Genomic DNA, 72,089 nt, shown 5'->3' on the forward strand with positions numbered 1-72,089 from the left:
CTCTCAGCATCTACCCTGTCAAGCCCCCTCAGAATCTTATATATTTCAATGAGATCACCTCTCATTCTTGTAAACTCCAGAGAGAATAGGCCCATTCTACTCAACCTCTCCTCATAGGACAACCCTCTCATCCCAGGAATTAATCTAGTGAACCTTCGTTGCACTGCCTCTAAGGCAAGTATATCGTTCCTTAGATGAGGAGACCAAAACTGTACACAGTACTCCACGTGAAGTCTCACTAAAGCACTGTACAACTGTAGCAAGACTTCCTTACTCTTGTACTCCAACCACCTTGCAATAAAGGCCAACATGCCATTTGCTTTCCTAATTGCCTGCTGTACCTGCATACTAACTTTTTGTGTTTCTTGTACAAGGACACCCAAGTCTCTCTGAACACTAACATTTAATAATTTCTCACCATTTAAAAAATATTCTGTTTTTCTATTCTTTCTACCAAAGTGAATAACCTCACATTATCCCACATTATACTCAATCTGCCACCTTGTTGCCCACTCACTTAATCTGTCTATATCTCTTTGCAGTCTCTTTGGGCGCTAAATTGGGCCTTGTAGCGGCCATTGTTTTGGCACTACATGGCCTTCCAAAGTGCCAAGATGGCATCTTGGCTGTGCACGCACGTTTCCAGCGTGCTGTGTGCCAGACGCTATCTTGGTATAGAAGTTAGCGCAGGCGCAGATAACGAACGCCGGAAGCACGTAAATTAAGGAGAAAATGGATATAATCAGTGTTTACCGCTGATCTAAAGTGATAGACACCATTTTGGGACTTAACGCTCAATTCAATGCACATTCTTAACTCCGACCATCTGAACGTGTCTTAGAGAGCCTGGAGGACCCCCACCAGTGCTATTTAAAGCTACCGTGCAGGATTTATAGGTTAATAGCTGGATTATTGCTTCTAGCTGCCGAGACATTTGTAAATGTTTTTGGATTTCTCCTATACTTGAATACTAGGACGCGGGGACATAGCCTAACATTTAGAGCCAGGACGTGCAGGAGTGAAGTTAGGAAATGCTTCTACACGCAAAGGGTGGGAGAAGTTTGGAAAGCTCTTCTGCAAACGGCAGTTGATGCTAGCTCAATTGTGAATGTTAAATCTGAGATTGATAGATTTCTGTGAACCAAGGGTATTTAGGGATATGTGGCTAAGGAGTTAGGTCACAGGTCCACCATGATCTCAGTGAATGGTGGAACAGGCTCGAGCGGCTGAATGCCACTGCCACTTGCTGCCTCCTGATAAGCACCACCTTCCCCTGCAAGAAAGTGGGACGTGTGATGAGGCTAATGGTGCAGTTGGTAGGAGATGCCAATTGACAGTTGACCTCATTCACCTTGAACACTTGTGTCAAAGCAATGAACTTCTTCCTGCACTGCATCCATGTTCATGATGCTGTGCACCTGGCATTGACTTTGTCCCTTACTGCCTCCCACTGCCTTTTGGGAATATGTCTGGAGGGCCTCTTCCCCCCCCCCTCCCCCGCAGATATAGGATGTCCCTCCTTCTGTCCACCTCTTGCACCAAGGCCTCTAGAGCATCAGCAGAGAACCTTGGTGCACTCACTCTCGCAGGCCTGGTACAAATTCAGATCGGCAGAATGATGAGGTCTGGCATGCAGACTGGAGGATGTGGGATTTAGTAGTGCGCAACCTTTATTCAATGTTTTAATATAACTCATCAGTGTGTAAACATAGGGACAGGACCTGCATCTGTGCTTTATGTGTGCGATGTCTGACCTCCGTTCAGACTCCGTGCAGACAGCAGACTGTTATTTTCAGCAAATAACAGGTACCAGCTAACTTTAGAGATTTCTAACAGACAGCCTGCCTTTAAGAGATTGGAGCTACCCCTGTTAGTGGAGAGTGCAAATTGCATAGAATCCTTGTTCAACGCTGATTTGAAACGCAGATTGCAGGTAAGTCCTCAGGCCTGACGAAAGTCTTGTCCTGCCTGCGAAAGGGCTATTGGGCACAGGGTAATAGCGGATCATGCTACCCCCGCCCAAAAGCAGGCCCTATCTAATTTTTCCCCCACTGTGTCCTCCTCACAGCTTACTTTCCCACCTAGCTTTGTATCATCAGCAAACTTGGATATATTACACTCAGTCCCTTCATCTAAGTCATTAATATAGATTGTAAATAGCTGAGACCCAAGTACTTATGCTTGTAGCCTGCCAACCTGAGAATGACCCATTTATCCCTACTCTCTGTTTTCTGTTGTTTAACCAATCCTCTATCCATGCTAATATATTACCCCCAACCCCATGAGCCCTTACCTTGTGTATCAACCTTTTATGTGGCACTTTATCAAATGCCTTTTGAAAATCCAAATATATTACATCCTCTGGTTCCCCTTTATCTACCCTGCTAGTTACATCCTCAAAAAATGCTAATAAATTTGTCAAACACAATTTCCCTTTCATAGAACCATGTTGACTCTGCCTAATCATATTATAATTTTCTAGGTGCCCTGTTACCACTTCTTTAATAATGGATTCCAGCATTTTCCTGACGACTGATGTCAGACTAATTGGCCTGTCGTTCCCTGTTTTCTCTCTCCCTCCCTTCTTGAATAGCGGTGTTACATTTGCTACCTTCCAATCCACTGGAACCATTCCAGGATCTACAGAATTTTGGAAGATCATAACCAATGCATCCACTATCTTTGCAGCCACCTCTTTTAGAACCCTCGGATGTAGGCCATCAGGTCCAGGGGATTTGTTGGATTTTAATCCCATTAGTTTGTCCAGTACTTTTTCCCTAGTGATATTAATTGTTTTAAGTTCCTCATTCTCATTAGACCCTTGGTTCCTCACTATTTTTGGAATGCTTTTTGTGTATTCTACTCTGAAGACAGATACAAAATATTTGTTTAACACATCTTCCATTTTCTGATTCCCCATCATAATTTCTCCTGTCTCAGGGCCACTTTTGCTACTCTCTTCCTTTTTACATTCTTGTAGAAGCTCTTACATCCGTTTTTATATTTCTTGCTAGTTAACTTTCATATTATATTTTCGCCCTTTTTATTAATTTTTTGGTCGTCCTTTGTTGGTTTCTAAAACTCTCCCAGTCCCCAGGCTTATTACTCTTCTTGACACCATTGCAGGGCTCTACTTTCAATCTAATACTCTCCTTAACTTCTTTAGTTAGCCACAGGTGGATCACTTTTCCCATGGAGTTTTTATATCTCAAGGGAACATATAAGAATAACATATATATTTGTTATGAATATGGAAATATTTCTTTAAATGTTTGCCATTGTTTTTCAACAGTCAAACCCTTTAATCTAATTTCCCAATCCAACTTTGACAACTTGCCCCTCATACCTATGTAATTAGCTTTATTTAAGTTTAAGACTCTAGTTTCTGACTTAAGTATGTTACTTTCAAACTCAATGTGAAATCTTGTCATGTTATGATCACTCTTCCCCAAAGGTTCTTTTACTGTGAGATTACTAATTAACCCTATCTCATTACATAATACAAGATTTAAAATAGCCTGTTCCCTGGTTAGTTCCACAATGTATTGCTCTTGGAAACTGTCTTGAATACATTCTATGAACTCGTCTTCTAAACTGCCTTTGCCAATTTGATTAGCCCAGTCTATATGCAGATTAAAGTTCCCCATGATTACTGCATTTCCTTTCTTATAAGCTCCAACTATTTCATGATTAATACTCTGTCCAGTATTGCTACTATTAGGGGACCTATAAACTACTCCCACCAGTGCTTTCAGACCCTTGTTATTTCTAATTTCCACCCATATTGATTCTATTCCCTGATCTTCTGAGCCAAGGTCCTTTCTCACCACTGTCCTTATGTCATCCTTTATTATTAGGGCTACACCCCCTCCTTTTCCATTCTGCCTGTCTTTTCTAAATATCATGTACCCAGGAATATTTAGCTCCCAACGTTGGTCATTTTGCAAACAGGGGCTCAATTTTAAAATGGTGGCGGGATGGCAGCAGGGTGGGGGGGGTGGGGGCGGGGGTGAAGGTGTGCGTGGCAAACCTGAATTTAAAAAATGTATATTTTCTGATGTGATCACAATGTAATTGCTGGTGCTTAAAGTTGTTTCCGGATTTCGTGCCCGGCAGCCTGCATGATTGACAGGCTGGCTGTCGACAGAAGTTGCAATGCCGCAATGCCGAGGTGGGGGTGGGGGGGAGAAAGAGAGAGAAAGATCTCTTCTGGCACTGGAACAGAGAGTGGAGGGCACTGAAGATCAGGGAGAGGGGAAGATCGGGGGGGGGGGGGGGGAGAGCCGGATGGGGGGGGAGAGGGGAAGATCGGGGTGGGGGGGAGAGGGAGAGATCGGAGACGAAGACATCGGGGTCTGAGAGGGACATCGGAGAGGGAGACATTGAGGGGGAGGGGGATACAGAGCAGGAGACATCGGACATAGAAGTAGGGTGGTGCAGGTGACATGTATGGAAGAGTAGGTTTATTTTGTTTTTTAACTTTGTGCAATGGTTTTTTATTTAATTTCTTTACTTTATTTTTGCCTGATCCGGCCTTTCACATCTGGTTTCACCAGGCATGAATCAGAAGCCGTGGGAAAGCCACCCATGTAAGTTTAAAATCGGTTTAACTATCTACTACGTCAGAAATAAAGTACCTTAAGAACCTCAATGAGGTACATTTGGTTCTTTACCTATCATCCAGTCTGCTTTAATTGCCTGCAGGACTTCCGCATTCAGGAAGCGCGCGCACACAGGCGTGTCTGTGGGAAACCTGGAAGTCGGCGAGCTGGGGCCGGCTTCCTCGCCCACTTGAGATTTTCCCGGTTTTCGCAGCCCCCCCACTCCCAACGCCCCCGCAATTTCATTTGAAAATCGGGGCCCATATCTTTGTAATGGCTATCCGTGCATTCAGATAAAGGCTCTTTATCTGAATGCACGGAGCATTCTTGTTACGAATGCTCCGTGCATTCAGATAAAGAGCCTTTAATTTTGACTTTTTACCATTTTTTCATGCTTTGACCTTACTTGTTGTTGCATTATTATTGGCAAACTCTCTGTCCCTTCCTGCCACACTCTGCTTATCTTTACCCAAGTCACTACACTGTTCTATTGTCTTAACTTTTCTCATTAGATTTCTAAATTTCCCCTCACCTGACCCCCCCCCACCTCCTTTTTAGTTTAAAGCCCTATCCACAGCCCTAGTCATTCGATCTGCCAGGACGCTAGTCCCAGCGGAGTCCAGTGGAGCCCGTCCTGTCAGAACAGCTTCCTCTTTCCCCAGTACTGTTGCCAGTGCCCCATGAATCGAAACCCCTTCCTCCCACACCACTCTTTGAGCCATGCATTTAACTCTCTGGTCTGTTGGCCCCTATCCCAATTTGCACATGGCTGAGGTAGTAATCCAGAGATTATTACCTTTGAGGTTCTGCTTATTAATTTAGACCCTAGCTCCTCAAACTGTCTCAGAAGGACCCCATTCTTAGTTCTACCTTTGTCGTTGGTTGCTATGTGGACCACAACAACTGGATCCTCCCCCTCATACCCCAAGTTTTTTTCCAGCCACGAGGGGGATGTCCTTAACCCTGGCACCGGGCAGGCAACACAGCCTTTGGGACTCTCGGTCGCGGCTGCAGAGAACAGTATCTATCCCCCTGACTATACTGTCACCTACTCTACCACATTCCTTTTTACTCCCCCCACTTGAATGGCCTCCTGTACCACAGTGCCATGGTCCGTTTGCCCATCCTACCTGCAGTCCTTGTTCTCATCCATACAGGCAGCAAGTACCTCATACATGTTGGACAAGGTCAAGGGCTAATGCTCCTCCATCACTAGATCCTGGGTCCTCTTACCTGCCTGACTCACAGTCACACCCTCCTCTCCCTGAACACTGAATAAATCTAAACTATTACCTAACCTAACCTGAGGCATAGAATATAAGAGCAGGGAGGTTGTGCTGGAACTGTATAAAACACTGGTTCCGGCCACAGCTTGAGTACTGTGTACAGTTCTGGTCACCACATTACAGGAGGATGTAATTGCACTAGAGAGGGTACAGAGGAGATTTATGAGGGTGTTGCCAGGACTGGAGAATTTTAGCTATGAGGAAAGTTTGGATAGGCTGGGGTTGTTTTCTTTGGAACAGAGGAGCCTGAGGGGTGATTTAGTTGAGGTATACAAAATTATGAGGGGCCTAGATAGAGTGGATAGGAAGGATCTATTTCCCTTAGCGGAGAGGTCAATAACCAGGGTGCATAGATTTAAAGTGATTGGTAGAAGGACTAGAGGGGAGCTGAGGAAAATTTTTTTCACCCAGGGGTCTGGAACTCACTGCCTGAAAGGGTGGTAGAGGCAGAAACCCTCAACTCACTTAAAAAGTACCCGGATGTGCACCTGAAGTGCCTTGACCTACAAGGCTACAGACCAAGTGCTGGAAAGTGGGATTAGGCTGGGTGGCTCATTTTCAGCTGGCGCGGACACGAAGGATCGAATGGCCTCCTTCTGTACCGCAAATTTTCAATGATTCTATGATTCTAAGGGATGCGACTGCCTTCTGGTTCAAAGTGTCCAGGTGACTCTCCCTCTCCTTGATGCATTGCAATGTCTGCAGCTCGGATTCCAGCTCAACAACTCTGAGCTGAAGTTCCTCGAGCTGCAGACACTTACTGCAGATGTGGTTGCCGGGGATCACGCTGATCTCCACCAAATCCTACACGCTGCAGTTATGGCACACCACCTGCCCTGCCATCACTTGTTGAACCAGAATTTATTTATATACTTTATAGAGTTTTTAATCCCTTGCTAGTCTTAGTTTTATTAACTAATTAATTTATCTAGTTAAAGTTATTGATTTAAGTTCTTCTGCGGAAATTCACCCCTTCTGTCTCAGTTTAATACACTTTCTGAAATTCTTAGAAGGCTAATCAAAAGCTACAACAGACATATACACAGCAAAGTCTGTCATTTTTTCTCTTTTACATACACACACACAGAATCTCTGGGTTAAAAAAAACACTGCATATAAACTGAATCAAAATAAAGCTTTTGAAGTTTGTCCTGTATTTTTTATCAAATAATTTTGAAAAATAACTGAGCAAAAAGTACTTCAAGTTGAAGGAAAATATTCTAGCAGGTCAGCTGACTAAATTCTACTGACGCAGCCGGGAAAATGGGTACACTGCACATCGGCAGACTGCACAATCTGCATTCAGTTAGAAAAATCACAGTTCTGGGCAAAAATGTCAAGTCCAAGCTCAAACGTTTTGGAGAGGCTGGGGCCTTAATGTAAAAACGTTAATGAAAGTTTTAAAGGTGCAAAGAACAATTCAATGGATAAATTTAACCATGTTATTGTAAAATTATTTGATTATTTATTTTGTTGAAAACCATATCTTAGACATAAAAAATGTATTAACTAAGAAAGTATTTTGAGTGATTTCCGGAGAAAATACAATGCCGCATACAATGCATAGAGGTAGGTCAGATAATTGTTACTAGTCAATGTTGTTATTTACCATCGGAATTCCCATGAGTCACTTAGTGGTATTACAGATAATCATTACAAGTGTTGGCATTTTAACATTTGAATTCCCATCGGAAATGTTTACATAACGTTTTACAATGTAATTCATGACACTAAGGGTTTGTGGACAGGAAGTTAACACCACAGGACAAAACATAAAAAGTGCGTCATTTGGGTGAAGTATGGGAATTTGGTGATCTTTCCTATTTATAAACCAAAAATGCCATTTGCCATTTGATGGCTTTATCTACCCGCACTTGCATTGTCAAAGAACTATGGCCTAGAAATTGGTTCACGCCGGAATTCATGATTAGAGTTGTTAATTTTTGGAATAGATGCTTTCTAAGGGCAGGGAATACTTTCTCAATTTGTAAAATCGCCATTAACAACACAAATTAGTCAAGAAGTTTTTAACATAATACCTCAATGCAGTTTTGTTTTACGGTCGTCTAATTTTCCATCAAATAAATTTATTATACATATTAGGCAGTTCTCCTTTGTTTTGCCTTTAGGTTTTTTTTTGCTGATTAAATGCTGCAAAGCTACATTTTTTTGTTTCTGCGGTGATACCGTACATCAGAGACGTTGGGTGCAGTGTTCAAGGCTGTTAATGGTTGGACTCTGAATGTACGGTACTCAGATGCAAACGACAATCCATGTAACAGATTTTTCCTAAAACAGGAGCTTGTCCTTAGATGGTAACATAAGTATAACGCATTGTGGGAAGCACTTTATAATTCTCAACATAAACACCCCAAGTGGATAAAGGACTGAATAAAGGGGTGGGGATTAGAGGGGGGCGGTGATGCCCGCATTTAATATAATCATATAGTGAACTAATGAAGTCTCCCAAAATTGCAATTCTGCCTCCCTATAAATTGCGTACACCGTAAAACAGATAGTCACATTTTAATATATTTGCTACCCTCCCCCCAAACATCGGTGCTTCTTCCGGAAATAATGCCAGGATTCTATAAAATAATAGTATCTCGGTTTACTCTGATGGGTGTCCTCAATCGTTCAGTTGTTGATTGGCGTCAATTTCTAATTCCAATTCAGTGCGTTATTAACTCCAAAACATATTTACTCAGAATACCGAAATCAAACAGCAAAAAATGTGAATCAGATCTCAGCAGCACCTTTCTGGCTTTCAAGCTGTGTACCCACAAAATTGCGAAGCCGAAATCACAAATATTACATTACACCTGTCAAGAATTATTAAACTCAGCTGGTGACATAAAAAAGTCCGACGACTTTCCTGCTCCTGACTGAAATTAATCCCCCCCCCCCTCCGCTTAAAAGCTGAAGTATTGAAAATGAAAAGATGAATGTGGAGCAATGTGTTGGGAGGGTAGTAAATCTGATCTCTGGTTCCTATGGTGAAAGGTCTTGACGTCCACTGATTTGCGCCTGTGCTCAAATCTGCAGAGAATCACAAGACAACCGGACAAGTCTGACTCTGACATCAGAAAGCAATTTCTACACCAGTGTCATCTCAGCATCAGCAATGCAAGTTAGTTCAAACAGCGGATTAACTGTTTGCAGCGAGCTGTCGTTGCATCTAAACGGCAAGATATGTAAGTTTAATTTAAGTCGCAATGTGTATTTTGCATGCTTAAGTGAACTAGAAAATAATTTTATGAGGCATTTATGGCAAATAAAATTGCATTCCTAGTACGGAGGTGGTGTAACGATCACATTTAACAGGAAACCTTTTCTCCGTTTTTTAAAATTACATTTGACGGTGCAAATCATTTGGTGCTAAATATTTGCATTTTTTTCTTGATCTATTTAGTAAACGTCCGTCTGTTGATGACTTCTAAAGAGAGGTAGGTGGCAATGACTTCGCAGTAATTTGAAATAGAATGAAATCCAGTTAAAGTCATAACACGCCAGAGGCTGCAGTTGGTCGCTACAATTCTTTTAAATGGATGGCCGAAGAATTGCAAATATATATATTGATAGATTATAAAAATCCCCCAATCATTGGGAAAAATGCAGGGCTGCTGTTTTCTACGAGAGAAAAAAAACAGCGAATTAAGGGTTTCTTTCTCGAAAGGGATTTATCATTTCATTTTACCTCAAAGTACAACTAGAGTTCACAGGATTTCCTGCAGTATTCTGTCACTGTAGCTTTACAGTGAAACTTTAATTTCTATGTTCAGTTAAAAACACTAGTGTCTAAAAAGATTAAATTACCAACAAAACATTAAAATGCCAGTTGCTCTAAATGAAGTCCCCAAAGCACTCTCATTTTTCTAGGGTTTCCTTTTGCCATAATCTTCACGCTAAACAAAACTGCGACCGATCTCGCCGCACCAGCACTGAAAACATGGAAAATCTTTCTTCGAATCCGGTATCTCCGAACATCTCCTGCAAGGACGAGCAGGCGGGTTGTTTGCCTGTAAGTGGCAATGGGACCAATTCGACAGGGCCAGGTCCGTACCCTGACTTTTACATCGCCATCCCCATCATATACTCTGTGATATGTGCTGTCGGGTTAACGGGCAATACAGCCGTCATCTACGTTATACTCAAAGCCCCAAAAATGAAAACAGTGACAAACATGTTCATACTGAATCTAGCCATTGCGGACGAACTTTTCACACTGGTTTTGCCCATAAACATCGCTGACTACCTTCTGCTTCAGTGGCCCTTTGGCGAGCTGATGTGTAAATTGATCATTTCCATTGATCAATACAACACCTTCTCCAGCATTTACTTTTTGACTGTTATGAGCATTGATCGCTACTTGGTGGTCCTTGCCACTGCGAGGTCCAAGAAAATGGCATATCGCACTTACAGAGCGGCTAAGATAGTCAGCATCTGCGTTTGGCTCTTTGTCACCATCATCATTTTGCCCTTCACGATTTTTGGCAAGATCCACGATGGCGAGGGCAGGCTGCAGTGTGTCTACGTGTTCCCACATCCTGAGATTCTGTGGTGGAAAGCTAGTCGAATTTACACTCTCCTAATGGGATTTACCATCCCAGTGTCCACTATTTGCATCCTGTACGCAATGATGCTGTTCAGGTTGAGAAACATGCGGTTGAACACCAACGCCAAGGCTCTGGACAAAGCCAAGAAGAAGGTGACATTAATGGTAATGGTTATCCTAGCAGTCTGCCTTTTCTGCTGGACGCCCTACCATTTGAGCACGATAGTAGCGTTAACAACAGATATTCAACAGACCACTCTTATCATTGGAATCTCCTACTTCATCACCAGTCTTAGCTATGCTAATAGTTGTCTTAATCCTTTCCTGTATGCCTTTCTAGATGATAGTTTCAGAAAAAGCTTTCGGAAACTGCTAGAATGCAGAACAGCACCCTAATGTTCAGAGTCTCGGGTGAATCAATCCAATTACTGAATGTTGCACGTATCATCTGCTTCAAATGCGTTTAGATGTAAATATCTTCGGAAATGTTAATTCGCTACGTTCAAAAGACTTTTAATAAGAAGATTATATCCAGGGGAATGAAATCGGAGTTTCCTTGCCAAATAAAGATGTAAATTGCCTCTAGAATTTCCACAGTGTGACATGTATGTAGACTTTAAATGTATATGGTGTCAAATATTTCTTGTATTTAACTTGAAAACCAAGATAAAGTTGATGTGAACGGTTTTCATTTTTATTGTATTATATCCTATACTGTATTGGCACACTTAGAACATGAAACACAAAGATATAACATTGAAGAGTGCATGTTCATGAACACAGTTGCTCAAAGGCATTGTATGTTACCAAGAGCAATTCAGATATCACGCAACCCACCCCCCGCAATATGTTATGAAGTAGGCATGCGCCTGTGTATTTTTGCTATAATAATGCATTTTCATTCAGAAACTTTATTAAGATCAAAACTTTATGGCCAAGCTGTAAATTGAGCAATTTTAAAAATATTCTATACTCAGCTAGTATTGAATATCATTGAAAAACAGGGCTTGCTTCACCAATTTTTCAGAAATCATTTTAAAATGTTCAATTATAAATCATTGGCTGGTCAAAGCCCTAATCTGCATTCTCTTTGATAATAAGATCTTTAGTAAATATTTTTTTATTCTTCATTTTGGCTGTTGTTTTCTTTGTGTACTAAGGAGATTCTGTAATCACTATTAGAAAATGTGAAGTTTCCCAGTATAATCATGATCCACCTTTCATCTAACATGAGTTGCTTCATAGGTGGCCACAGAGATTTACCCTTAATGTTGTTTCTGATGAGTTGTGACAAATACACAGTAAGTAAAGCATTTTTTCTCAACTAGTCATGTTTGAGTAAATCACACAAACTGATTACAAATCAGTACAATTTTGTTCAATGCATATAAATATTACATAGGTGGCAGTTTCTTGGAATAATCTTTAGGTTTCTGATTCAAACCAGAGACAAAAGGGATGAAGGTTTCTTGCTCTTGACAGCTGGTAAGAGTCTTGGGACTGCTTCAGATAGCTTTAACTAATGGGCACAAAAATGCAAAAATTGACCCTTCAATTTGTCAGTCACTCTCCAAGAAGCCACACGTCTGGAAGGTGTAGGTAACTGAGCTGTCATGTTGGCGCATTAAAAGATGTTTTTTATGACTGAAATTGAGATGCATTTTTGGGGCAACATTTTGGGAGCCTGTATTGATTTTCTCTGTAATTCCCTGAAGCCTCAATTCAAGTGCTTCCCAGATGCAAAGTAAATATTCTCCTTATATCTGAAAGTTTCCCTCCAACCAGAAGTGTACTCGTTCTTATTTCTATGTATGTGCCTTTTTAACTGGTAGTCACATACCTCCTCCATAATGATTCTCATGAGAATTTAACTCAAAGTTCTACCTTCAATCATGTATTTTTTTTCCACCAAATGCTAGACAGAATTGAGTTTGGTTCAAATGGAAACTTTCTCACCTTCTATTTCACATGGGATAATTTTTCTCCATTGTTATGCCATGTGCATGGTAACTTGACTATCTATCATTCACCTATAAGAAAATTCTGTTGCATTTGGGAGAAAATGCCAAAAAAGTATACTTTACTTTCAGGATACTTTAAAATATTGAAGGCCTTTATTTCCATAATCTATATTACACAATATAGAGAGAAAATACTCCTGTGGATTATCTATAGACTTTACAATAAGAGTCACTTCAAAATCTTTTACAGGTATTTTTGTAACCATATGGCATTCTCATGTGCATCTCTTTGGAGCCACCTGCTGTATGCAATTAAAAGCTAAATATCACACTGCAGCGGTACATAACATGGCACACTGATGTATTTTATTCTGACTCGAAGTATTTCAGATATTTACAATTCTTTCCATCTGTAGCTTTCTGAATTTGGCTAGTGGGGTCGATATTTTACATATGCATATATTACTTTCAAACAATGTATTATAAGTGACCTTTCATTGCTTGAGTACAATAATGTTGAACAATACTAGAAATGCCCATTTTTATGATAATTTATGACGTACTAACAAAATTGCAGGAACATGCAGTTTTGAAATGTGCAATTCTCCAGCCAGTTAGCGGGAATGAACAACTAGTAGCCAATCATGATGCTCCTATTTTGGACTGGAGGGTGATGTACAATGGTGTTCCCCAAGGGTCGGTTCTAGGACCACTGGTTTTCTTGATATACATCAATGACTTGGACTTGGATGTACAGGGCACAATTTCCAAATTTGCACATGACACAAAACTTGGAAGTGTGGTGAACTGTCAGGAGGATAGTGATAGACCTCAAGAGGATATTAACAGGCTTGGGCAGACACATTGCAGATGAAATTTAACACAGAAAATGCGAGGTGATACATTTCGGTAGGAAGAATGAGGAGAGGCAATATAAACTAACGGTCACAATTCTAAAAGGGGTACAGGAACAGAGAGATCTGGGGGTATATGTACACAAATCATTGAAGGTGGCAGGGCAGGTTGAGAAAGCGGTTAAAAAAGCATACAGGATCCTGGCCTTTATAAATAGAGGCATAGAGTACAAAAGCAAGGAAGTTATGATGAACCTTTATAAAACACTTGTTTGGCCACAGCTGCAGTATTGTGTCCAGTTCTGGGCACTGCACTTTAGGAACGATGTGAAGGCCTCTGAAATGATGCAGAAGAGATTTACTAAAATGATTCCAGGGATAAGGGACTTTAGTTACGTGGATAAGCTGGGGTTGTTCTCCTTGGAACAGAGTAGGTAGAGAGGAGATTTGATAGAGGTATTCAAAATCATGAAGGGTCTAGACAGAGTAGATAGAGAGAAACTGTTCCCATTGGTAAAAGGATCAAGAACCAGAGGACATAGATTTAAGGTGATTGGCAAAAGAACCAAAGGTGACATGAGGAAAAACCTTTATTACACAGCAAGTGGTTAGGATCTGGAATGCACTGCCGGAGGGGATGGTGGAGACAGATTCAATTATGGCCTTCAAAAGGGAACTGGATAAGTACTTGAAAGGAAAAAAATGTGCAGGGCTACGGGGATAGGGCTGGGGAGTGGTCCTAGCTGGATTGCTCTTGCATAGAGCCAGCACGGACTTGGTGGGCCGAATGTCCTCCTTCCATGCTGTAACCTTTCTATGATTCTATAACTATGACCCTTTAACAGTTCACAAGCAGTGTAAACATTCCAAATGTCATAAATGACAAAATTTGCTAATTGAGTTGCGGTGTTCACAATATTTATGGAGATTGGCTCAACAAAGATTCTGAAAAGCCGAATGTACAGAACAGATGATGGGTTCACTGCTACCTGCTGCAGTGGAGCATTATGAACAGTGTTTTGGTGGTGAAGGGTGCCCTGAAATATTCTAAATAAGTATAACAATTTGCCACTGATTAAGAGGACCTTGCAGAAGGTCAGGAACAAGCAGCACAATTTAGGGAAAACCCAAACATGAATATTACTTCAAAGTATCAGCACAAGATACATATAGAAAGAAAGAGCCTTTCTTTGGTTTTCAAGATAGAATATCTTTCTATGATGTTTTCTTAAAGTCATTTTACATGCAGCTAATTACTTGAGTAAGTGAATTATTGTAAGATGTAGTTTGCCATTTCATTTCTAGCCTCAGTAATATCTTACTACTGTGTATAAATGTACATAAATGGAATGTTTTTGAGAATTAAAAATTATTTAGAAACCTTTAGTGTTGTTTCTCTGCTATTTTTAAGATCAGTGTAGAATGTTTTTTTTATATATTCAGCTACAGTAAAATAAAACAAGCTGCAGACCTTTTGAGACTACATATTGCATAGAACTAGCAATCCTAGCAATAGCAGTAATATTAGATCGCTATACCTAAGCTGCTTAACTATAAAATACTATCTTGTGTCACATTTTTGGCAGTAGAAACAAGCTTCTAAACAGATTCCAGAGGATAATTAAGAGCATTTTATTATTTAAAGCTGATCCATTCGTAGAAACGATCAACTGAAATGGCCATGTTCCATCTGATGCCTTGGATTTGGTTTTTAGTCACTTTGTATTAAATACTCAAATAATGAAGAGGAGATATATAAGGGCTGAGTAGGCTTCTTCTTAAAAAAAAATGGGCTGAATGCCTTTTTTATGCAAAGTAATGAAGCACTAGTAAAATCACAGGAAAGAATGTTCTTGAAATGTGTGGTTCCATCAAACGCTGTTTTGTTAGCAGGAATGAGAAAAAAGGCAATTGCGACACCCTGCCACAATGATCCTTTACTGCTTCTCTAGCATCTAATGAACCAGCACCTAATTAACCAATATAAATGCCAAAGACATTTGTCAATCCAGCTGTGGAGTGTGCAATAATTGTAGAAAATGGATCATATTTTACCATCCTGGCCCTGATAATCACAGTGAAACCTTTTATGGACTACCACAAGGACATTTTGTGGAGAGGGAAGGCAGTTCCCATATGTGTGAACAAGGAGACAAGTGTAGGAGTATGTGTCAGGAACCGTGAACTCAGTATCAAACACAAGAAAGAGCTGGGCAGAACCTATAGTAGAGCGCAAAGGTACGAACATATGAACAATGACAGACAGGAAAAGACCCTCTGGTCCATTCAGCCTGCCCCACACAATTGTGATGCCATGTGCATCACAATATATACATTCCCCACCCCACCCGAAACCACGTGATCCCTTGGGAGAGGTGAGAAGCCAGATTAATTTGGTCAATTTGGGAAAACAAATCTGGGAAATTCCTCTCCAACCCCCCTTGCCCCCTTAGGTGATCAAAACTGGTCCAGGTGATCACTCTGGCCCTGATAATTCTATGCAGTACCTACCTTTTATATGAGGTGGTCTCCACCTCAACCAGAAACAGGTCCCGCTCTTTCTTGAAGGAACTCAACAATCGGCATCCACCATATGAGCCTGTAAAGCATGAATATTACTGTAAATAAGCAGCACAGGACATGTGTGCACATAATACAAAGTTATAAAATATGTATATTGCAAAAAAGCTGCACTGACAAGAGGATGATTAAAAATAATTCAGCAAGTACCTCAGATACCTTGGAGAGCAGCTGCTGCAAGTTGTGCACCTCTTTTGCCCTCTGCTGTCCTGGTGATTAGTCCCCTTACTCCATTGTGATGTACCTGCCAATGGTTGCTGGACACATGTTCTCTGACCTGTGTACTATTCACTCATCTCACTGCTGTTGTTATACTTGGAAGTGTTTCCATTTTAGAACTGATTGGGTCTAAGACCTTTGAATTGGACTCTGCTGGCTTAAGTTGCACAATTCTTCATTAATGATCATAATTAGGCCTTAATGAGCAAAAATTGGCTTTTTTTCTCACTTTCTGTTGATGTTCAGTAATATGTTTTTGGAGGGGTAGGAATCCTCAGAGCAGGATAAATAGGGGTAGAAATGAGTTTCGGCCCATTTTCACGCCCAAAATAGAAGCCAAAGGCTCGGGCTCACCCGAAATTGGGCCTCATTTTAATAGGAACATAGGAACAGTAGTAGGCCATTCAGCCCCTCAAGCCCGCTCCACCATTTGATAAGATCATGGCTGATCTGTGATCTAACATCATATACCTGCCTTTGGCCCATATCTCTTAATACCTTGGTTGGCAAAAAGCTATCTATCTCAGATTTAAAATTAGCAATTGAGCTAGCATCAATTGCTGTTTGTGGAAGAGAGTTCCAAGCTTCGACCACCCTTTGTGTGTAGAAATGTTTTCTAATCTCACTCCTGAAAGATCTGGCTCTAATTTTTGACTGTGCCCCCTACTCCTAGAATCCCCAACCAGCGAAAATAGTTTCTCTCTATCCACCCTATCAGTTCCCCTTGATATATTATAATCTTCAATCAGATCACCCCTTAACGTTCTAAACTCGAGAGAATACAACCCCAATTTGTGTAATCTCTCCTCGTAACTTAACCCTTGAAGTCCAGGAATCGTTCTAGTAAACCTACGCTGAACTCCCTCCAAGGCCAATATGTTCTTCCAAAGGTGCGGTGCCCAGAACTGCTCACAGAACTCCAGGTGCGGCCTAACCAGGCATAACTTCTGCTCCCTTGTACTCCAGTCCTCTAGATATAAAGGCCAGCATTCCATTAGCCTTCTTGATTATTTTCTGCACCTGTTCATGACACTTCAATGATCTATGTACCTGAACCCCTAAGTCCCTTTGGACATCCTCTGTTTTTAACTTTTTACCATTTAGAAAGTACCCAGTTCTATCCTTTTTTGGTCCAAAGTGGATGACCTCACTTTTGTCTATATTGAATTCCATTTGCCACAGTTTTGCCCATTCACCTAATCTATCAATGTCCCTTTGTAATTTTATATTTTTATCTACACTGCTTACAATGCCACCAATCTTTGTGTCATCGGCAAACTTAGATAACAGACTTTCTATGCCTTCATCTAAGTCGTTAATAAATATTGTGAATAATTGAGGCCCCAAGACAGATCCCTGCGGGACTCCACTAGTCACATCCTGCCAATGTGAGTACCTACCCATTACCCCTACTCTCTGTCACCTTTCGCACAGCCAACGTCCTAACCAAGTCTGTACTATTCCCCCAATTCCATGGGTTTCTATCTTAGCTAACAGTCTCTTATGTGGGACTTTATCAAATGCCTTCTGGAAGTCCATATAAATAACATCCATTGACAATCCCCTGTCCACTACTTTAGTCACCTTTTCATAAAATTCAATCAGGTTTGTCAGGCACGACCGACCTTTCACAAATCCATGCTGGCTCTCTCTAACTAACTGAAAATTTTCAAGTTGATCAGTCACTCTATCCTAAATTATAGACTCCAGCATCTTCCCCACAACAGATGGTTTTTTTACATTCGTTCATGGGATGTGGGCGTCGCTGGCGAGGCCGGCATTTATTGCCCATCCCAAATTGCCCTTGAGAAGGTGGTGGTGAGCCGCCTTCTTGAACCGCTGCAGTTCGTGTGGTGACGGTTCTCCCACAGTGCTGTTAGGAGGGGAGTTCCAGGATTTTGACCCAGCGATGATGAAGGAACGGCGATATATTTCCAAGTCGGGATGGTGTGTGACTTGGAGGGGAATGTGCAGGTGGTGTTGTTCCCATGTGCCTGCTGCTCTTAGAGTCATAGAGTCATAGAGTTATACAGCACGGATAGAGGCCCTTCAGCCCATCGTGTCCGCGCCGGCCATCAAGCCCTGTCTACTCTAATCCCATATTCCAGCATTTGGTCCGTAGCCTTGTATGCTATGGCATTTCAAGTGCTCATCCAAATGCTTCTTGAATGTTGTGAGGGTTCCTGCCTCCACAACCCTTTCAGGCAGTGAGTTCCAGACTCCAACCACCCTCTGGGTGAAAAAGTTCTTTCTCAAATCCCCTCTAAACCTCCCGCCTTTTACTTTGAATCTATGTCCCCTTGTTATAGAACCCTCAACGAAGGGAAAAAGCTCCTTAGTATCCATCCTATCTGTGCCCCTCATAATTTTGTACACCTCAATCATGTCCCCCCTCAGCCTCCTCTGCTCCAAGGAAAACAAACCCAATCTTCCCAGTCTCTCTTCATAGCTGAAGCGCTCCAGCCCTGGTAACATCCTGGTGAATCTCTTCTGCACCCTCTCCAAAGCGATCACATCCTTCCTGTAGTGTGGCGACCAGAACTGCACACAGTACTCCAGCTGTGGCCTAACCAGTGTTTTATACAGCTCCATCATAACCTCCTTGCTCTTATATTCTATGCCTCGGCTAATAAAGGCAAGTATCCCATATGCCTTCTTTACCACCTTATCTACCTGTTCCACCGCCTTCAGGGATCTGTGAACTTGCACACCAAGATCCCTCTGACCCTCTGTCTTGCCTAGGGTCCTCCCATTCATTGTGTATTCCCTTGCCTTGTTAGTCCCTCCAAAGTGCATCACCTCACACTTTTCCGGGTTAAATTCCATTTGCCACTGTTCCGCCCATCTGACCAACCCATCTATATCGTCCTGCAGACTGAGGCTATCCTCCTCGCTATTTACCACCCTACCAATTTTTGTATCATCAGCGAACTTACTGATCATACCTTTTACATTCATATCCAAGTCATTAATGTAGACCACAAACAGCAAGGGACCCAGCACCGATCCCTGTGGTACCCCACTGGCCACAGGCTTCCAGTCACAAAAACAACCTTCGACCATCACCCTCTGCCTTCTGCCACTAAGCCAGTTTTGTATCCAAGGTGCCAAGGCACCCTGGATTCCATGGGCTCGTACCTTCTTGACCAGTCTCTTGTGGGGGACTTTATCGAAGGCCTTACTGAAATCCATGTATACCACATCCACTGCGTTACCCTCATCCACACGCCTAGTCACCCCCTCAAAAAATTCAATCAAATTAGTCAGACATGATCTTCCCTTGACAAAGCCATGTTGACTATCCCTGATTAATCCTTGCTTCTCCAAGTGGAGACAAATTTTGTCCTTCAGAATTTTTTCCAATAATTTTCCTACCACTGATGTTAGGCTCACTGGCCTGTAGTTCCCCGGTTTTTCCCTACTCCCCTTCTTGTCCTTCTAGGTGGTCGAGTTTGCGGGTTTGGGAGGTGCTGTTGAAGAAGCCTTGGTGAGTTGCTGCAGTGCATCCTGTGGATGGTACACACTGCAGCCACAGTGCGCCTGTGGTGAAGGGAGTGAATGTTTAAGGTGGTGGATGGGGTGCCAATCAAGCAGGCTGCTTTATCTTGGATGGTGTCGAGCTTCCTGAGTGTTGTTGGAGCTGCACTCATCCAAGCAAGTGGAGAATATTCCATCACACTCCTGACTTGTGCCTTGTAGATGGTGGAAAGGCTTTGGGGAGTCAGGAGGTGAGTCACTCGCCGCAGAATACCCAGCCTCTGACCTGCTCTCGTAGCCACAGTATTTATATGGCTGGTCCAGTTAAGTTTCTGGTCAATGGTGACCCCCAGGATGTTGATGGTGGGGGATTCGGCGATGGTAATGCCGTTGAATGTCAAGGGGAGGTGGTTAGACTCTCTCTTGTTGGAGATGGTCATTGCCTGGCACTTATCTGGCGCGAATGTTACTTGCCACTTATGAGCCCAAGCCTGGATGTTGTCCTGGTCTTGCTGCGTGCGGGCTCGGACTGCTTCATTATCTGAGGGGTTGCGAATGGAACTGAACACTGTGCAGTCATCAGCGAACATCCCCATTTCTGACCTTATGATGGAGGGAAGGTCATTGATGAAACAGCTGAAGATGGTTGGGCCTAGGACACTGCCTTGAGGAACTGCTGCAGCAATGTCCTGGTGCTGAGATGATTGGCCTCCAACAACCACTACCATCTTCCTTTGCGCTAGGTATGACTCCAGCCACTGGGGAGTTTTCCCCCTGATTCCCATTGACTTCAATTTTACTAGGGCTCCTTGGTGCCACACTCGGTCAAATGCTGCCTTGATGTCAAGGGCAGTCACTCTCACATCACCTCTGGAATTCAGCTCTTTGTCCATGTTTGGACCAAGGCTGTAATGAGGTCTGGAGCCGAGTGGTCCTGGCGGAACCAAAACTGAGCATCATTGAGCAGGTTATTGGTGAGTAAGTGCCGCTTGATAGCACTGTCGACGACACCTTCCATCACTTTGCTGATGATTGAGAGTAGACTGATGGGGCGGTAATTGGCTGGATTGCATTTGTCCTGCTTTTTGTGGACAGGACATACCTGGGCAATTTTCCACATTGTCGGGTAGATGCCAGTGTTGTAGCTGTACTGGAACAACTTGGCTAGAGGCGCAGCTAGTTCTGGAGCACAAGTCTTCAGCACTACAGCTGGGATGTTGTCGAGGCCCATAGCCTTTGCTGTATCCAGTGCACTCAGCCGTTTCTTGATATCATGTGGAGTGAATCGAATTGGCTGATGACTGGCTTCTGTGATGGTGGGGATATCAGGAGGAGGACGAGGTGGATCATCCACTCGGCACTTCTGGCTGAAGATGGTTGCAAACGCTTCAGCCTTGTCTTTTCCACTCACGTGCTGGACTCCGCCATCATCGAGGATGGGGATGTTTGCAGAGCCTCCTCCTCCCGTTAGTTGTTTAATTGTCCACCACCATTCATGACTGGATGTGGCAGGACTGCAGAGCTTTGATCTGATCCGTTGGTTGATCCGCTTAGCTCTGTCTATCACATGTTGCTTCCGCTGTTTAGCATGGATGTACTCCTGAGTTGTAGCTGCACCAGGTTGGCACCTCATTTTTAGGTACGCCTGGTGCTGCTCCTGGTATGCTCTTCTGCACTCCTCATTGAACCAGGGTTGATCTCCTGGCTTGTTGGTAATGATAGAGTGAGGAATATGCCGGGCCATGAGATTACAGATTGTGCTGGAATACAATTCTGCTGCTGCTGATGGCCCACAATGCCTCATGGATGCCCAGTTTTGAGCTGCTCGATCTGTTCTGAATCTATCCCATTTAGCACGGTGGTAGTGCCACACAACACGTTGGATGGTGTCCTCAGTGCGAAGACGGGACTTCATCTCCACGAGGACTGTGCGGTGGTCACTCCTACCAATACTGTCATGGACAGATGCATTTGCAGCAGGTAGATTGGTGAGGACGAGGTCAAGTAAGTTTTTCCCTCATGTTGGTTCGCTCACCACCTGCCGCAGGCCCAGTCTGGCAGCTATGTCCTTCAGGACTCGGCCAGCTTGGTCAGTAGTGGTGCTACCGAGCCACTCTTGGTGACGGACATTGAATTCCCCCACCCAGAGTACGTTTTGTGCCCTTGCTACCCTCAGTGCTTCCTCCAAGTGGTGCTCAATATGGAGGAGGACTGATTCATCAGCTGAGGGAGGGCGGTAGGTGGTAATCAGCAGGAGGTTTCCTTGCCCATGTTTGACCTGATGCCATGAGATTTCATGGGGTCCAGGGTCAATTTTGAGGACTCCCAGGGCCACTCCCTCCTGACTGTATATCACTGTACCGCTAACTGGTCTACAATTCTTTGGTTTCCCTCTCTCTCCTTTCTTAAAAAGCAGAGTGACATGTGCAATTTTCCAATCTAGAGGGACGGTTCCTGAATCTAGAGAACTTTGAAAGATTATAGTTAGGGCATCTGCAATGTGCTCACCTACTTCCTTTAAAACCCTGGGATGGAAACCTTCTGGTCCTGGGGATTTGTCACTCTTTAAAGCAATGATTTTCTTCATTACTGTTGTTTTACTGATGTTAATTTTATTGAGTCCCTGTCCCCGATTCAATATTAGTTTTCTTGGGATTTCCAGCATGCTATCCTCTTTTTCTGCTGTAAATACTGGTGCAAAGTAATTATTCAACATGTCCGCCATTTCCACATTGTCAATGACAATATCCCCACTTTCAGTTTTTAAGGGGCCAACACTGCTCCTGACCACCCTCTTTTTCCTAATATAAATATAAAAGTTCTTCGTATTGGTTTTGATATCTCTTGCATGTTTCTTTTCATACTCTTTTTTCGTAGCTCTTACTATCTGTTTTATAACCCCTTGATGATTTTTGTATCTTTCTCATTCGCCAGGATCTGTGCCATTTTTTGCCTTTTTGTATGCCCTTTCCATATGTCTTATACTGTCCCTTACCTCTTTAGTTGTCCATGGCTGTTTTTTTTGGCAAGTAGAGTTCTTGCCCCTCAGGGGTATAAACCGGTTCTATATCACGTTAAATGTTGCTTTAATATTTCCCACTGATCATCAGTCGTTTTACCCATTAACAGATTTGCCCAGTTTACTGTGGACAGTCTCTGTCTCATCCCATTGAAGTCGGCCTTACCCAAGACTGGAGAAAATACCTAGAGATAATGGGCTTCATTTTAGCACCCGTTATCGGGTGCGTTCCTGGCGGGGGGGCTCCGAAAATCGGGGAATTCCAGAGCGGGTCCGGAGCCCAGCTCCAACCCGCCCACTTCCGGGTTCCCCACAGACGCGCCAACATGCGCGCGCTACCCCCACATGTAGGACTCCCGCAGGCAATTAAAGCCAGCGGGGTGCCACTTGACAGTATTTACTTAGGTATTTCAGGTCATTAACAGACCTGATTAAGGGAATATGTCAGGAGGGTTGGGATTTTAGAGACAACTGGGACTGTTTCCCATACTGGGGGAAACACTCCCAGTTGAAATGGACCTGTTGCAGCTGTCAGCCTGACAATCAAATTCACCAATTTGGACACTTACCCCGGGGTCCAGAGACATGTACCTACCTTGCGGACCCCCTCAGATGTACATCTTCCGGATGGGGGCCGCCGTAGCTACAGTCATGACGTCCTCGGAGAGCGAACAGCATCACCAGCCTCACCATCCACGCTGTCCACCTCTGACACGGGAGCTCCACAACAGAGTGCTGTGACACATCCACCTGCACAGCAGGAGGGAGGGCTACCGCAGAGAGAGATGCGTCGCGGAGGGCACTACCCTCGCCACAGGGTCCACAGACCGAGGCTCAGCTTCCTGGACCTCTCTGAGTGGCAGTGCACATGGAGGCTCAGAGTCACTCAACATGTAGTCGTGGACATCTGCAGCCTCCTTCATGCCGAGCTGCACCCGGTTCGCCCGAGCACCATCTTCTTACCTGTCACTGTCAAAGTCACCACTGCCCTCACCAACTTCTCCTCCGCATCCTTCCAGGGAGCCACCGGGGACATCGCCAACGTCTCTCAGTCGTCTGCACAAAAGAGCCCTGCAAATGCACCTACACCCACTCTGCAGTGACACAACGGGTGGCATCAGTTGTGGGTCTTCATTGTGATCCTCAGGAAAGGGCATTATTGCACAAACCGGACAAGATTCGCAAAGACGTGGCAGTAGTGGTGCCAATATAATATGTAATGTGAGTTGTTCTTTAATTCAATAGAAGTAAAAACCATGACAAACCCTCAAACACCCTTGTGCATCCCCTTCATGCTCACGACACGTTTGCCTTACGCTGCCTACTGCACATGTGTGATGCATGCCCTGTGGCTGCAGCACAGGTAGTGGCAGGTTGAGTGAGGCTGACTGTGAAAGAGATGCACGAGAGGGTGAGTATGAGATAGAGCCATGAGATTGTATGAGGATTGGGTTGAGTGGTAGTGGCGGGATGAGTACTGGCGAGGTGAATAAGTGCAGGTAAGATGAGGATGAGCTTTGAGTGGGTGTGAGGGGTGATGTGACAGAGTAGTGTTGGCAGTGCAGAAGGAGATGTGGGGTGGGGGCGGTGATGTGGCAGATGGAGTGTAGGGGAATGAGTAAGTGTACTCACTTTGCCTGACCTACTTAGGTCATTGCAGCGCCTCCTGCACTGTATATGTTGGTGGTGCAGGTGACTTCCTCTGCCACCTCGAGCCAGGCCTTCCTGGTGGCAGAGGCAGGCCGCTTCCTCCCGCCCGTCGGGGGGAAGATCTTTGTCCTCCCCCTCCTCCTCACCCCATCTAATGATACCTGGAGTGAGGCATCATTAACCTGGGAGCAGCCTTCCCCCTGGGCTGCTCCATGCTGTAATTTTTGGTATTTGTTGCAGCATCAGTCAGTGGAGGACTGCCCCTTTAAATAGAGCTCCTCCAGCTGACAGAGCTTACTGCGCATGCGCAGTCCGCCCGACGCGCAGATCAGCAGTGGGGAACCCGGAAGACCAGGTAAGTGGATCCAATGCAGCTGCGATTGCGCGGGGGGCAGACTGATTTCGCCCCCCCGCCGCGAAGCCGCAGCCCTGGCAATATCGAGCCCAATAATAGAGATAAGCTGCTGAATCCTGTCACGCCTCCAGAGGCAGCTCACCTGATGGTGGGAATCGAATGTGGTGCCACTTGCCTCGCCGGCAGTGGCCCTCAAGCATGTCCTGAAAGAGGGGTGGTGGAAATCCCATGGGGCAAATTGTGGGCCGGCAGCTGCTCTCCCGGCTCCACAGGAAGGGATGTAAAAAAAATTTCCCTACCATTTCTTCAGCGGCCTCCAGCGATCCCTTTAAGGTCCTTTGGTTAGGCCATTGTAGAACTGGAAAACCTAGTTGGGGCATGCACAAATTTTGCAGAAGGATCCTGAAACAGATGCAGGACCCTTCTTTGCAGATTTAAATTGGTCCAATGCTGATTTTAGGCAGCCGCGATGGACGCCTAAAAACAGCAAGGACCGATAAGGCATCGGCCATGCCACCAACGCAGATCGGTCGCAGGACCTCACGTCCAGAAATTTTGTGTCCATTTTACACCCAATTTCTACCCCATAGTCTGTTAGTGCCTTTTATGTGTCATTTTTTGCTCACATTATTTTTTGCTAACATTAACGAAGACAGGAATGTCTGTCTCATAAAGTACAAGACTGTGTAGCTTCAGACCCAGAATAAATTTAGTTGAGGAATGGCGGGAGTTTTATTCTTCAGCTGGCTGGGATCTGAAAATGCTTGATGTTGACACTGGGAAAGTGTTCCATTTTTCTTAACAACAACATTCACAGAGAAACAAAAATAACGACATGAAGATACACAATTCAAAGGCATATATTTATAATCCTCATATTTCTATTGACATAGATGTTTTTTATGCATAGGGGTAGAATTTCATGCAAAGGCAAGGTCGGCAACCTGCTCCGTAAATTTCACCGCTTTGCATGCTGATCACGCCGTTGCTAACTTACTCCAATATTTCTTGGTTTTCTAATTGGAATACGCCACAGTGAGCATAGCACTGAATCAGAAGCAGCGCAACCGATGATCCCAGAACGCTAACAGTGTGATTTCTTTGTAATAATGATATTAGTGCTGTACTCAACAGAAATGCTACAATAAAAAGGAGTCCTTTCACCACTATTATATCCATACAACCTTTGCTGATCAGTACAAACTCTATCAATCTGTAAAGCATTCAAATGCATAGCTTATAGTAATTGGATGTGTCAGTTTCACAACATAAAATAAACATATGAAGATGTAAAAATGTATTAATTCTTTTTAGATCTGTACAAAAACACGGATTTATATATCGAATTTACCATGATGTAGATATTGAAGAAATGAACCTTGATTATGGCTGGCACTGTTTCAATGTAAGTAAGAACATAAGAACATAAGAAATAGGAGCAGGAATAGGCCACATGGCCCCTCGAGCCTGCTCCATCATTCAATCAGATCAAGGCTGATCTTCAACCTCAACTCCACTTTCCCACCCGATCTCCATATTCCTTGATTCCCTAAGAGTTCAAAAATCTATCGATCTCAGTCTTAAATATATTCTATGACTGAGCATCCGCAGCCCTCTGGGGTACAGAATTCCGAAGATTAACAACCCTCTGAGTGAAGAAATTCCTCCTCATCTCAGTCCTAAATGTCCAGCCCATTATCCTAGTCTATGACCCATGGTTCTCGAATCTTCAGGCAAGGGAAACAGCCTCTCAGCATCTGCCTCAAGCCCTCTCAGAATCTTATATGTTTCAATGAGATCACCTTTCATTCTTGTCAACTCCAGAGAGTATAGGCCCATTCTACTCAATCTCTCCTCATAGGACAACCCTCTCATCCCAGGAATCAATCTAGTGTTCCTTCATTGCACTGAACTCGAAAGCAAATATATCCTTCCTTAGGTAAGGAGACCAAAACTGTACACGGTACTCCAGGTGAGGTCTCACCAAAGCCCTGTAAAATTGTAGCAAGACTTCCTTACTTTTTATCTCAACCCCCTTGCAATAAAGGCCAACATACCATTTGCCTTCCGAATTGCTTGCTGTACCTGCATGTTAACTTTTTGTGCTTTGTATGCAAACACACAAATCTCTCTGAACGCCAACATTTAATAGTTTTTCACCATTTAAAAAATATTCTATTTTTCTATTCTTCCTACCAAAGTGAATAACCTCACATTTCCCCACATTATACTCCATCTGCTATCTTCTTGTCCACTCACTTAACCTGTCTTTTTCCTTTACAGACTCTTTGGGCTCGATTTTAGGGTCGGGTTTCCTGCGGGTTTCCAGCGGGGGGGCCCCGAAAATCCCGATATGAGGTCACGTGACCGGATCGCACCGCGATCCCGACCACTTCCGGGTTCCCCGATGACGTGCGGGGCTGCGTGCGTGGCCCCCGCTGGTGGGAATCCCGCAGGCAATTAAAGCCAGCGGGGTTCCACTTGAGAGTCCTTACCTTGCTTGTTGAGGTCAGTTAATGAGCTGAATCAGCTGTCAAAAGAGGAAGTGTGGGATTTCACCTGCATCGCAGCGTGTTTCCCACACTGGGGGAAACAGTCTCTCTCCAACCAGGCGTGTTGCAGCCAGCAGCCTGTGGCAGGTGCCAAGGTGCACCCCACGGGGGAGAACCCTCACCCACGCAGGAGGCCACCGCGTCACATAGGGCAACCCCTGCCCCCCACCACCCCCCGCCAAGCCAGAGGACAGACCGACACGAAACTGCAGCCCCAGTCCGAGGAACCACCCACCTACCCTACACAACCCCTCAGACCAACACCTGCCAGATGGGTGGTGCGTGGACACCCTCGGAGGACGAACAGCATGACCAGCCCCAGCAGCCTCGCAGTCCACGCCGTCCGCCGCAGAGACATGGAGCCCCCCAACACGGGGTTGTTGCACGCCCACCTGCACAGCAGGAGGGAGGGCTACCGCAGAGAGAGACGCATCGCAGAGGGCACTACCCTCGCCACAGGGTCCACACACCGAGGCGCAGCTCCCCGGACCTCTCCGAGCAGCAGTGCACACGGAGGCACAGATTCGCTCGACATGTAGTCGTGGAGACCTGCAGGCTCTTTCATGCCGAGCGGCTCCTGGCTGGCCCCAGCACCAACTGCTTACCTGTCGCTGTCAAAGTCACCACTGGCCTCCACAACTTCTCCTCCGCATCCTTCCAGGGTGCAGCCGGCTACACCTCGGATGTCTCTCAGTTGTCTGCGCGGAAGAGCCCTGCAAATACACCTGCACCTACTCTGCAGTAACACGATGGGTGGCATCAGTGGTGGGTCCTCATAGTGATACCCAGGAGCGGGCATTATTGGACACAACAGACAGGATTCGCGGAGACATGGCAGTGGTGGTGCCAATATAATGTGTGCTGTTTGTTGCTCTGAAATTCAATATAGGTAACACCCATGGCAAACCCTCCGACACCCTTGTGCACCCCCTTCATGCTCACGAAACATTTGCCTTACGCTGCCTACTGCACATATGTGATGCATGCCCTGTGGCTGCAGCACAGGTGGTGGCAGGTTGAGTGAGGCTGGCCGTGAGGGAGATGCACGAGAGGGTGAGTATGGGATAGAGCCATGAGATTGTATGAGGATTGGGTCGCGTGTTAGTGGCAGGATGAGTACTGGCGAGGTGAGTAGGTGGAGGTAAGATGAGGATGGGGTTTGAGTGGGTATGAGGGGTGATGTGACAGAGTAGTGTTGGCGGTGCCGAAGGAGATGTGGGGTTGGGGCAGTGTTGTGGCAGATGGAGTGTAGGGGATAGACTTCGTGTTCTCACTGTGGCTGACCTACTGAGGTCATTGCAGCGCCTCTTGCACTGTATGCAGGTGGGCGATATGTTGGTTGCGCAGGTGACCCCCTCTGCCACCTCGAGCCAGGCCTTCTTGGTGGCAGAGGCTGGCCGCTTCCTCCCGCCCGCCGGGTGGAAGATCTCTGTCTTCGCCCTCCTCCTCACCCCATCTGATGATACCTGGGGTGAGGCATCATTAAACTGGGAGCAGCCTTCCCCCTGGGCTGCTCCATGCTGAAATTTGTTCCATTGGTTGCAGCATCTGTCAGTGGAGGACTGCCCCTTTAACTAGAGAGCCTCCAGCTGACAGATCGTACTGCGCATGCGCAGCCCACCCGATGCGCAGACCAGCAGCGCGGACCCCGGAGGAGCAGGTAATTGATTCCTATTAGTGTGTTGCCTGCTACGATCGCGCGGGCAACCCACTAATTTCACCGAGCATGTTGACCACGCTCCCGGAGGACCACCCGCTGGGAACCCGCAGGCCTGGTAAAATCGAGCCCTTTGTCTCCTTCTCACAGCTTACTTTCCCACCTAGCTTTGTATCGTCAGCAAACTTGGATACATTGCACCTGATTCCTTCACCTAAGTCGTTGATATATATTGTAAACAGCTGAGGTCCAAGCACTGATCCATGCGGCACCCCACTAGTTACAGGCTGCCATCTTGTAAAAGACCTGTTTATTCCTACTTTCTGTTTTCTGTCCGTTAGCTAATCCTCTATCCATGCTAATATATTACCCCCAACCCCATGAGCCCTCATTTTGTGTAGCAACCTTTTGTATGGCACCTTATTGAATGTCTTTTGAAAATTCAAATATACTACTGGTTCCCCTTTATCTACCCTGCTAGTTACATCCTCAAAAATCTCTAATAGATTTATCAAACATGATATCCCTTTCATAATACCATGTTGACACTGCCTAATCATATTATGATTTTCTAAGTACCCTGTTACCACTTCCTTAATAGATTCCAGCATTTTCCCAACTATTGATGCCAGGCTAACTGGCCTGTAGTTCCTTCTTTTCTCTCTCCCTCTTTTCTTGAATAGCAGGGTTACATTTGCTACTTTCCAATTCACTGAGATTGTTCTAGAATCTAGGGAATTTTGGAAGATCACAACCAATGCATCCACTATCTCTGCAGCCATCTCTTTTGGAACTCTAAGATGTAGGCCATCAGGTCCAGGGGATTTGTTGGCTTTTAGTCCCATTAATTTCTCCAGTACTTTTTCTTTACTAATATTAATTACTTTAAGTTCCTCACTCTCATTAGACTCTTGGTTCCCCGTTATTTCTGGTATGTTTTTTGTGTATTCTACTGTGAAGACAGATACAAAATATTTGTTTAATGTCTCTGCCATTTCCTTACTCCCCATCATAATTTCTTCTGTCTCAGCCTCTAAGGGACCCACATTTACTTTCGCTGCTCTCTTCCTTTTTATGTACTTGTAGAAGCTCTTACAATCTGTTTTTATATTTCTTGCTAGTTTACTCTCACGTTCTATTTTCTCTTTTTTATCAATTTTTTGGTCATCCCTTGCTGGTTTCTAAAACTCTCTTAATCCTCAGGCTTACTATTCTTCTTGGCAACATTATAAACCTCTTCTTCTAACCTAAAACTATCCTTAACTTCTTTAGTTAGCCATGGATGGACCACTTTTCCCATAGAGTCTTTATTCCTCAATGGAATGTCTATTCATAGAAATTATGAAACATTTTGTTAAATGTTTGCCATTGCTTATCTACTGTCATATCCTTTAAACTAATTTCCCAATCAACCCTAATCAACTCACTCCTCATAACTATGTAATTGGCTTTGTTTAAGTTTAAGACTAGTTTCGGACTTAAGTACGTCACTCTCAAACAAAGTGAAAATCTATCATGTTATGATCACTCTTCCCCAGAGAATCCCTTACTATGAGATTACTAATTAACCCTGTCTCATCATACAAGACAAGATTTAAAATAGCCTGTTCCCTGGTTGGTTCCACAATGTATTGGTCTAGGAAACTTTCTCAAATATATTCCACGAACTCATCCTCCAAACTACTTTTGCCAATTTGATTTGCCCAGTCTACATGAAGATTTAAGTCCCCCACGATTGTTGCATTACCTTTGTTACAAGCTCCTCTTATTTCTAGATTAATACTCTGTCCAACAGTATAACTACTGTTAGGGGGGCTATAAACTACTCCCACCTGTGTTTTCTGCCCGTTGTCATTTCTTATTTCCACGCATATTGATTCTACTTCCTGATCTTCCGAGCCAAGATCCTTTCTCACTATTGTCTTGATGTCATCCTTTATTATCAGGGCTACCACCCCCCACACACCCTTTTCCATTTTGCTTAACTTTTCTAAAAGTCAAATACCCTGGAATATTTAGTATCCCATGAATTGAAACTCCAGTCTCCCCTCCCTTCACACCATCCTTTCAGCCACACATTTAACTCTTTGATCTGTTTGTCCCTATGCCAATTTGCACGTGGCTCAGGTAGTAACCCAGAGATTATTACCTTTGAGGTTCTGCTTATTAATTTGGACCCTAGCTCCTCAAACTCCCTCAGCAGAACCTCATTCTTAGTTCTACCAATGTCTTTGGTTCCTACATGAACCATGACAACTGGATCCTCCCCCTCATGCTCCAAGTTCTTCTCCAGCTGCGAGGAGACATCCTTAACTCTGGCATCGGGCAGGCAACACAGCCTTCGGGGCTCCCAGTCGCGGCTGCAGAGAACGGTGTCTATCCCCCTGTCTACACAATCCCCTTCCACTATCACATTCCTTTTTACTCCCCCCACTTGAATGGCCTCCTGTACCATGGTGCTGTGGCCAATTTGCCCATCCTCCCTGTAGTCTTTGTTCTCAACACAGGTAGCAAGTACCTCGTGCCTGTTGGACAAGGTCAAAGGCTGAGGCTCCTCCATCACGGCATCCTTGGTCCCCATATCTGCTTGACTCTCAGTCACATTCTCCTGTCCCTGACCAGTGACCAAATCTAAACTACTACCTAACTTAAGGGATGTGACTGCTTCCTGGATCAAAATGTCCAGATAACTCTCACCCTGATGCATCGCAATGTCTGCAACTCGGACTCCAGCCCAACAACTCTGAGCCGAAGTTCCTTGAGTTGCAGACACTTACTGAAAATGTGGTTACTTTGGATTTCACTGGTCTCCACAAACTCCCACATGCTGCAATTACGACCTACCACCTGCCCTGCCATCTCTATTTAACCTTGTTTTATATGTTTAATTAACTACATTTTTTATTCACTCAATATTTTTAGTTTTATTAACTAATTAGTTTATATACTAAAGTACAAGTTATAGTTTCCCAGCTCTTAGTTTAACCCACTGCCCTAGTTAAAGAGCAAAAAAAGGACGTTAATATTCACCAACCAATTACCTACCTGCTGTCCCGTGACTTTTTTTGATTTCCCAGGTCCACTTCTGCTCTCTGCTCCCGCTTTCGTTGTGGGCCACTCACCCCTCACACTCCAGTTCACTCCTCCCTCTCTCCACTCCCGCTTTACGTGTGGGCCGCCGCTCCTCCCTCTCTCCACTCCCGCTTTACGTGTGGGCCGCCGCTCCTCCCTCTCTCCGCTCCCGCTTTACGTGTGGGCCGCCGCTCCTCCCTCTCTCCGCTCCCGCTTTACGTGTGGGCCGCCGCTCCTCCCTCTCTCCACTCCCGCTTTACGTGTGGGCCGCCGCTCCTCCCTCTCTCCGCTCCCGCTTTACGTGTGGGCCGCCGCTCCTCCCTCTCTCCGCTCCCGCTTTACGTGTGGGCCGCCGCTCCTCCCTCTCTCCGCTCCCGCTTTACGTGTGGGCCGCCGCTCCTCCCTCTCTCCGCTCCCACTTTACGTGTGGGCCGCCGCTCCTGCCGCTCTCCGCTCCCACTTTACGTGTGGGCCGCCGCTCCTCCCTCTCTCCGCTCCCGCTTTACGTGTGGGCCGCCGCTCCTGCCACTCTCCACACCTGCTTTACGTGTGGGCCGCCATTCCCGCCGCTCTCCGCTCCCGCTTTACTTGTGGGCCGCTCACCCCTCACACCCAGATGTTAGAACATACATATACAAACTTGTCTTTAATCCCAGAAGCTTCTTAGAAGCATGTGTCACTTCAGAGGGAAGGTGCTGTGCTCTGAAGCGTCAACAACAGATGTTTCACTTGATGAAATAGATAATAAAGCATCTTACCTCTTATTTACTGAACTGACAGCACTGACAAGCTGTATATTAGGACAATTTCATCACCATTAATTCATTTACGTTCCCATTTTCCCCTAACAGCAACGAGTTAGCGTGTTGTGTTTTTATTCAGTCTCATCATATTATATTGATGCTCAAGTTTGTCTATGATATAGAACAGCAACACTATCGCTGGACAGGAAAAAGAGAGGGTAGATAAAGAAATATATATACAGTATAATGTATGTGTGTATGTTTATGAAAAGTAGAGGTGTAACATGACAAGGCCAACAATGAATTTATTCTGATTTACCTGATTTGCAGACCCAGTGAAATGTCCCCTACAACCCCCTCCCACACAAAAGCATCCATAACTTGCCTGTACAGTATGTGCTTGTGACTTGGCATACATTTATCAAAGCATTCTTGTTTACCAGCGCTGTGGTCTCTTAGATCTTCATAATTTCTCTCTAATATCAGCTCATACTTGATTTGTACTTGGTACAGTAATGTTATTTTAACATTAATTGATTCCAGAAATTTGTTCTAGCTCCTTAATCGGATGGAAATCCTGTCCCTGTGCCCAAAGATAAGCACTTCTCTCTATAGTATCTTCGCTAATTATCTAATAGCATGAGCAGCAAGAATTCTGCATCTGTTGAACCACTGTGAATGAATGGCAATAGCAGTGCTACCCAAAACAACTTACCTAAGATACTTTCACTGCAAGTTACAGGACCATTTAGAGAGACTACTTATGTGTAAATTTAACTGCTGACAGATCCTTTAAATCCATAAATCACGCTGCTGCCAGGTCACCATTGCCATTATTTTTCAGTCTAAGTGACAGTGGAAAGAAAACAGGCGTTAATTAAGGAAATTTGCGATCGCCATTAATTTTAATGGAGAGCAGAGCTATGATAATTAACTTTTCAATGTTCAGTGAGAGTAACGGTGGAGTGGCGCAAAAGTTCCAGGAAATTATTGCATAGCGAAAGTTCGGCATAATTTCCTCTTTCTTTTGCACCATAAAACGGGTTCTACAACATAGGTATGCTCCAAGAAATTTTCCCCCATCTAAAACTGTGCAGGAAGGAATGCATGCATTTGCACGTATAAATTTATATATCTACAATATGTGACAAAGAGGTAACCGCAACAACTAACATGCTGATATTATTACTCTGTTTTTCAATATGCTATATGTGAATTCAAAGCATACAACAATAATGTTCATTCTCCACTTTTGATTTGCATTCCATAAACTTTTGTAAGCAAATTCTGGTTCAATTCTTTAAGCAACATTTGTTTCTTTTTTAAAACTTCCTCAGATGATGCAGAGTCTAACGTCTTATTTTCATATTTACATACATACATAAATTAAACTTTCGTATTTACATACATGATTCATCTATATCCCAAGCCATGGCTGATTTATTAGATGTCATTGTCTTGTCAGAGGATGGTGATGAGAAGGAAGTGGTAAAAGATGAGTTGATGTGAGAAAAATCACTGGCATAGTAAAATGCCATTTGTCCCCATGGAAAATAATACATCCAACAGTTGAAAGAACCTGGTGGCTGACATCAAATGTGTTTTTACTTTGACTATGAAAATATAAAGGGACATATAAGCCACAGGAATCATTGCATTCCATGTTCCGACCCCAAATTTGGACATTGTATGCTGGATGTGCCAAATTCTTTGGTCACTCATGTAGTTAAGTAGTATTTTAAAGAAAATATGTAAAGATTTCATACTGAAGACCAAAACGCATGTCATAATCATCACTGTCCAAGCCATGGAGTTGACTTTTTTCCATTTGTGGCAATGATAAGATTTCCCTGGCCAGAGAGTCTCGAAGTAGGGGGCATAGTTGCAGGATAAGGGGTCAGCCATTCAAGACTGAGATGAGGAGAAATGTCTTCATGCAGAGGGTTGTGAATCTTTGGAATTCTCTACGCCAGAGAGCTGTGAATGCTGAGTCATTGAATATATTCAAAGCTGAGATGGATAGATTTTTGGACTCTAGGGGAATCAAGGGATATGGGGATCGGGTGGGAAATTGGAGTTGAATTCGAAGATCAGCCATGATCTGATTGAATGGCGGAGTAGACTCGAGGAGCCATATTGCCTACTCCTGCTCCTATTTCTTATGTTCTTAGGATGCCACTAACTTTATTTCTGCTGCGGGTAGGGTAGCATCATTGTTTTAATGAGAAAATGAATAGATTGTTGGTCGTATTGTTTAGGCCAGTTAAGCTCCAATATTGAGAGTCAGGCAAAAATGGGGTTGTGCTGATCCAATATGCAGGCATGTGGCACGAGTAGCTCAGGAGCCAGGCCGGCCGAACTTTGTGATATAAAGCCCACCCCCTATTTTCAATAGACTACAAACACAGGAAAAGCTTGCACTGAGAACTTGGCTTATAGTACACTTGATTGGGGAGTGCATCTGAGGCAGCAGCTCTTACAGGGCTTCAGCTTGTCGTTAAAAGGGAAGTTGTGGTGATAGAAAAAAGGAATGATTGTTTGCAATGATACAGCAGAGACATGTCGGCAAAACTGCTCGCTTTGATGCTGAAGAGTTGACTGTCCTGCTAGAGGAAATGCACCAAGAGAGTGCGACTCTGTTGGGGCTGAAGAGTACTCGCCAGTGAAATCATAGATGGAATTTGCCTGGAGGGAGGTTGCTGAATGTATCAGTTCACTTACCCAGGTCCATTTTACCTGGGTACAAATGAGGAAGTAGTTTGATGAAACTGCTACAATATCACCCCGTGATCTGTGTTGTTCTAATGAAAAAAGACCCAACTTTTCAAGTCTTTCTTTGTATGAAGAAGATAGGCCTGTTCTCCTAAGTGCCATCCACCCAGTGCTTCTTCTCCTTCAAATAATACAGGCAGCATGGGATGCCACATAATGAAGGCATCATGGTTGTTTCTTGAGTAGTAGAAGCTGATAAGCAGAATGATGTTACTGTGAACATTAATTGAGTGGAAACCCTTCCACTTCATAACTATGCGATTGATATGAAGATCCCTGATTCCCACATGAGTATCATGTGCAACAGTTCACACATAAGGGAACGTTGCCACCTAATGAGAACTATGTACCTTGTCCAGCGGTTGCCACTTTTCCATAGGAAAAGCGAAAGTGCTGCCCTTGGCAAAGAAAGTACTTTCACTTCCTTGATGCATGTGTTCATTACAGACTGCTTGATGTGGCTGATGTCTCCTGGGATGTCTTGGAAGGATGAAGTAGCATGAAAGCTTCGTACTATGGTAACCTTCCCTTCCTCACATCACCCATCTTTGTTACATCTCTGAATGAGTCTAGCATTTAGTGCTGAATTATTATGGACAGTTTTGTAGTCTCCATCTGTACCATTAAGAATTGCATTGAAATGAGCCAAACATTTCAATTAGAACCCTTACAGTGAGCAAAGAGTCATCCATCAGTCCTAATTAGATTCAAATTCAGGTTTCAGAAATGAAAGGTTAGTATTCAAATCTGCTGCACCCTCAATAAAACATTCTTTTATTTTACATCAATTACTGGTCCTTACAGAAAAATAAAAAATGATGCTGTATTTTTGTAAAAATATTACAGCACTTACAATGGGTTCCTGGCAAAATTCTGTTGTTGAGATGGTTGACATCCTGAGCTAAATTGCTCAACATTTTCACCTTCTGGTGTAAAGGATGGGGCCACTAGTGAATACAATCAGCTTGTGAAGGGATTGCATTGAGTTTTATACCTCTTCATTATTTAACCTTCTGGCTGAAGTATTGAGTAATTCAGAAGCTGCAAAAAAAATTGACGAGAGGACATCCGAAGGACAATTTGGTCTAGGAAAGAAATATTTGTTTTCTGTGGAATAATTATCACATTGGCATAAACATCCTTCATTATACTCCAGACCTAATTCTATTTGGCTGATCATCAAACCTAATCTGCAGGAGCTTTCAAATACTGGAATATATTCAAACACAGTGGGGCATAAATTCAACATTGTTATGATCAGTTTACGGGTATAAAACGGGCGCAGCAATAACAAATTTACCAGAGCAATGGCCCACACTGAATTTGCGCTGTTTGGGCTGCCGCTAAATTGGTCAGGGCCTTCTTTTAGATGGCCCTGGCAGCTGCCTGAAACAAGTGCAAGCCTCACATCAATATGGAAATCAAGGTCCTTTGCCCGTTTCATACGAACGTACGAAAACGTTGGACAGGAAAAGATCAGCTGGACCGTCTAATCTGTCCCATACAGTGTGATGCCTAATACATCAGGTCGAGATTCCCTACTCCTTAAGTGCCATGTAGTCTCTTGGGAGAGATAAAATCCCAGATCAAAAACTCAAAGTCAGTTAGGGAAAAAAATATGGAAAATTCCTCTCCACCCCATCTAGGCAATGAAAACTAGTCCAGGAAGCTACATTGACCATGGCTTATATTAATTGGTACCTACCTCTCGTGTGATATGATCTTCGCCCCAGCCAGGAACCAGTCCAGCTCTCTTTGAAAGTACACAGTGAATCAGCACTCACCACACAAGCCAGCAACTTGTTCCATAGACCTATTATTCTTTGGGAAAAGAAGAACCACCTAACATCTAACCTATTTCTTCCTTTGCGTAATTTATATGCATGACCTCTGGGGCTCCTCAGCCTATCAAATTGAAATAATTTGTCCGTGTGCACAAAATCTAGTCCCTTCATTATTTTATAGACCTCAATCAAATTGTCCAAGCCTATGCTTTTCTAAAGTATATAGACCCAGCTCTTTAAGCCTATCTGGGTAGCTAAGGTGTTTTAAACTATGAGTCATTCTTGTGATCCTCTTCTAAACCTTTTCCAAAGCCTCAATATCACCGACAATGTGAAAGGACCAGAACTGGACACAGTATTCTAAATGAGGCCTAACCAAGGTTTTGCACAAAGACAAAAACTTATGTTTTGATTTGTAATGGTTAGTCCTGTGAATACATCCGAGTACCCTATTTGCTTTAGCTATAGCTTCGCAGCACTGGTCATGGAGCTTTAGGGAGTTATGATCCATGATACCAAGATCTATTTCTTTCACCACAGATATCAGTTCTGTTCCTTGTAAGGTGTAAATATGCTTGGCTTTGGTCATGCCCACATGCATAACACTGCACTTCTGTAAGCTAGATACCATTTGCCAAACATGGGCTTATTGCCCCGACACATCAAAATTTGCTTTCAGTTGTTTAGTCTTCTCCACAGTTCTAACAACAGCACAAATCTTCGTATTATTTGCAAACTTGAGGATCTTTCCCCCAACTCCTTCATCTCGGTCATTATTATAGATTGTTAACAGCAAAGTCCCTAACTCCAATCTCCATTAGTATCCGGTCTCCAAGCAGATCCAAAATCATTGATAACAACTTTCTGCCAATGGATGTGCAGCTCATTCTTTATCTAGCTTCCCACTCATTCTAAAAGATTCTATCTTGTAGAGTAACCTATTGTGAAGTACCTTATTAAATATTTTCTGACAGTCCAGGTAGACAATGTCTACCAGCGTACCCTCATCCAACCTGGTGACATATTCTAAAAATTCAATCAAATTGGCAAGACACGAGCTTCTTTTCCAGATGCCATATTGGGCATCAGTGATGACTCCTTCTTTGTCAAGGTGATCATACAGAGCATCTGTCAGGTTCCATCCACCATATTTGCCTGGAGCGAAGCAGGCGCCAAGCCTGCTCCATTCAACATTACCTGGTCTACATGCGACCTAACTAGCAAAAGGGACTTCAAGGGGCCATTGGAAGCCACCACCAAAAATGTACATTTTCATACAGACCACTGCCAGCCCTCACTTGGCTTCTCTCCTGTTCTTCTTCTTCCCTGCTCCCAGGACTTACCTGTGAGCAAGGCAAGTAGCTCAAATTCCATCTGGCCACACTGTGCATGACTGCTTATCTGAACTCCATTCCAACATGGAGTGCGTGGCAAAACTAGGGAGAACTACAATGGAGCCCACAGCATCAGAGGCCCTTTACACAATAGGACAATCTCTTGTGACTGCTCACACTGATGCGATAGAGGCCTCGGGCTTCAATCTCCAAATCTCCTCTGGTTTCAACATATAGTGAATCTGATGGAGAGAGCTATTACACAGGGCTTAACTGTCCACATTGCTGCCCAAACGTCTGCTCCCATACAGATCACTGGACATGTTGAAGGAGTGTCTAGCGGCAGAAGCATACCTGGAGTAAACACATTGGAGGCTGCAAATTGCTGAAGTGGAGATCCTTGCAGTTCATGAAGACAATGGAGTTATGTGCAGGAACCCATAGGGTTAAATAATGCTCTGTAATTATAAAGAACCCTGCCATCCAAAAGAAATGCAGTGTCCTCTTATTCGGCTATTTATTGCCCATGGGGAAAGTGATGAAATTGCTTGCCTCAGCTAACAACACATAAGTCACCTGCCTGTTTGATATATCTGTCAACTGCAGATTGACTGATATTGTTGATGTTCTCTGTGGCAGCTTGGAATGATCCACAGTCTTAAAAGTTCAGTCCAGCAATTTTATTTAAAATAAAATTGCTGGACTATAACTTGGTGTTGTAAAATTGTTTACAATTGTCAACCCCAGTCCATCACCGGCATCTCCACATCTTAAAAGTTCAGGGTTGCGGTGATCTTGATCGCCAAGGCCAGTGCTGGGAGATTGTCTGGAGATCAGTTTGTAGGAGACAACATCTTTGTCTCAAGTGAAGCACTGTCTATGAAGTCTGTTTTTCTCAGACTTGTCAAGGTAAACGCACTACTGCCCGTAGGTCTGTGGGTAACAGTGGCTGTGGCCAGCCCACCTCAGGTCTAATCTCACTTGTCTTGCATCCCTCCTTTTCTCCTATTCTTCCTCCAACTAAAAATAATAGGATTCTCATTAGGATGTCCCTGTTGTAAATTATAGGTGATGCAACCAAATTATCTCAATCAAAACTCTTGCCTTCAAATTCAATTACTCAGAAATCCCAGGTTATATTTTAAATGTTAACTTAATGTCAGTGCCGAATAGCCCTTTCTGTAGGGCCCAGTTTAACAAGGTGAGACTAATGCACAGTGCGTGCTTGGCAAGAATTGTAGGAAATTGCACCTGCAATTATCTGCATTTCATTAATATTAATTTGAATATTGTACTGTAGCTCTCACCTATCTTCAATGAGAGCTTCATCCACACAGTGTACGTCCTCACCTCACATGCACATGGTGCATAATGGCTGGAGATCCAGCGATTGGGTTTTCAGCCCAATTTTCTGACCTCTCCCCCAGTTGACCATTTTGCACCATCACCACAAAAGGTAGCATTCAGAAAACATAATTTGAGATACTTTCATCTAGACTATAAGAAAAGGGTGATATAACCTGATCACTCACATTCCCCAGTGCTCACCTATGTTTCCCTTGATAGTTTTGTTAATCACTCCAGGCTAATAACAGTCCTAATGTCAGATGAATAAAAGCAGTGATCATGAGCCTGATTGTTGTCTCTACCTAATTCAAAGGGGTCAAAAGTGGAGCAATCATTACAATCTAATATTTCACAATCCCAACCCAGTTCATAAATGAGCTTCCTAATTCAAAATCCTTTAGAGTTTAGATCCCCTGCACAGAACAGTCTTGTTTATTATCCACAGAATATTCTTCCAGGTGTCAGTCTTGGCTCAGTGGTAGCACTCTTGCCTTTGAGTTAGAAGGCTAGTGAGTCAAGTGTTAGTAAAAGAATGAAAAATATCACTGCAGTGAATCTAAATGCACTAGGTTCACTAGATTGATTTCTGGAATGAGAAGGTTATCCTATGAGGAAAGATTGAGTAGATTCGGCCTATACTCTCTGGAGTTTAGAAAAATGAGAGGTGATCTCATTGATAGATATAAGATTCTAACAGGGTTTGACAGGGAAGAAGCTGAGAGGCTGCTTCCTCTAGAAGGAGAGTCTAGAACTAGGGGACATAGTCTCAGGATAAGGGGTCGAACATTTAGGACTGAGATGAGGAGGAATTTCTTCACTCAGAGGGTTGTGAATCTTTGGAATTCTCTACCCCAGAGAGCTGTGGATGCTCAGTCGTTGAGTATATTCAAGACTGAGATCAATAGATTTTTGGACTCTAAGGGAATCAAGGAATATGGGGATTGGGCGGGAAAGTGTATTTGAGGTCGAAAATCAGCCATGATCTGATTGAATGGCGGAGCAGACTTAAGGGGCCGTATGGCCTACTCCTGTTCCTATTCCTTATGTTCTTGTGTTCTTAAACTGAATCATGAACAGAACTCTGGTGACACCCTGTGAGCATAAAAGGAATAGCATATTTGTATAATCGTATTTATATGGTAATTATATTTGTAACTTAAAAGTAAAAGGAAATAGGATCTGAAATTCTACTCTCATATTTTGGAGGAGCACACTTGGCACGAAGGAGGCAAAAAATTGTGGGCAGAGGCCATGTGCCAGATTTGTACTTGCCCCGGGTTTTCTGCTGAGCCTAGGCTGAGGGAGCAGGAGGTCCTGTGGTGTGAGCCTCATTAGGGGCACTAATTCTATCCACTGGGGGCATGATGGGCTAATGACCTTGCCGTCCTAGAAATTCCAATGTGTCATGTCGTTGGTGCAATGTCGATGCTGTGCGCCTGTAAAACCTAGAGCGCAGCGCACTCCAGGAAGCACGCAGCTACCGGAAGTACCCTTAAAGCTGCCCCTCTTAACCTTTTGCTGTCATTTAGGAGACCCTTTTTTGAGCCTCTTTTTGTTTCTTTGCATTGCACTATTGTTCTATCATAGTTTATTTGGTGCAGGATCTTTAACTTGTTCTCTTTTTTTGTTTGAAGTTAACCCCTGCTCCCCTGCTATTCACAATACTTTGGCATAACCAAAGCACCTGGTGAATAGCATGGCCATGCCTTTGGGAATTCCTCTTATACTTAGAAAAGAGAGTTTAAATTTAGATATTGGTAAAGGAATGAAGAATGTCAATGCAGTAGATTATTTTGTGCTAGTGGTCACATACTATCTGGACATTGATTGAGTAGTACCCCTTATGATTCATGATATCACTTCTATCTGTTGGAGCTCACAAGCCCTTGTGAGTGCTGTCAATTTTGTCCTGCAGCCTAAGCAAACTAGCAAGACAGTAAAAATAAAAGGAACATACTTGCTGCTCTATGGGAGCCCTCAGCATTCATGGCAGGAGGTTCATGGGGAGCATCATTGGAGCGGCAGCCCAGCATTGCAAGTTTCCATCCATATTTCCAGTTCATTGAACTTCTTCCACAGGCGCTCCTGGGGCATTAAGCCTAGAAAAGTGACCCTAACATGTTGCAAACTGTTAACTAGAAAATAGTTAGCTGATATATAAGATCTTCAGTGGGATACTGTAGACATATAGAAAGGATAAAAGAATGGACAAATACTGTGGGGGTGAAAAGACGTCCATGTACAACATAGAATCATAGAATCATAGAATGGTTACAGCACAGAAGGAGGCCATTCAGCCCATCAAGCCCATGCCGGCTCTTTATAAGAGCAATCCAGTCAGTCCCATTCCCCTGCTCTTTGCCCGTAGCCCTACAAATATTTTCCCTTCAAGTGTTTATCCAATTCCTTTTTGAAAGCCACGATTGAATCTGCTTCCACCAACCTTTCAGCCAGTGAATTCCAGATCATAACTAGTCGCTGTGTAAAAATTTTTTTCCTCATGTTGCCTTTGGTTCTTTTGCCAATCACCTTAAATCTATGTCCTCTGAATCTCGACCCTTCAGCCAATGGGAACAGTTTCTCTTTATTTAATTTATCTAAACCCTTCATGATTTTGAACACTTCTATCAAATCTCCTCTCAACCTTCTCTGCTCTAAGGAGAACAACCCCAGCTTCTCCAGTCTGTCCACATAACTGAAGTCCCTCATCCCTGGAACCATTCTAGAAAATCTTTTCTGCACCGTCTCTAAGGCCTTCACATCCTTCCTAAAGTGCGGTGCCCAGAATAAGACACAATACTCCAGCTGTGGCCAAACCAGTGTTTTATAAAGGTTCAACATAACTTCCTTGCTTTTGTACTCTGTGCCTCTATTTATAAAGCCCAGGATCTCTTATACTTTTTAAATTGCTTTCTCAACCTGCCCTTCAAAGATGAGAAGCATGAGAAGTAAAGGACCAATACAAAAAGAAACATAACAAAAGTTGTGGCTACAGCAAATGTGAAATTAAAATAGAGTGCAATTGAAACATGGTGATCTAATGAGAATGGGAAAAGAAGTCCATACCATGCACTTAAACCCCTGCCACTACTGTGCTATGACTGATCTGCCATAGATAATCCCTCAGGCACAGTGATGTCAGTGCTCCCTCAAGTGGTTTGAACACGTACTGCTGGGGGAGTTGACTTATACTGCACTATATCTACTCGTCACCCGGGAGTGTAACAATACACTACCTTTGTGATCTGAACTGGACATACTTGTCTTTTGAATTTATACTTTATTAATCTCCCCAAGGCGAAGCAAGCAAACATTTGGTGAGACAAGGTCAGATATGAATCATTAAGCTGCTTTATTTCACAGTAAGGTGAAAATGCAGAACAGCTGTTTAGACCGGGCTCACAAAATTCAATCCATACAACTTATTTTTGTGTAATAATACACAATAAAAAACACACCATGCTAGCCCATACCACTGGGTCGTCTTACTTGATTTAAACAAGATGGTTTCTAACTATCCTTCAGCAGTTCTAACCTCTTTGCCTCATCAAAAGCCTTCACAGCTTTCCCTTTTAAAAACCTGACTGATGTCAAAGCACTCCTGTTTCAAAAAGCCTCTCTCTCTTTCTGTCTTTTTCTCTCCCTCTCTGCCTATCTTCTAGTTTCTGTCTTTTTATCTCTTGCTGTTCACAGCCAGACAGGGATCAAAGTATTTTCCAACAAAATGGACATGAGCTGTTTTTGCCCAGAAAAGCTTAGAAATTGCTCATTGTTTAGGTTATGGGAAAAAGAACCTCAATTTATCATATTAACCACCTTTGATCGAGGTGCTTTTTAAAAAAAAATTGTAAGACTACACTTTCTTAAGAAATCCAACTTTAATTTTTTCAAATCCTTTCTGTGGAAAAATGGCCAAAAAAATCCTGAAATGTGACAAAGGATGTCAATTCTAAATGTCAACCCATCTCTTCTTCTCCAGACAGACCTTCCCCACATCACAAGCACCCACTGCTGTGGAGTAAATGAAAGGAGTAGCAAAGGTTTGAAGCTTCTAAAGATGATTTTAAGACCAGGGAGCCACAGTATACCCAACAAAAAGATACAATATTGTTGCTGACGTTTGCATTGAGCTTCATTTGAAACTGAGTAGGAGACCACAGACAGAGAGGTCAGAGTGGGAATGGGAAGGGGAATTAAAGTGGCAAGCCACAAACAGTTCAGAATCACACTTCTGGACAGATGGTCAGGGAAGTAATAGTAAAATGGATTTGGTTTCCCCAATGTTGAGGAGATCACACCATGAAGAGTGAATACAGTATCCTAGATTAGAGAAAATACATATAAATTGCTGTCTCACCTGGAAGGAATATTTTGGGCCCTGAACTGTGGTGTGGGAGGATAAATGGGCTGGTGTCGTATCTCCTGCGGTTGCATGGGAAGGTACGAGGCAAGGACAGCTGGAAGTAGGGTTGGTGGAAGAATGGAGAGTGGAAGAAAGCCCATCACTACTGTCTGTGGTCACCTCTGAAAGGTGGAGAGAGGAGGGAAGGGGGAAATGTGCTTAGTTGTAGGATTGCTTTATAAATTATGGAAACGGCTGACCTGGCAAATGCGAAGTCTGGTGGATGGAAGGTGAGAACAAGGGCTATATTGTTGTAGGATTTAAACCCCTAATTTCAGGATTATAATTTAATCCAATCTAAGGACTGGTTTGTGACAACAAGACCACCACTGTACTGGTATTATGGTTAAAGGCAAAACAGATTTATTAGGCACATCACAATTAGTACAAAAAACGTGATACTTAACAAAGAGAAATAGTCACAGTCTGTTCCTTGAAACCTTGGAAGTATCCCTCCAAGTGACTGCGGTGCGGTCTCTCTCTCTCTCTCTCTTGCTGTGTTCTGTTGACTGAAGAGTCCTCTTCTTCCTTGTCAGAATCTTGCACGCCTTCCTCAGCTTTTGAGGTCTCTTCTTATACCCTTTTTCAGTCTATGTGGCAGTTCACTATCACATCCACATCTCTCAGACTTACCATTAATTATGTCTCTCACCCTTTAGAAGTTGCATTCCAAGCTTAACTCCTGATACCATCCGTGCCTTGTTGTTACAGACTTAACAGTACCTTATCTTGGAGTTTGCATTGCCAGCCTTCACAGGACCGTTTGTATAAACAGATTTCTATTCACTAGCTTGCTGGGGCTCAAGATAGAGAGGCCTAAGCCTGCGTGACTCCTTGATTTATTTCACCTTCAGTTCCTTTATCTCCATGTCTTTTAGACACTATGCTATTACAGCACATCCTCCCTTAGTGCCTGTGACTTCCCCAAGGTCTCTTAATTCCCACTTTACTGTTGTCAGCATTCTGTTAGTTTTAACTGCAAACTTGACTATAATAACCATCATGCATCCTTCTTGGCCCACCAGCACTTTCTTATTGAATACATGTTACATGGTTCCTACTATATTGATACACAGTACAGTTTACATTTATAGATACATAGATTCATAGTACATTTCATTCTACTTCTACTATTGATTATAATTATACTAAATTATATCTGTTATTGGGTTAATTCTTACATTGTTGTAGTAGCAACAGTAGTAATTGTAATGGTAGCTGCAGTAATAGTGGAGGCCCTGGAAATGCAGTGGACACAGTCAAGGGTCCTGTTGACCACTGTGAAAGGGGATTTTTTACCAAGGAAAAAGGAGCACATTTCAAATGCTCTGAAGTAGAAAGTGGGATCAACAGAGCAAATGTGACCGAGATGGATAAAGGGAGAAAGAGATTGAGCCCTTGCAGGAGATGGGATAGGAAGAAGTATAATTAAGATACTTGTGAGAGTCAGTGGGCTTGTATAGATGTCAGTAGAAAGCCCATCACCAGAAATAGAGAGAGAAGTCCAGGAAGGGAAGGGACAGGTCAGAGCTGGATAACATCATAGTGAAGAATGGATGGAAATTGGAAGTATAGTTAATGAAATTTTCTAGATCAGAATAAAAGCAGGAAGCAGCACCAATATAGTCAATAGAGGAAGAGGTCAGGGAGGGACTCTGAGTAGGATTGGAACAAAGAGTGTTCCACAGATCCTACAAAACGATAAGCATATCTGGAGCTCATGTGGGTTTCCTTGGCAACACCTTTTACCTGGAGGAAATGAATGGAGTTAAAAGATAAGTTACTCAAAACGAGAACGAGTTCAGCCAGGTAGAGGAGGATGGTGATGAACGGGGGCTGGTTGATCCACTGTTGAAGGAAATTGACCACAGTTGACCATCCTGCTGAGGGATGGAGGTGTAGAGAGACTGGATATCCATGGTAATAAGGAGATAAAAGGGGCTGGACAACCTGAGATTGTTAAAGTGGCAGAGAGCATCAGAAATCTTGCGGATATAGATGGATAGGGATTGGATAAAGTGGAAAGAATTGAGTCCAGAGAAAAAGAGACAGGACACAGAAGAAGGGGTCAAATTCATGGAGAGAGGGGATGAAGAAAAGGTCTGGAAGTGGGGGTGGTAGAAGATGGGCTTAGCATCATGTCGAACTGTAAAATCGTTCAAGTGGGGCCATAAGAGGAAGAAACTAAAGCCTTTACCAAGGACAGATCATTCAAGGTCAGAAAGGGGATGGTCAGAGGGATGTTGGAAAGCAAGCAAGGAAAAAGGTTAGGAGAGATAGGGTGAGAAAAAAGTGAAAGGACAGAGAGATTAAGGGGTGGAACAGCATCCAAAAGGTGCACAAGCTCCTGGTTCTTAACATTTGAAAGGAAGAAAATGCACACAGCATTGGTTCAATCTGTACAGTAGCTATCCTGGTCCTCAGTTCCACAACATCCTTCATCTCATTCACTTTAACAAAAAACTTTTTTTTTCTTCCGGTCTCCATGTGGGGGAGTGGGAGGAGGTGAATGGGTAGGTGTTGTATATCTTCTGTGAGCATGGGAAAGTGCCAGGGGAAGAAGAAAGGTGGTAGGGGTGATGAAAGTGTGGACCAGGAGTTCACAGAGGGAATGGTCCCTTCATAATGCTGAAAGGGAAGGAGAGGAGAAGATGTGTTTGGTGATGTAATCGTGTTGGAGGTGGCCGAAATGGCAAAAGATGATCTGTCAAACATGGAAACTGGGGTGGAAAGTGAGGATGAGGGGGACTCTATCTGGGTTCTGGGAGGGGGCAGAGGAAATGAGGGCAGAAATATGAGAAATGGGACAGACTTGATTGAGGCCCTGTCTACCACGGTGGATGGGAATCCTCGCTTAAGGAAAATGGAGGATGGAGAGGGTGCAGAACATTCTGTGAGGGGAAGGGGAACAGCCAGAAGTCATGGTTCGTGTGAGTACTAACGACATAGGAAAGAAAAGGGATGAGGTCCTGCGGTCAGAGTTTCAGGAGCCAGGGAGGAAGTTAAAAAGCAGGACCTCAAGGATTACTCCCAGTGTCACGCGCTAGTGAGTACAGAAATAAGAAGATAAGGCAGGTTAATGCATGGCGAGAGACATGGTGCAAGAGGGAGGGCTTCACATTCTTGGGGCATTGGAATCAGTTTTGGGGCAGGAGGAACCTGTTCAAGACGGACAGGTTGCACCTCAACAGAGCTGGGACCAATGTCCTCACAGGGAAGATCACTAGTCCTGTGGGGGAGGGTTCAAACTAATTTGGCAGGGGGATGGGCACCTGGATGTAGCATTAGAAAGGAGAAACAAGGTACACAAGGGATTGGGAGAGACAGATAGCACTAGAGTAAGAAATGGTGCAGTATTAGGTGGGATCAGTCTAAGACAGAATACGAGAAGGTTTAGAGTGCATGTGTGTAAATGTACAAAGCGTGGTAATTAAGGTTGGCGAGCTGCAGGTGCAAATAGCCACATGGGATGTAGTGGCGAAAGTGGAAACCTGGCTCAAAAAAGGGCAGGACTGGGTTCTAAATATTCCTGGATACAAGCAGTGGATTTTGTTACCTCCAGACTGGACTATACACAAAGTGTTCAGGGAAGATAGGGAAGGAAAAAAAGGAGGGGAGTGGCAGTATTGATTAAGGAGAATATTGCAGTGCTGGAGAGAGAGGATGTCCTTGAGGGGGCAAGGACAGAATCTATTTTGTTAGAGTTAAGAAACAATAGAGACACCATTACACTACTGGGTGTATTCTGTAGGCCACCAACTAATGGGAAGTATGTAGAGGAGCAAATTTGCAGGGAAATTACAGAGAGGTGCAAGAACTATGGAGTAGTGGAAATGGGGGACTTCAACTATCCTTATATAGTAGTAATGCAAAGGGCAAAGAGGGAGAGGTATTTCTGAAGTATGATCAGGAGAGCTTTCTTGATCAGTATGTTCCCGGCCTAACGAGGAAGGAGGCATTGCTCGATCTAGTTCTAGGGAATGAGGTGGGTCAAGTGGAGCAAGTGTCAGTGGGGGAACGTGTAGGGATCATAATATCATAATGTTTAGATTAGTTATGGAAAAGGACAAGGAACAATCTAGATTAAAAATACTTAATTGGAAGAGGGCCAATTTCAGTTGATTGAGAACGGATCTGGTCCAGGTAAATTGGAATCAAAGATTGGCAGGCAAAACGATAATCGAGCAATGGGCGGCCTTTAAAGAAGAGATGGTTCGGATACAGTCTAGGTGCATTCCTAAGAAGGGGAAAGGTAGGGCAACCAAAGTCAGAGCTCCCAGGACGATGAAAGAGATAGAGAGTAAGATGAAGCACAAAAAGAGGGTTGATAATGCAAGTGAGATCCAGACTGAATATAGAAAGTACAGAGGAGAAGTGAAAAAGGAAATAAGAGGGGCAAAGAGAGAGCATGAGAGTAGACTGGCGGCTGACATAAAAGGGAATCCAAAAGTCTTCTATAGGCATATAAATAGAAACGGGTAGTAAGAGGAGAGGTGGGGTTGATTAGGGACCAAAAAGGCGATCTAGACGTGGAGGTAGGGGGCATGGCTGAGGTACTAAATGAGAACTTTGCACCTGTCTTTACCAAGGAAGAAGATGCTGCCAAAGCCTCAGTAAAAGAGGAGGTAGTTGAGATAATGGATGGGCTAAAAATTGATAAAGAGGAAGAACTAGAAAGGATGGCTGTACTTAAAGTAGGTAAGTCATCCGGTCCAGATGGGATGCATTCTAGGTTGCTGAGGGAAGTAAGGGTGGAAATTGCAGAGGTCCTGGCCATAATCTTCCAATCCTTCTTAGATACGGGGATGGTGCCAGAGGACTGGAGAATTGCAAATGTTACACTCTTGTTTTAAAAAGGGTGTAAGGATAAACCCAGCAACTACAGGCCAGTCAGTTTAACCCCGCCGCTCATCAAAAACTCTGCTGCCCGTATCCTAACTCACACCAGGGGCTCGAATTTAGCAGGCCTGCGGGTTCCCAGCGGGTGGTCCTCCGGGAGCGTGGAAAACGCGGACGGCTAATTGTGTGCGTCCCCCACGCGATCGCGGGATAATTGACCTGATTAAGCCCTGCTTCCGGGTTCTCCGCTCCCCGGCTGCGTGCCGGCCGGCTGCGCATGCGCAGTACCGTCGATGCGATGTAGGAGCTCCAGTTAAAGGGGCAGTCTCCCAAAGCCCCTCCTGCTACAAGCAAGCGGTTTGAGACGATGGCTCAGCAAAGGGGAAAGGCTGCGCCCCGTTTTTCAGACCTGGCACTGCAGCTGATGCTGGAGGGCGTGAGGAGGAGGAGGGAAACGCCCTTCCCAGAAGATGGACGCAAGTTCCCTGCCGCCGCAACCAGGAAGGCATGGGCAGAGGTGGCGGCGGAGATGAGCAGCAGGGGCAACACCCCAAGGACTTGGGAGCAGTGCCGCAAGCGCTTCAATGACCTGACTAGGTCTGGCAAGGTGAGTACACCAACGCACCCTCCCACATCCCGTCCCCACCATCACGCCAAACAGATCACAACCCCCTCCTGCACAGCCACCACTGCGCTCCATCAGCAATCCTCACAGCCACTCATTCACCATCCTCGCCGTGCACGCAAGTACCCACCGTCCCTGACCCCACCCGAACACTACCACACACCCAAATCCCCATGCAATGGGATGGGCACGTGGGCCACGCATCCTCCCATCCATCCGCGCCACGCTCAACCCAACCACACCGATGCTCGATGCGTCTCACGATGCAATACGCACCCACTCACACATCTGTGTTTTGCCTTCACAGGAGAAGAGAAGCAAAAACAATAGGGAAAGGGCACGCACCGGAGGTGGGCCACCGCAAGTGGTGGAGCTCACCGACGCAGAGGTGGAGGCGCTCGACCTCGCCCGCACGCGACATTGCCTGTCGGTGGCCGATGGCGAGTGTGTCGCTGCCGAAACGGCCGGTAAGGGAAAGCTGACACTCAACACCCATGATCGCGAGTTACCGTATCATCACCTGCCATCAGGCGCACTGTCAAGTTGGTCCACATGCCTCAAAGTGCCCTCTGTTCTCTTGCAGGTCCGTCTTTGTGTGAAGCGATCGTGGAGGGCGATTCCTCAGAGGACATGGCGGTCTCTGAGGGTGCATCGTCACATCAGAGCCAACCATCCACCAGCGCAGAGACACGCACCTCGGTGGGTCCCCCTCGCCAACTAGTTGGGGTAGCACTTGGTGAGTCACCGCGCACGAGTGAGCATGAGCAGACCCTGGTGGCAGGGGCAGCCGCGGAGGGTCCGCGACGGAGGGAGCACTCATCTCCAGACTCTGCTCAGCCGGACCCAGATGCTGAACCCAGGGGGCCACCAGTGAAAAGGAGAGTCGTCGAGGGCCACCAACTAATTGCTGAGGTGCTGGCAGAGGTGCCGCGCGCATTGTCCACAATAGCGCAGGCGATGGAGGAGTCCAACTCCTGCATGTGGGCATTGGTGACGCAGGCACAGGAGGGTACCGGCGACACAGTGTCGCGGGTAGGTGCGGGACTGTCTGCGGTGGAGGACAGGCTGGCCTCCCTCGAGCGTCACGCACAGCTCCAGATCGAGTCCATGCAGGCCCTGACAACGTCTGTACGGATTCAGGGTGAGCAACATTCCGACGCCATCAAAAGGCTGAGGGATACACTAGGGGTGGCCTTGCAAGGCCTCACACATGCCATCCAAACTGCCGTCCAGCAGGGTGGAAGGGGTGATGTGGGCCGAGGCCAAGAGAGGGATGATGGTGACCGGGGACATGGAAGCGGGGACGCTTCTCAAGGCGCCCCCACGTCCCACCCGTCACCCACCTCTCAACCAGTACCCGCAATGGTGCCTCCTCTCCAGGTGGACGAGTCTGCCCCTGCCCCGGTGCAGGAGGAGCAGTCTGTGGAGGTGCCGTCACGGGCACCGAAACCCAGGGGCCGTCCGCCAAAAGCATCTACCCGGTCAAGGCAAGAAGACGAGCAACCTGCCACTACCTCTGCTGGAGCCACAGGGATAGCACCACGTAGGGGTTCCCGGAAAAGAATTGCAAAGGCCTTATAATCACAAAGGGAATACACCAGGGTGTTTATTAATTTGTCCTTTTTTTTCATATAATGTCACATTCGAGATATTAAATACTCTATTCTCACCACTCCTGCCACCTCTCGTCCATTCTTCCGCGGCTTGTGCAATAGGTGCGTTCCGTGGAGGCCATCATGACGGCGAACACCTGCTGCCACCCATTGGGCACACTGCTGTGGGTGCAGGATTACTGGCAGCACTCTTCAGTGGAGGGGGCTGGTATGGCCGCTCGCATGTGCAGGTGAGGAGATGCGAGCGCCTCGCAGTGTCTGACTCTAGGAGAACCGTTGACGTATGAGTGCCTCCCTGGCCCGGCGACCATCCCGGTGAGTCGCGGCTCGGCGCATGGGTCGTCCAACATCCTCTGGCGCGTCCTCCTCCTCCGCCTCCTCCTCCTCCGCCTCCTCCTCCTCCTCGCCCTCGCCTTCCTCAATGTGGGTGGCGGGTGTGGATGGGGCCTCCTCCAGCGGCACCCCCCTCTTTTGGGCCATGTTGTGCAGGGCACAGCAGACAACTATGATTCGTCCCACTCTGAATGGTGTGTATTGGAGCGCTCCCCCAGAACGATCAAGGCACCTGAAGCGCATCTTGAGAAGCCCTATGGTCTGCTCAATTGTAGACCTGGTAGCAGTGTGGCTGTCATTATACCGACGCTCCGGCTCGGTGATGGGGTTCCTCAGAGGTGTCATGAGCCACGTGTGTAGGGGATACCCCTTGTCGCCGAGGAGCCAGCCGTTGCCGGCGTTGGGTGCCTGCAGGATGGGCGGGACGGCGGACTCCCTGAGGACGAAGGCATCTTGGCAGCTGCCGGGGTATCTGGCGCACACGTGTAGGAATCTCTGGCGGTGGTCACAGATGAGCTGGGCGTTCATGGAGTGATACCCCTTCCTGTTGATGAACAGCCCTGGCTCATGCGGAGGTGCCCGTATTGCGATGTGGGTGCAGTTGATTACACCCTGAACCCGTGGGAAGCCGGCCATGGCATGGAATCCAACCGCCCTCTCCATCTGGCTGCGCTCGTCCATGGCGAAGTTGATGTAGTGCGAGGCCCTGCGGAACAACCCATCGGTGACCTGCCTTATGCACTTGTGTGCAGAGGACTGACAGACCCCGGTGATGTCCCCGGTGGCACCCTGGAAGGAACCGGATGCGAAGAAGTTGAGGGCAGTGGTGACTTTGACGGCGACAGGTAGGAAGATGCTGCTTGGTCCATCAGGGAGCAGCTCGTCGTTAAGGAGGCTGCAGATGTCGGCGACTACCTGGCGATTGACTCTGAGCCGACGTATGCACTGCTCCTCGGAGAGGTCCATGAAGCTGAGCCTCGCTCTGTACACCCTGTGCCGAGGGTAGTGCCTCCTGCGACGCATCTCTCTCTGCGGTTGCCCTCCCTCCTGCTGTGCAGGTGGGTGTGCCGCAGCACCGTGTTGGGGGGCCCCACGTCTCCGAGGCGGACGGCGTGGACTGCGAGGCTGCTGGGGCTGGTCATCCTGTTCGTCCTCCGACGATGTCAACACACCACCCATCTGGCAGGTGTTGGTCTGAGGGGTTGTGCAGGGTAGGTGGGTGGGTCCTCGGACTGGGGCTGCGGTTTCATGTCGGTCTGTCCTCTGGCTTGGCGGGGGGTGGTGGAGGGCAGGGGTTGCCCTATGTGACGCGGTGGCCTCCTGCGTGGGTGAGGGCTCTCCCCCGTGGAGCGCACCTTGGCACCTGCCACAGGCTGCTGGCTGCAACACGCCTGGTTGGAAAGGGACTGTTTCCCCCAGTGTGTGAAACTCACTGCCTTGAACCTAAAATCCCACACTTCCTCTTTTGACAGCTGCTTCAGCTCATTAACTGACCACAACGAGCAAGGTAAGTACTCTCAAGTGGAACCCCGCTGGCTTTAATTGCCTGCGGGATTCCCACCAGCGGGGCTTGCGTGCGCAGCCCCGCACGTCAGCGCGGTACCCGGAAGTGGCCGGGATTTCGTCGCGATCCGGTCACGTGACCGGATATCGGGATTTTCGGGGCCACCCCGCTGGGAACCCGCCGGAAACACGATCGCAAAATCGAGCCCCGAGTCCCATTCTCCCATCACCCCTGTGCTCGCTGACCTACAGTGGCTCTTGGTCTGGGAGCATCTCAATTTTAAAATTCTCATCCTTGTTTTCAAATCCCTCCATGTAACCTCCTCCAGCCCCACAACTCTTCGAGACCTCAGTGCTCCTCCAATTCTTGCCTCTTGCACATCCCTGATTTTAATCGCTCCACCATTGGCAGCCGTACCTTCAGCTGCCTAGGCTCTTAGCTCTGGAATTCCCTCCCTAAACCTCTCCACCTCTTTACTTCTCTCTCCTCCTTTAAGACGCTCCTTAAAACCTACCTTTTTGACCAAGCTTTTGGTCACCTGTCCTAATATCTCCCTATGTGGCTCGGTGTCAGATTTTGTTTGATAACGCTCCTGTGAAGTGCCTTGGGACGTTTTACTACGTTAAAGGTGCTATATAAATGTAAGTTGTTGTTGTGGTGGTGGGGAAGATTTTAGAAATGATAATCCAGGACAAAATTAGTAGTCACTTGGACAAGCGTGGATTAATAAAGGAAAGCCAGCATGGATTTGTTAAAGGCAAATCATGTTTAACTAACTTGATTGAGTTTTTTGATAAGGTAACAGAGAGGGTTGATGAGAGCAATGCGGTTGATGTGTATATGGACTTTCAAAAGGCGTTAGATAAAGTGCCACATAAAAGGCTTGTCAGCAAAATTGAAGCCCATGGACTGAGAGGGGCAGTGGCAGTCTGAATACGAAATTGGCTAAGTGACAGGAAACAGAGAGTAGTGGTGAAAGGTTGTTTTTTGGACTGGTGGTAGGTATACAGTGTTGTTCCCCAGGGGTCGATACTAGGACCATTGCTTTTTTTGATATATATTATTAATGACTTGGACTTGGGTGTACAGGGCACAATTTCAAAATTTGCAGATGATACAAAACCTAGAATTGTTGTAATCAGTGCGAAGGATAATAATAGACTTCAAGAGGACATAGACAGGCTGCTGGAATGGGCAGACACATGGATGATGAAATTTAACGCAGAGATGTACAAAGTGATACATTTTGACAGGAAGAATGAGGAGAGGCAATATAAACTAAATGGTACAATTCTAAAGGGGGTGCAGGAACAGAGAGACCTGTGGGTATATGTGCACAAATCTTTGAAGGTGGCAGGGCAAATTGAGCAAGCAGTTAAAAAGCATACAGGTCCCTGGGCTTTATAAATAGTGGCATAGAGTACAAAAGCAAGGAAGTTATGTTGAACGTTTATAAAACACTGGTTCAGCCACAACTGGAGTATTGTGTTCAATTCTGGACACCGCACTTTAGGAAGGATGTGGAGGCCTTAAAGAGGATACAGAAAAGATTAACTAGAATGGTTCCAGGGATGAGGAACTTCAGTTACGTGGATAGACTGGAGAAGCCGGGGTTGTTCTCCTTAGAGCAGAGAAGGTTAAGAGGAGATTTGATAGAAGTATTCAAAATCATGAAGGGCTTAGATAAAGTAAATAAAGAGAAACCGTTCCCATTGGCGGAAGGGTCGAGAACCAGAGGACACAGATTTAAGGTGATTGGCAAAAGAACCAAAGGCAATATGAGGGAAAACTTTTTTACGCAGCGAGTAGTTATGATCTGGAATGTGCTGCCTGAAAGTGTGATGGAAGCAGATTCAATCGTAGCTTTCAAAAAGGATTTGGATAATTACTTGAAGGGAAAAAAATTGCAGGGCTATGGGGAAAGAGTGGGGGAGTGGGACTAGCTAGATAGCTCTTGCAAAGAGCCAGTATGGGCTCGATGGGACGAATGGCCTCCTTCTGTGCTCTAACCATTCTATGTTTCTATGATTCTATGATTTCAGAAGCTCTAGAGTGGAAGGCAACATCAGATCCGATGAGACAGGGACAGAAAAAATGGGAGAAGCAAATGGAGTCCTTACAGGAAGTGGGGTGGTAAGACATATAATCTAGCTAGCTGTGGGAGTCAGTGGACTTGTAATAGATGGTCTATCCCCAGAGATGGAGTTAGAGAATTCCAGGAAAGGGAAGGAAAGAGTCAGAGATGGATCTTGTAAAGGTAAGTGAGGGGTGGAAATCTGTAGCCTCTATTTTGCTTTTTCATCATTTAAATTCATACTTATGAACAGTGAAGCTCTGTGTGTTCTTTGGATAAAAGGAGGGAACATGATAAATTGAAATCTAATGGTCTTAAAAGAGTGGTTCACAAGGAAATTAATCTCAAAGCAAAGTATTTCACCCAGTATAAAGAAAATAACTACCAAGAGATTAAAAACAATTATAAGATAAAGTTGAGGATAATTAAAGTGACTTTTGGAAATGCCATAAAGACATTAGAAAAAAAGATTGCAGGTGGGTGTACAAGCAATTGTAAAGCTTTTTTTTCAGTTATGTCAGAAGCCAGAAGGTGATTTATAAAGGCGTTAGGTCTGAGGACCAGCATATTGCTGACATGCTAAGTGGATACTTTGCAACTATTTCACTATTGAAAATGAAGCGAAGGTGCTGGATAGAGGCCCTCCTAAAATTGATTCCATAAAAGTGTGGAAATGGTCCTAGCAAAGATGAAAGTACTCAAGGCTGATCGAGCTGCTGGACCTGGTAACATTTACCCCAGAGCACTGAAAGAAATGGGAGAATCATTTTGCGAGCCATTGGCTCATATATTTAATAACTCTTTGAGGTCTTGGCTAGTTCCAACAGACTGGAGGGAGATTCACGCAGTTCCAATATTTAAGAAAGAGAAGAAATCAGACCCTGGAAACTATAGGCCAAATAGTTTGATGTCAACTGTAGGGAGCATGCTGGAAGGCATTATAAGGGATGTAGTGTATGATCACCTATAGAGGTCGGCCGTTATTAAAGAATCCCAGCACGGCTTTATGAAATGGAGGTCCTGATTGAGTTCCTGGGAAAGTGCGCATGGGAGTTGGAAATATTGATCAAGTAAATAGGATAAAAGCTGATTTAGATAAGCTAAAGGAACAGGGCCTTGTGTGATACATGTCCTTTGACGCAGTTAAATGCACAGCGATGTAATTGAGTGTGGGAAACTCCAGGCATGCCTTTTTTCATGTAATGCCACTAAAACGTAACATATTGCAATGTACACAGCTTAACAGTTAGTCAGGTGTCCCCTCAACTCTGCTGTCCCAGATTACTTGTGAAAAGGAGCTGCTGGATACATCAATTGTCAGCCAAAGTGAGATCTGGCAACCTCTGCCTTCAGATGTGGGTGTGTGGTTTTGGCAGGTAGGCATATAACACCTTTTGTGCAGCTTAACCTGCCTGGCATCCACCATTGGTTCTCTTTGTCTGCTTCTAAACTGCTCAGATAGAAGGATTCCCATTGGTAAATCCACTGGAACCAGGAATGGTGTAGATCCTAAGAGACAGCAGGAAAAAAATAAAGATCAGAACTACATCAGCCTCCTTCCAGTCTAAAGGAACAATTCCAGACTCTAGCAAGCTATTAAAGATACGGCCAAGGGTCTTGCACAGCACTTTCTCCTTGAGAATTCTTGGGTGGATATCATCCGGACCGGCTGCTCTATCTATTCTAAGGTTCATAATCCTATCTAAAACAATATGCTCATCTATTTTAATGTTAACTGTACTATTGAATTCTAACAGTCAAGCATTGTCTTCACAAGTGAAGACCAGTGCAAAGTGCTCATTTAGTATATCTGCCATACCTAGCGAGCCCTTTGTAACCTGTCCTTGAGCATCCTTTAATAGCTCAATACAGTCTATGATAGTCCTCTGACTCTTCACATAGCTGATAAAACTTTTCCCATTACTACCGCAATTGTTTACAATCCTCTTTTCCATTATCTTTTAGTTGACCTAATAGCAGCCTTAGTTTTCTTTTAGCTATTCCCGGTACCTATCTTTGCTTTGTTGTATATTATATCATTTTAGTTTGTAGAAACATTTTTGTTTGCATCTTATTTATCTTTGTACATGACCAGACAGCCGCCTTGGCTTTTTCTTCTCACACTCCCTTCTTTTGACTTTGGGCACTAACATGTCTTCCACATGTTTTATTTTGTTCTTAAAACAATTTTCATTTATACTCTACATTGGTTTCATCACCACCCATTTTAGAAAAGTTTGCCCTTCTGTAATTAATTGTAGATTTACACAGAGAATAATATTTTTCCCGGTACACTGACTCCATGCCTGAATTCCCAATATATGCTCCTATTACCAGACGCTCAGCACCAGGACCATAAATTTGGAAAACCTTTATATGAATGTAAAACATTCAGGAACTATTTCAGAATTAACTAGTTGAAGAGCCATGGTACAATTTTCTAAGTTAAAGGTACTATATAAATGCATTCTTGTTGTTACTCATATTTCTTGGTTGTGTGCACATATAAGCCACAAATAAAAACCAAGGGACCAATTTTCTTCTGCTTTGCAAGCTAGTTATTCCTATTTTCTGGCCATAAAGCAGAGGAAAAAGGGGCTGAGAACCCTGACACCAGGGGTGGAACTTTCTACTTCGACAGCGGAGTAAAATGGGCAATATTGGAGCAGCCGCCATTTATACACCCTGCAAAATTTTTGTTTTCATTGAAGTTAATGGAAAAGAAAGTCGGACAGGGAGTATAACAGGTGGCCGATCTGATATCATCCGTTTTACACCCCCACCAAAATTGAATGTTCTGGTGCAGGGCTCCATGTCCCCTTTGGATATCCTGAGTGTGGATACGAATCCAATAATAATGATGTAGACGTGATGTCAGAACATTCCATCTCATTTTCCTGGGTCTTTGCTTGATGGAGATTCAGACGTTACAGTACCCACTGAAACTAAATCTTGGAGGTTGCGCCCAGCCCCCTCAGTTTGGGATGTGAGAAGCATTCTTTTTTAGAGTTAGCAAGGAGGATCATTGGGACTGGAGGCCTTCTGGCTGCTGTTTTTGAACAGTAGCCAGAAGACCCCCAAAGCCAGTAACCATTCCAAGTGGCATTCCTGCAGCAAGTCACATCGGAGCTGATGATCCAAACCCAGATATATGGGTGGGTTCATGTCTGTTCAGGTGGATTGCATTTAGTCTGACTCGTGTTCAGGTGGAGAGAGGATGAAAATTGGCCCCATTACTTTATGAAAAGTTATATATAAAGAACGATGTAAAATAATAAGACAATAACTTTTTCTTATCATGCTTCAGGATATTGGCATCGCTAGTAAGACTAGCATTTAATGCCCATTATGTTGGAAAATGCCTTGAGGTCAAGGGCAGTCACTCTCACCTCACCTTTAGAATTCAGCTCTTATGTCCATGGTTGAAGAAAGACTGTAATAAGATCTGGAGCCGAGTGGTTCTGGCGGAACCCAAACTGAGCAGTGGTGAGCAGGTTATTGGTGAGCAAGTGATGCCTGATAGCACTTTTCAAATTTTTTAACTGCCATGGTGGGATTTGACTTGGATTATTAATCCAGGCCTCTGGAATACTAGTCCAGTAACATGACCACTATGCTACCATACCCAATTCAAGAATTTTATATGATGTCACATTTTGTGATTAATATCTGATTACTGCTTTGAAATCACTCCAGGGTAATTTTTTTAAAAAGAAAGTATGCTAAACACATGTACAGTTTTGAGTCCATTTTAGCACTGGTACAGTTCTGAATAAAGATACAAGCACACGCAGCTTTGTTGACCAATACTGATTTTCATATTAATGATTGGAGTATAGTTACTGCAAGATTATACGGAAAAATAAATTATAGTTTGATTTTCAGGAAACTAAATCTTATTGCAAAAATGGATAACAGCAAAATGCCATTGGTATTTCTACAAATAACTAATGGCATTCAGACAAAAATTAACCTTATGAGAAAGCCCCTATTCCTCACCCCTAATAATCATAATCACTAGTAAATAAACACATGTAAGAAAGTAAATTCAGCACCTGATCTGAGCTAAACTGGGCAAAAAGAACCAATAAATTTCAGATCCCTTTATTTGTTTCATCAATCAAAATTGCAATGTTCCATCTTCTCTTAAAGAGAAGACACGTTTTCATTTGATGGAAGATTTTGGCATTCATTTAAGGTTTCACACAAGAATTTCCTTTGAAGCTCACTATTCAATAGTATTGATAGCAAGCAAGGTTGGAAAACAAGGACTATTCTTTTTTCAAGGGAGCAGTTTAAAGATGTAGACCAATGAAAATCAATGAAATGTAACCATGGATACATAGACAGAATACATATTTTCAATTTATTTTTCAACACTCACTTCTTAGTATATGATATAAAAGGAAGGGAAATAGTTGAAAGCCGACAATGGCAGAATATTGAACTTTCACGTAGGAGAAGTCTGAATCACTGACATTCATATTCAGGATTTTTCTAAATGGCAAGTTGCCCCATTTTAGTTTTATTGTACAATTGTACTTGATAGAATCATGGAATCATAGAATCATAGAAGTTACAACATGGAAACAGGCCCTTCGGCCCAACATGTCCATGTCGCCCAGTTTATACCACTAAGCTAGTCCCAATTGCCTGCACTTGGCCCATATCCCTCTGTACCCATCTTACCCATGTAACTGATATTATAGTAAAGGCAATAGCTGAGTAACAGTACGGATGTCAGCTTTTTAGATGAGGAAATTTAAAAGCCAAAAGACAAGAGTTCTAGGGAGAATTAGTGGAAAGTGGAGAGACATTCTTCCAATGGTCTAAGTCATACAAAGGGAGTCCCAAGTTTGACTTTCAGGTTCTTAGTTAGCTTGTCACAGCTAAGGCAGCACTAAGGATATATCAACTGATTTCAGTGCCACTGATCAGGGAGGAGAAATGTCAGTCAGGTTTCCCACTCCTGATCATTATCTAGTAATTCCTATTATTGATATGAATGTGGATGTTGGATGAGAACAGGACCTGGGCTTAGGTATGATGGTAGAATAATTTGTTGATACATCGGCCAGAATTTTGCACTCTAACAAAATCGTGGCACACCTTCAACAGGGCAGGAGTTCTGACCATCACAAGGAGATTTACCTGACCCAAGGTAATTTTCCAGGATCAGGCTGAAGCGGGCTTACCAGCCTCCAATGGGGAGTCCACCTGGAGTGGGGGTGAGGGGGAGAATGGCTGGGGTAGACCTTGCAAGGGGAGAGAAATTTTTGTAAAAATATTCTCAAATCGATTCAACTCCCTTGATTCCCTTAATGCCTAAATATCCATCAATCTCAGTTTTGAATATACTCAACGACTGAACATCCACAGCCCTCCGAGGTAGAGAATTCCAAAGATACACAACCCTCAGTGAAGAAAGTTTTCCTCATCTCGGTCCTAAATGGCTGACCCTTTATCTTGAGACTATGACCTCTAGTTCTAGACTCTCCAGCCAGGGGAAACAACCTCTCAGCATCTACCCTGTCAAGCCCTCTAAGAATTTTATACGTTTCAATGAGATCACCTCTCATTCTTCTAAACTTCAGAGAATATAGGCCCATTCTATTCAATCTCTCCTCATAGGCCAACCCTCTCACCCCAGGAATCAATCTAGTGAACCTTTGTTGCACTCCCTCTAAGGCAAGTATATGCTTTCTTAGGTAGGGAGACCAAAACTGTACACAGTACTCCAGGCATGGTCTCACCAGAGCTCTATATAATTTCAGCAAGACCTCCTTACTCTTATACGCCAACTCCCTTGCAATAAACGTTAACATATCATTTGCCTTTCTAATTGCTTGCTGTACTTGCAAGACCTGGACAACATCCAGGCTTGGGCTGATAATTGGCAAGTAACATTCGCGTCAGACAAATGCCAGGCAATGACCAACTCCAACAAGAGAGAATCTAACCACCTCCCCTTGACATTCAATGGCATTACCATCACCGAATCCCCCACCATCAACATCCGGGGGGTCACTATTGACCAGAAACTTAACTGGACCAGCCACATAAATACTGTGGCTACAAGAGCAGGTCAGAGGCTAGGTATTCTGCAGCGAGTGACTCACCTCCTGGTTCAAGAAGACAGCTCATCACCACCTTCTCAAGGGCAATTAAGGATGGGCAATAAATCCTGGCCTTGCCAGCGACACCCACATCCCATGAACGAATAAAAAAAAATGTTAACTTTCTGTGATTCATGTACAAGGACACCCTAATCCCACTGACTGTCAACATTCCTTAGTCTCTCTCCTTTTAAAAAATATTCTATTTTTCTAATTCTCCTACCAAAGTGGATAATTTCACATTTCCCCACATTATATTCCATCTGCCAGCTTCTTGCCCAATCACTTAACTTGTCCATATCCCTTTGCAGCCTCTTTGCGTCCTCCTCACAACTTACTTTCCCACCTAGCTTTGTATCATCAGCAAACTTGGATACATTACACTCCATCCCTTCATCTAAGTCATTGATATATATTGTAAACATCTGAGGCCCAAGCACTGATCCTTGCGGCACCCCACTAGTTACAACCTGCCAACCCGAAAATGACCCGTTTATTCCTACTCTCTGTTTTCTGTCTGTTAGCCAATCCTCAATCCACACTAATATATAATCTTATTGTTAATTTTGAAGAGGAAGTTGATATTAATAGCTTATTATGCTTTGAACTCAAGAAGGCATCTATGGCAGACCTCCTTCACCCACTTGGAGACCTTGAGACTTGGCCACTAAGCTCTTTGGACTGAAGTAAGTAGGTTGCATCCCTATAAGAGAGTGCGTGCTCCATATCTGGCAACAGAAATAGTGTGTGAATTTGTCAGTAATTTGGAGATTCCTAAGCATGGGTATGGTTTTTTAAAATTCGTTCATGGGATGTGGGCGTCGCTGGCTAAGTCAGCATTTATTGCCCATCCCTAATTGCCCTTGAGAAAGTGGTGATGAGCCGCCTTCTTGAACCGCTGCAGTCCGTGTGATGAAGGTTCTCCCACAGTGCTGTTAGGTAGGGAGTTCCAGGATTTTGACACAGCAACAATGAAGGAACGACAATATATTTCCAAGTAGGGATGGTGTGTGACTTGGAGGGGAACGTGCAGGTAGTGTTGTCATGTCCTTCTAGGTGGTAGAGGTCGCGGGTCTGGGAGGTGCTGTCGAAGAAGCCTTGGCGAGTTGCTGCAGTGCATCCTGTGGATGGTACACACTGCAGTTGAAGATGGTTGGGCCTAGGACACTGCCCTGAGGGACTTCTGCAGCAATGTCCTGGGGCTGAGATGATTGGCCCCGAACAACCCCCACTACCACCTTCCTTTGTGCTAGGTATGACTCCAGCCACTGGAGAGTTTTCCCCTGATTCCCATTGACTTCAATTTTACTAGGGCTCCTTGGTGCCACACTCGGTCAAATGCTGCCTTGATGTCAAGGGCAGTCACTCTCACCTTACTTCTGGAATTCAGCTTTTTTGTCCATGTTTGGACCAAGGCTGTAATGAGGTCTGGAGCTGAGTGGTCCTAGCGGAAACCAAACTGAGCATCGGCGAGCAGATTATTGGTGAGTAAGTGCCACTTGATAGCACTGTCGACGACACCTTCCATCACTTTGCTGATGATTGAGAGTAGACTGATGGGGTGTTAATGGCCGGATTGGATTTGTCCTGCTTTTTGTGGACAGGACAAACCTGGGCAATTTCCCACATTGTCGGGTAGATGCCAGTGTTGTAGCTATACTGGAACAGCTTGGCTAGAAGCGCAGCTGTTTCTGGAGCACAAGACTTCAGCACTACAGCTGGGATATTGTCAGGGCCCATAGCCTTTGCTGTATCCAGTGCACTCAGTCGTTTCTTGATATCACGTGGAGTGAATCGAGTTGGCTGAAGACTGGCTTCTGTGATGGTGGGGATATCGGGAGGAGGCCGAGATGCATCGTCCACTCGGCACTTCTGGCTGAAGATGGTTGCAAACGCTTCAGCCTTGTCTTTTGCACTCACGTGCTGGACTCCGCCATCATTGAGGATGGGGATGTTTGCAGAGCCTCCTCTTCCCGTTAGTTGTTTAATTGTCCACCACAATTCACGACTGGATGTGGCAGGCCTGCAGAGCTTTGATCTCATCTGTTGGTTGTGGAATCGCTTAGCTCTGTCGATAGCCTGTTGTTTCCGCTGTTTAGCATGCATGTAGTCCTGAATTGTAGCTTCACCAGGTTGGTACCTCATTTTTAGATACGCCTGGTGCTGCTCCTGGCATGCTCTTCTACATTCCTCATTGAACCAGGGTTGATCTCCTGGCTTGTTGGTAATGGTGGAGTGAGGAATATGCCGGGCTATGAGGTTACAGATTGTGCTGGAATACAATTCTGCTGCTGCTGATGGCCCACAGCACCTCATGGATGCCCAGTTTTGAGCTGATAGATCTGTTCTGAATCTATCCCATTTAGCACGGTGGTAGTGCCACACAATACGTTGGATGGTATCCTCGGTGCAAAGACAGGACTTCGTCTCCACGAGGACTGTGTGGTTCTCACTTCCACCAATACTGTCATGGACAGATGCATTTGCGACAGGTAGATTGGTGAGGACGAGGTCAAGTAAGTTTTTCCCTCGTGTTGGTTCGCTCACCACCTGCCGCAGGCCCAGTCTGGCAACTATATCCTTCAGGACTCAGCCAGCTCATTCAGTAGTGGTGCTACTAAGTCACTCTTGGTGATGGACATTGAAGTCCCCCACCCAGAGTACGTTCTGTGCCCTTGCTACCCTCAGTGCTTCCTCCAAGTGGTGTTCAACATGGAGGAGGACTGATTCATCAGCTGGGGGAGGGCAGTCAGTGGTAATCAGCAGGAGGTTTCCTTGCCCATGTTTGACCTGATGCCATGAGATTTCATGGGGACCAGAGTCAATGTTGAGGACTCCCAGGGCCACTCCCTCCTGTCTGTATATCACTGTACTGCCACCTCTGGTCGGTCTGTCCTTCTGGTGGGACAGGACATACCCAGGGATGGTGATGTAAGAGTCTGGGACGTTGGTTGAAAGGTATGATTCTGTGAGTATGGCTATGTCAGGCTGTTGCTTGACTAGTCTGTGGGACAGCTCTCCCAATTTTGGCACAAGTCCCCAGATGTTAGTGAGGAGGACTTTGCAGGGTCAACTGAGCTTGATTTGCCTTTGTCGTGTCCGGTGCCTAGTGGTCCATCCAGTTTTATTCTTATTATGACTTTTTTTAGCGAGATTTTACAACTGAGTGGCTTGCTGGGCTATTTCAGAGGACAATTAAGAATCAACCACATTGCTATGGGTCTGGAGTCACATAAAGACCAGACCGGGTAAGGACGACAGGTTTCCTTCCCTGAAGGACATTAGTGAACCAGATGGGTTTTTACGACAATCCGGTAGTTTCATGGCCACCATTACTGATACTAGTATTTTAATTCCAGATTTTATTTAATTAATTGAATTTAAATTCCCCAGCTGCCATGGCATGATTTGAACTCATGACTCCAGATTATTAGTCCAGGCCTCTGGATTACTAGTCCAGTAACATAACAGCTATGTTACCGTACCCGTAGCAACAGCAAAAGGTATTGGAGGACTTTTTGGATGGTATTGATATGTCCAGCAGGGGGAGTGGAAAGATAGCAAGATAAAGAAATGTTTGCCACGGAAACCATGGTGTGCTATCTTGAAACTGGTACAAAGGAAAGTGTGCGGTGTTTCAGCATTAAGTACTTTAGAAGGGTGCTAGACCTTTCTCAATTTTTTTTCTAACTTGATTTTGTACAAATGCTCAATATTATTGCAGAAATGTGAAACACATCTTATTTTATTTTACACAGATATGAATGTTGTGAAAGGCAAAAGCAGCATAAAAAGAAAAAATCATATCAAATTTCTGCAAATTGATTTACCTTATATGTAAGCCTATTAACATCTGGACCAGATAAACAATGCCGTGAGAGTTTACAGTAACAATAATCAGATTTTTACACATTTAATTCCATTTTCTTTTAATCCTATAGCTCCTTGCATTGGAATAAAAGCATCTAAGATTATTCTTCAACACAGAATCATAGAACCTTACAGCACAGAATGAGGCTATTTGGTTCATCATGCCAGTGTTGCTCTCTGAAAGAGCTGTTCACTTAGTCACAATTTCCTTCCTGTATTTGGTCCTTTTGCTCTATTTTTTCCCCATTTGGTGGTAATGGTTTGGCAGTGACTGAACGTGGTAAATGACATGCTACCCCCCAGGTGCCTTTATGTTCACAAATCATAAGGCCATCATCAAATTGATGGGTAGTAAACATCTGCTGCAGAATTGGATAAGAATTGTTTTTCTCTTTTCTTTTTTCTTTTTAATGATCTTTGGTTTTGATTTGTTCTACTTTAAGAGGCATTACATAATTTTAATAGAGACACTTCCCTTCTTTAATCAATGTGAACTTTAGAAACATGTGCAACCAGTTTTAGGAGCTGGAGAAGTTGAGATACAACTATACAACTTAATATTATCAGTGACCAAATGTTTTTTTATTACAGGCTGGAGGCAAAAATCAATCCATTTATTTCACTCCTGCACAATTGGACAAATTTATTTAATGAAGGATAGAATCCTGAAGAGCCTTACATATTCAAGAATAAAAAACAGTCAAGATAATATAAATGGCCATGTATATTCAAACTTTAAAAAAAAACATTTATTTTATCTTTTACCTGTCCCTTGGTAAGTTCATGGGAAACAAATGCTCGGTTGTTACTCCAGGATTTTGCCAATTCTGACACACCCACCCATTTTAGCACATCAGAAGTGGTTTGCTGGTTAGTTAATCATGAAAATAATGGCCCAGGCTGCAGGGAGCGCTTAAGTCCATAGCAATTTTGGCTCAGCAATATTAGTTGTGAAGCATGTTTTATTGACTGGGCCAGGGAACAACTAATTTTTACCATACTGGCTGAGGAAGAATGTTCTTCTTGACACAGTATGGGTTATCTTCACCCCAATCTGTTGAAAGCTGGCTTGAGAGGAGGTTGCTGAGTTGGAGAGCTCTGTTTCAACCACTATATGCATCTGAAAAGAGCTGTGTAGGAAATTTCATGAGCTCAAGGGAAGGTAAGACAACAGGAATACACTAAGGAAGGCTTTAAGGACAATGATGAAGTTGCCCATATATGCTCATCAAATGGAAATGTCTGCATCCTGTTACAATAAAAACAAAATGTTTTTACCGGTTGACTGCCAGCTGATGTTCTACAAATGCTGATGGAGCCCAGATATGGATGTCGATAATACCTTACATGCAGTTGCAATGCTACATGCCATAGAATAATGCATCAACTGGCAAATGGAAGCAAGACTGACTGAACATTTGAACAGCGTTCACATATATAGTAAGTGGATCCAAATTATTACTTCCCTAGAAACTAGTGGTAGAACTATCATAATGAATTGTTCTCTTTATTGAAGCATTATTCAGAAATGGGGGATCAATAACACATGCTGAGCAAGTAAGAGCCTGGCACCTGTTACCCAATCATTATAATCATAATGTTGTAGAAATTCTAGAACTGTAATCAGTATCTAATTGTATATATAAATCATTAATATTCTAGTCATTGCAGATTGTGATTCATTGCCACAAATCACAAGGCAGGAACACAAGAGGAGGTGGAACTTTCAAAGAGAAGACCCTGCTTCCCTGGGAAACATGCTTGGTGAAGATCATTGTCCTAGAGACCTTCCTAGGAATAGATTCTTCTCAGGTGGGAAATCTGTATAGACACTCTGATAGGTGCAACAGTCACACTGCTCCTGACGAGATAATGCTGCGAGTAATGGTCCACAGAGGTCTGTGCTGGAGCCGCTTATACATATACATATATAAAAATAACTGGTATGGATAAAAAAGTTAAGAAAACAATAGAAAAATGTGTTTAAGGCACCAAATTGGAGGGTATGTGAAAGTTTGACAAGAAAGACTGCAGTAAGATGCTGATAGGCTGGCAGATGATACGTGGTCAATACAGGTCAGTGTAGAAAGATGTAAAGTATTACGTTTTTGAAGTAAGAATAGGGTTAGGGAAAGGGAATACATCTTAAATTGTAAGATTTTAAATGGAGTAAAGTAGCAGAGGGACCTTGATGTACAAATACGCAGGTTATAAAAGGTAGCTGCGCAAATAGATAAGGCCATAAAAAAAGCTAATAAGAACATAAGAAATAGGAGCAGGAGTAGGCCAATCGGCCCCTCGAGCCTGCTCCGCCATTCAATAAGATCATGGCTGATCTGATCCTAACCTCAAATTTAAATTCATGTCCAATTTCCTGCCCGCTCCCCGTAACCCCTAATTCCCTTTACTTCTAGGAAACTGTCTATTTCTGTTTTAAATTTATTTAATGATGTAGCTTCCACAGCTTCCTGGGGCAGCAAATTCCACAGACCTACCACCCTCTGAGTGAAGAAGTTTCTCCTCATCTCAGTTTTGAAAGAGCAGCCCCTTATTCTAATGGATTCTTGGTTTTGTAATTAAAGGCAGAGAATACAAAAGTAGGGGATAATGTTGACTATTTCTAGACCTTAGTTAGGCAGCAGTTGGATATTGTGCACAGCTTTATAGGAACATTATAGGAAGGATATAAAAGCAAAACTTTTAGGAAAGGGTGCAGCATTGATTCATTAAGATGTAACCAGGGGTGGAAGATTACAGTTCTGAAGGGAGACTTGAGAAGTTAGGTACATTTTCACAAGAGTAGAATAGGTTAAGGGGTGACCTAGTACAGGTATTCAAGATTATAATGGGTTATAATAAAATAAATAGTGATAGTGACAGTAACAACAGGGCATACATTTTAGATCACAAAAATAATTAAAAGGAGAGGGTAGAGAAAATTTCTTTACATAGACTGGCCCTGACCAGGTTCCCTGATCTCTTGACATAATTTCAATGAGAGAAATGGCATAAACAGCCTTTTATGTAATTTCTTCAAGTGTTCCATCAACATCCTACTGTGGAACCTTTGTGGAAGTTCCAAGCAAGAGTATTTTAGAATGTGATATCCTCTACCACAAACAGCGGTATAAAAATAGAGCCCATAAATATTTTTAAAAGGGAATTAAGTAGACTAAAGGGTACTGTGAGTGATCAGACAAGTGGGATTAAACTAGTTTGCAGAAAAAAACTTTCCATGAGTCTATGAAGTAGAATGGGTGCAATCAATGATGATCTGCACTATGAGAAAGTCAACAATTAAAAAAAGGGGTTGATACTGTCTTTCAAACTAATCCTGCCGAACGTGATATACTTGTGTGAGTGACAAACACAGTGCATCAGTGGCATTCTTAATGCAGCAATGGATGGTATAGAAGCTGATTCTGTTGATGTGCCCCGTGGGTGCTTGGCAGCTTTCTATGACTTACAGGTTGAGGATAATGATGATCTTCACTGTTGTATGAACAGTTGATTGGCCCTACAGGTCTTTATACACCAGTGCCTAGATTTTCCAATCATTTTTGCCCAATAAACAAATGTAAATTGGGACAGAGATCCATCATGTTGGAACTCTGCCAGTTCGTAGATGAATCCGTGCAAGTGAGGTCAACATGACCAAATTGCATTGATCTGTTTCATGTACATGCCCAGTTGAAATGGGTATCCGGGGTTGTTAGGGGCTGTGCCGCTATTTTCCGACTGCCATTTGCAAAGGATGTTGAACTTGACCCAAATCTCAGGGGTGGAGTCATTTTAATATTCAGGATAGGCAGCCTGCAGCTGCAGAGTCTCTACATAGGCACCCACCCTGAGGAGATGCTGGAAACCCAGTGGATCCAGGTCCCACCCCAAATTCCTGCCCCCACCCTGCCGCAGGTGCAATTCCTGATTTCTACCCTCTCCAAACCCAGCAATTCCAGCCCCATTGTTTTTCTAAGGATGCCCTGCTGATTTACGATCATCATGCCTACCCCTTTAAGCAGCTGGAGACCTTTACATCTTACAGCAGCACTTCATTCCTTACCCATGAGCAGGCGAGCTCCCAGTCAGCGGTGCTATCCATGCTGGGAGCTTGGCCACATTTTGATATACACATGGGGGTCAAGGTACTAAAAGTGGAGCTCTTCCTCCACCACCCCACTTCTGGTCTAACTTAAACACCATCAGAAACTCTAGGCTCAGATGTTACAACTCAGGCACAGCTGCCCTTGTGAATCCAAACCTCATACATTGCTCCTCCATGATGTCTTATTTTACAAACTCACCTTTTCCTTACTCCTTCAAATCAAACAAAAAAGATAAGTGCCTTAGAGTGCAGTGTGTCACTGCACCAACATACTGTACAATACCTTGCTATTTAACTCTACGGGGGAATCCAGATTTTTATTACCTACTCCAAAAACAATTTGCACCTGGACCTAACAAGACAACAATCCCCAATTGAGGCTAATTTGATTTTCTAAGCAGGCTATGCAGGATAGAAGTACACGTGATATAAAGCAAATCCATTCACATCACATTACATTTTTGAAGAATATATTCAATCGATCTCGCTGTCGTCCCAAACATTTAATAACAAAAGAATGCATGGAGAGGTGTGATGCTCTTCAAAAAATGATTACAAATATATTACTCAAAAATAATTTTAAAAAGTAATCTTCGCCAGCAGGACAGCAGGTCTCCCCATCAAATCACATCTTCCAGCTGTTCCACTGATTGAAGTTCAGGCTCGGGCTCCGGTTGCAAACTCTGCGAGATCCCAAGCAAAAAGCTGACAATTGAAACAGGGGAGTCAGACCCGGGGCTGTTTGTGGGTTTTGTTGTACTGAGGGCAGCCAAGGCAGCAGGGCTGCAGCTGTGCTGTGTGCTCCTCCCCTCCTCTCTCAGCCTGGCGTGAGTGGTGGCAGTTGGAACTTATGATGTAAAATCAGGGCGTGCGGCTCCCTATGGGCAGCCAGTAACAAACCAGTGCCAAAAGGCCACCGCGGCAGACAGGACTCGACCCCGCAGCACCTACTCACCACCCGGCTAACCCCTGGCCCAGCCCTCATTCACCCACAGTGTCAAGCCCTGAGAGCCGCTCAGCTCCGCAGTCACTGTGGGGGGAATTTTAACCCCCAAGAATGGGTGGGTTGGGGGCGGGTGGGTAGTTAAAATAGCTGATTTTTCGAGCACGATTGCAACCCGGTTTCAACATGCCCACTTCCTGGTTTAACGGAGACGTGTTTGGATGTGGGCGGATAGCCTACTCGCCGCAGTCTGGAACTTAATTAGTTCAGGCAGACGGGTAGTTATTGCAACAATTAACGTCCTTGTGAGACATTAATTAGGTCTTTTTAAATTGAATTTAAATGTGAATTTAAATAAATTTCGTCTCCTTTTCACTGAGCTGGATCATGAGCTAAGTGCCTTTTATGCACGGCTTGTGGGCCTCCAGGAGAAGCAGGAGTGTTTCCTCCAGGCCCAACAAACTTATCTGCCGCAATCAGGCCCCCCGATGACCGAGACCCCCCCATGTCCAAGACCTACCCCCCATGCCCAAAAGCTCCCCGGTGTCCGAGACCCCCTGATATCCGGGACCTCCCGATCTCCGACTTCTCACCTATCCAACGATTTCCGACTTCCCACACCCCCTGCGATCGTCCCCCTCATCCAACCCCCAAAGATCCCGATTTCTCCCTGACCCCCCGCCCATTAAACCCCCAACGATCTCTGACTTCCCCCACCTCCCCCTCATCCAACCCCCAAAGATCCCGATCTCTCCCTGACCCCCCCCCCCATTAAACCCCCAACGATCTCTGACTTCCCCCACCTCCCCCACCATCCAACCCCCAAAGATCCTGATCTCTCCCCGCGCCCCCCCCCAATCCAAACTCCGACTTACCTTCTATTCGCTCCCTGGCTGCCTTCCTGCCCGACAGGCAGCAAGCCTGTCAATCAAACTGGTTATCGGGCGGGAAACCATTTGAAAAATTTTAAAGCAGGTCCTCCCGTTAAATTCAGTAGGACCTGCGGGAAACCCTTGCTTCTGGGTTTCCCATCCGCAAAACCCTCCTCTCACCGCTCTCTTCCCGGCTCCAAGTTAAAATCCAGGCCCCTATCTCTACCAAGTTGTCAACTTCCAATGTCGGGACAATCCGCGGGCTGGATGAAACTATTCCACGGGCCGGGTCATGCCCGCAGGCCATACGTTCAACATCCCTGATTTAGACTGACACTTCAGTACAGTACTGAGTGAGTGCTGCACTGCTGGAGGTATTTTCTTTTGGATGCAATGTTAAACCAAGGCCCTATCTAGCTTCTCAGGTGGCTATTAAAGATCCCATGGCACAATTTCAAGAAAGAGAAGAGTTTTCCTAATGTCCTGGCCAACATTTATCTCTCAACCAACACCACAAAAACAAGCAGATTAACTGGTTATTCATCTCATTGCTATTTGTGGGATCTTGCTGTGTGCAGATTGGTTGCTGCATTTGCCTAAAAAAAATAAGTGCCTACACTTCAAAAATAATTTGTTGGCTGTAAAGCGCTTTGAGAGGCCTGCGATCGTGAAAGGCGTTATGTAAATGTAACTTCTTTCTTTCTAGCTAGTCTTAATTAATTTTGTGTTTGACAGTGGTTTGATTTCTCTGTCTGAATTTGTGCTCAAGAACTGAAGGCTGTAGCAGATAGCTCATCAATATCTCAATCCAGACCTGTATGGGTAGCTCACTGATGAGTCAAAGCCCATTAGGGATTCATCACTAAGACTGGTCTGTTATCAGGCATAACACCAAGAACAGGCAAGAGTGTTCATTGTTGAAAAGAGTAGGAAATGGCCAAGGTTCCACCTTGGAACAATTTCCAGTACTCCCAC

The 72,089-nt window shown here is 44.4% G+C and overlaps 1 protein-coding gene across 1 annotated transcript; it reads left to right on the forward strand.

Moving 5' to 3' along the window:
* Window positions 1-8,907: 8,907 nt before the first annotated feature.
* On the forward strand, window positions 8,908-14,632 carry LOC137315004 (neuropeptides B/W receptor type 1-like). The gene is made up of 3 exons (XM_067979964.1): window positions 8,908-9,081; window positions 9,300-9,333; window positions 9,767-14,632. The coding sequence occupies exons 1-3, from the start codon at window positions 9,012-9,014 to the stop codon at window positions 10,836-10,838; spliced, it is 1,176 nt and encodes a 391-aa protein (XP_067836065.1). The 5' UTR covers window positions 8,908-9,011; the 3' UTR covers window positions 10,839-14,632.
* The last annotated feature ends 57,457 nt before the right edge of the window (window positions 14,633-72,089 follow it).

The sequence above is a fragment of the Heptranchias perlo genome, chromosome 3 (assembly GCF_035084215.1).
Source record: "Heptranchias perlo isolate sHepPer1 chromosome 3, sHepPer1.hap1, whole genome shotgun sequence".
Classification (NCBI taxonomy): domain Eukaryota; kingdom Metazoa; phylum Chordata; class Chondrichthyes; order Hexanchiformes; family Hexanchidae; genus Heptranchias; species Heptranchias perlo.

Coding starts and splice junctions, on each gene's coding strand:
- LOC137315004 (XM_067979964.1), top strand. CDS start 9,012: ATGCAAGTTAGTTCAAACAGCGGATTAACTGTTTGCAGCGAGCTGTCG. Junction 9,082..9,299: donor GCATCTAAACGGCAAGATAT/GTAAGTTTAATT, acceptor TGATCTATTTAG/TAAACGTCCGTCTGTTGATG. Junction 9,334..9,766: donor TTGATGACTTCTAAAGAGAG/GTAGGTGGCAAT, acceptor TCATTTTTCTAG/GGTTTCCTTTTGCCATAATC.